The sequence below is a fragment of the Pteronotus mesoamericanus genome, unplaced genomic scaffold, assembly GCF_021234165.1.
Source record: "Pteronotus mesoamericanus isolate MK-2021 breed Mesoamerican mustached bat unplaced genomic scaffold, CSHL_Meso_final scaffold_232, whole genome shotgun sequence".
In the NCBI taxonomy this organism is placed as follows: domain Eukaryota; kingdom Metazoa; phylum Chordata; class Mammalia; order Chiroptera; family Mormoopidae; genus Pteronotus; species Pteronotus mesoamericanus.
The window spans coordinates 6,241,454-6,313,542 of NW_026555311.1; the positions used below are offsets into that span (position 1 = coordinate 6,241,454).

At 38.1% G+C, this 72,089-nt stretch overlaps 2 protein-coding genes across 3 annotated transcripts; both read right to left on the reverse strand.

The window, feature by feature from the left end:
* Nucleotides 1-1,932: 1,932 nt before the first annotated feature.
* Nucleotides 1,933-15,014, reverse strand: OSTC (oligosaccharyltransferase complex non-catalytic subunit). Its single transcript, XM_054591635.1, has 4 exons — nucleotides 14,820-15,014; nucleotides 11,201-11,294; nucleotides 9,569-9,766; nucleotides 1,933-2,662 (listed from the first exon to the last, which is right to left on the reverse strand). Exons 1-4 carry the CDS (start codon nucleotides 14,956-14,958, stop codon nucleotides 2,644-2,646), a joined length of 450 nt encoding a protein of 149 aa, XP_054447610.1. The 5' UTR covers nucleotides 14,959-15,014; the 3' UTR covers nucleotides 1,933-2,643.
* Nucleotides 15,015-38,413: 23,399 nt separating this feature from the next.
* RPL34 (ribosomal protein L34) lies at nucleotides 38,414-43,589 on the reverse strand. Of its 2 annotated transcripts, none has more exons than XM_054591636.1 (5): nucleotides 43,542-43,589; nucleotides 41,957-42,030; nucleotides 41,775-41,874; nucleotides 41,365-41,468; nucleotides 38,414-38,533 (listed from the first exon to the last, which is right to left on the reverse strand). In XM_054591636.1, the coding sequence occupies exons 2-5, from the start codon at nucleotides 42,019-42,021 to the stop codon at nucleotides 38,449-38,451; spliced, it is 354 nt and encodes a 117-aa protein (XP_054447611.1). In that variant the 5' UTR covers nucleotides 42,022-42,030; nucleotides 43,542-43,589; the 3' UTR covers nucleotides 38,414-38,448. The 2 variants fall into 2 exon arrangements, with proteins under 2 accessions (XP_054447611.1, XP_054447612.1); XM_054591637.1 differs by lacking the exon at nucleotides 43,542-43,589 and adding an exon at nucleotides 43,323-43,535.
* Nucleotides 43,590-72,089: the final 28,500 nt, after the last annotated feature.

Sequence of the window (72,089 nt, forward strand, 5' to 3'; positions counted from 1 at the left end):
TGAACTCCCCACTGGGCTAACAGCAACTCCGCCAGCCATGCGTCACAGATTGCACCTTCCCCTGCCGAATTCTGCATCCTTCCTTTGCTTCTCACTGATGTTTCTCTCTACTTAACCATATTGCACTCCTAACTCCATTTTAGCACCTGCTTCCCAGAGAATTCCGTGATAAAATCAAAGACTAGCTTACTTGCAACCTAGTCCATTAATTTACCCTCTCCCCCTGATTCACTTAACCTCTGCTGCTGTTAACCATGCTTGGCAGGCTTTCTGTCAGGTTGTGACATTTTAGTGTAGTATCCCCAAAAGCATTTTAAGTCCAGTACAAGGAACACTTATTTCCTTCACATAAACCATCATAATTTTACCAGAAAAATTATATAAAGATTTCTCATTGTATTTAGTAAATTTATTAGAAACACCAAAACAAAATCTTAAGAACTGATATGGAAAAATACACTAAACCTTAACAGCACCACCTGGTGGTGCTTAACAGGGACTGTCCACTACGCCATCATTTAAGACCTTCTGAATCATTAACACCTTTAAGTCACCTTCTGTCCATCTAGTGTAACGTTTTAAAATATGCCAAAAACACACACACAAATGCAATTAAAGTCAAATCAAGTCTTTAAAATTAGTGACTACCCACAGGTCTTGTTTTCCATTTTCAGAGCTTTGGATCATAGCCACCCCCTCTTGCCACAACTCTCATCACTGTAGTACGAACTGTCATCTTGCTTAATTGTTGTGGCATTTATCAGTATCTGAAATTTTATAAACATTTTTATCTTTTGAGTATCTGGCTCCCCTACAAGATTTTGATTATCTCCTCTCCCCTGTGTGAGACAGCCTCTGTCTTATTCATCTTTCTAAATCCTCAGTGTGGCCCTGGCTGGTGTGGCTCAGTAGATGGATTGTCGGCCTGTGAACCAAGGTCGCCAGTTCCATTCCGTCAGCACAGGCCTAGGTTGTGGACCAGGCTCCCAGCTGGGGGTATGCAAGCAGCAACCAATTTCATTATTCCTCTCTCTTTCTCCTTCCCTTCCCCTCTCTCAAAATAGATAAAATCTTTAAAAATAACGTTTAAAAAAAATCCTCAGTGTGGCTTGACATGAAATAGATACTCGAAACTTTCTGAATAAATGAATTTTTAAATTTACTGAATGGCTTTAAAATTTTTATTTTTATTGCTGACACTATTACAGGTGTCCTTATTCCCCCCACCCCCTTTGCCCACCTCCACCCAATCTCCACCCTCCCTTCCCTCAGGCCATCACCGCTCTGTTGTCTATGGGTTATGTACAGATGCTCTTTGGCTAATCCCTTCCTCCTCTCTGACAGCGGACAGTCTGGTCCACATTTCCATGCTTCTATTTTGTTCATCAGTTTATTCTGTTCATTAGATTCCACATATAAATGAGATCATATAATATTTGTCTCTCTCAGGCTTATTTCACTTAGCATAATGCTCTCCAGGCCCATCCATGCTGTCACAAAAGGTAAAATTTCCTTATTTATGGCCACATAGTATTCCATTGTGTAGATGCACCACAGCTTTTTTACCCACGCTTCTACTGATGGGCACTATGGCTATTTCCATAGCTCGGCTATTGTACGTAACGCTGCTATGAACAAGGCAGTGCATATATTTTTAGATTAGCCTTGGAATTAGAAAAAAAAAATTTACCTTACAGGAACTTTCCTGTAAACTTATAGATTTTAGGATAAGAATTGAGCCACTAGAGAAGTGAAGTTTATGGCCAGTCAGGAAAAGCTGAAAGGCCTGACTAGCAAATGAGGGGAAGACCACACTAGGCTTGAAATGTTTTCAGATGTGCTCAAAAGTATATTAATTGTTAAAAATGAATGAACTTTCGTCTAACACATTTCCAACAACTCTGATACAGATGTGTAGTCGGTGCTTGAATATTTATGGGGAAGTGAAGTTACTACCTCACAGGGCACCCTACCAGCTATATTTTGAGACCTTAGGACACCAACAGTAGCTAAAGTCAAAAGATGGGACTGAATAATTATAGACCAAAAGGTTAATGTCATTAATTAATAAACAACAACAGGAGGTGTTAATTAGAAAAATTATTTATTTCTGCTCCTTTCATACCCCTTATTGCTCAGGAAACAGTCTTACAGACATCTGAAATAATGTACTGCCATGTACTCTGTTCAAAGGCAAAGCACCATAGGTGAAGCTGACCGGCTGTCGGGAGTTCTCAGCTTACGGGATCCTGCTTCCTGATTTTACATTAATTTCTGAAAGTCAGAAATGTCATCTCCAAAAACTGTTAACAGGGTTGTAAAAAATAAACACTCTATTCAATAGTATAGTCTTAGAAATGAGAGTATTTTTCTTTAAGCAATTAAAAACTGAGGAAAAAAACGCCACTTAACATCATTGGTTTACCAATTTAGGTCAGCAGGAAAGTGTGATAAGCCTGTCTCTTTGACACCAAGAAGATTCTCTAGTCCAAGCTTTAATATGCTTCCCATGTTTTCTAATAGATGCATCTCTTCTACTGCTTCTCATCCTTTTCCATATATCATATCAGAGGACTGGTTCAGCCTTTAAATCTTCAGTAACAGGAACAAATCCAGCATCCAGACTTCTTGTCAAAAGGGACTCTAACCCATCAGATAGCCCCTACAGAAACACAATTCATAAACACAAAAAGTGAAAAGGAAGCAACATTTCAAGATACCCAAATTTTATGATGAATCAAATGACAATCTGAAAATATAATTGTGTGATTTCTTTTTATGGTTCTTAGTTCATATCTTGCCCCCAGCAAATATTTTGCTGGACCTCAGTTCCATTATTCTTCCTCCTCAAAGGACAAAGTTATGAACCAATATGCTAAACAAAACAAAATGAGGGGGGAAAATGTAAATTTAAAAAATGTTATGTAAAAATTATTCAGAATCGATCTCCTTTGGAGTCTCACAACTATAACAAAAATCATAAACCTTTATATGGAAAGAAGCTTATTTTGATTTTCTAAAAACGCTAATAATACTGAAGGACATGGTGGGACGATCAGGAGCTACTCAAACCTGCAAAGTGAGCCCTTGCACCATCTATTTTTTCAGGCAATGTCCAGACAGCAGGGAGAGGCCTTAGCTGCAGCTGCTGAGCAGGCCAATCTTTATATGGATCAAACAAGAGATCCTTTTACTAAATGTGTAACTTAGGCCCTGGAATCCCTTTTAAACTGAAGCATTAAGTCCGGTTTTATAAAGTTCCAAACTTTTTCCTTTCCAATAAATCCTTGCAATCTATTAGTAAGGATCTGCAAGATCAGGAGGAAAAAAAAGAGAAAAGAAAAAAAGAAAGGCCGTACAAAGCCGTTCACTTTAGGAAAGGGTTTAATACATCCTGTCCCCACTGCTGCCTTCAGAACGTCTCTCCTTTGGACCCTGCCTGTAATAACACTCAGTGGGTAAGCCTGGCAAACCTGACCGTTCCCTTATCGGTAAAGTGGAGTTATCTCAGAGGGTTTTGAGGATTATATAAGAAAATCTAAGTTGACAGTAAGTGCTAATCATGGTAATTAGGCTCTTGAAAAAGTTAGCTGCTACTGTTGCAGAGCCAAGAGTCAAGTTTCTTCATCTGTAATGTAAAGAATTAAAATTCTTCATAAGGCTGTGAGGTACTGTGGTGCCCGGCACACAAGACACATGGAATGTTATGTTCCTCTCTTCCGGCTTCTGGAATCACCTGATCTACATGGCTTACAATCTCCCTAAAATTCACTCTCGCTTTTTATTCTGCTGTATCAGCCTGGCCAATCCAAACTCTGAATACAGAGAGAACTTATAACTCATAACCACCTTTGCAACAATTCTGATGCAATCCAGTACTTCTCACCCAAGAAAAAAACGGAAGAAAAAGTAAAAAGGCTCTTTAGGATATATATTGACCTTGAAGACCCCACATAAATTTGCTACTATAATGCCTATACTTCACAGAAGGCATACTTTAAGACCTAAACTACGTAAGAAAAGAAGTGTTCAAGAAGATGGTAAGAAGTACCCACTAATATCTGCACCCGTGGAAGTTACTCAACAGCTAGCTTACACTTTACAACCCTGAAGGACTGAGGATTCTTTAGGGATAGTTGCCTCTCACCTGCATGTACTGATATGTGAGCATGCACTCTGGGACATCAATCTCTTGATAGAGTTTTATGTTCTGGCATCCTTCCTCCTAACTACTGTGTCAGCTATGCTTATGTACTGTATAAATCCATGGATTACTGTCAACCTAAATTTATGTGGAAAAGGGTACTTAACTGGACAAATCCTTGTTCAAAGCTGCCAAACACAGATAGTCCTACCTTAGGAAAAACTGGGGGAGCACTAAGACATATAATGCTATAATTAGAAGGAAAAAAGAACAAATGAACTAATATACTTCTTGGTAGGGAATAAAAATAAACTTGTTGAAACACATTTAGTCTCTTCTCAATGGCCCAGAAAATGTCATGATCTTTAATTATTATATTCAGGCTTGTGAGAATTTTATACAAGTAAAATTATTGGCAAATACAAGTACTTAGGTAATATAAGCATTATAGATAAATAAAAGTAAATTAAGAATGCAAAAAACAACTACACACAGAAGACAGAATGGGCTCTTATCTAACCTTTATTCTAAGACACATTCTTTCAAAGTGCCTTCTGTGCATAAGGCAGGTACTGTGTTAGGCTGGCACTAACACAAAACTCTCTCAAAACGCTATGATGTGCATTCTTGCATTTGACCATTGCGACGATCCTAAAAAGGGGGAGGGGGAGTGAAACAAATATTGTTCTCATTTTGCAACTTAAGAATGTGAGACTATGGGGGCAGTTACACAACGAAAGAACAGAAGTGTCCCGCTCTTGGCCCACTATCTTCTCCAATGATCCTAAAACAGAAATCTCACTTTCTTCATTTAGAAAGATTGTTTATTTATTTATTTTTAAAATAGTGGCCATAATTCAATTTGAAACAGAACTTTTAGGATTCTGTTTATCTTTACAATAAAAACACAAGTAATTAATATTAATATTATGCTTGAGAGCACATAAAACACCCTCTCATTTAATCTTGATAGTATCTCTGAGTCTCATAATTAACTTCACTTAACAAGCTTGAAATGTGAGAGTCCACACAACTGATCCAAAGTCCAGAGCGAAGAAACAGGAAGCCCCACACTGGCCTCCTAATTCCTCACTCCTTCTACCACATCCGCCCTCAGCAGCTGTACATTTTGTTTTGTCAGGATTCCTTCTCTCCTTTGCTAACAATGAATCCTGGATACAAGATTTCACTGACTGAAACAACACAGCTTATTCAAATGCCAGACTCTCTACAACATTAACTTTCTGAATAAAGCTCCAAACCTGGAAAAAAAATGAGAGACTCAAACACCTTACAAGACTGAAAAAGCCAGGCCACCAAGCTTTAAAAAAGCAAATAGCTACGTTATCAGTTTCTTTGGATTGCAGAATAACCAACAAACTGAAAAGGAGCAAGGAACAGATGAGCTTACAATGTTAACAATGAGAAGTGACAGGTTATACTGAGGAAATAAACTAAAAAACTCAAAAGTACTACTATTTCTAATATAAGAGTAAATATAAAATGACCCTGAGTCAAGAAGGCAAAACTATGCTTACTGTTCACAGTGTCCAGCAAATAATAGTTATCAAATAATATTTGCTAAGTACAAATGCGGATGTTAAGGAGCCAATAAAACACTTTTGAGGGGGGGAAACACTTTTGAAAGAGATCTGTCAAAAATGAGTAAGTTTTAGTACATGTAGGATTAAACTTCACATATATGGAAGACTCACATATATGTATCATCCTATTCCCTAAATGATGTCATTTAAGTAAAATATTATTATATTTTTATTTCTTATTTTTTACTGCACTCCCCTTTAGAAAAACTTCTTTTCCAAACTGATCCCATGGTCTTAGGATTTACTCAGGGGCTTCCTAGCTTTTCTCATCAGGCTTAATAAACAGTGATTCAAATTACTAAACTGGCAATTTTTTGCCAGTCTGAGTAAAGCACGTCTTTTGTCTTCAATTATATGAGAGTATCTATTTAGTCTCTTTCACACAGCGTTACAACAGACTTGGCTAAATGTAGGAACTCTCCCAACCAACTGCTTTACCTAATTTTAAGCCATTATACCATGAGACAGCATGTTATCTTGTACTTTTTTAATTTTAAGATTTTCCTATTAGTTAAAAAATACCCTAACAATAGAGGCTAAAGACAATCTAATGAGCATTCTTTATTTTTTGGAAAAGCCAATTACAAATTCATTCAGTCTTCTACCCAGTGTACAAACATTATTGCTTTGAGCCTGTGTACATTTAAAGGTACCTCACACACAACTTCACATACATTATCTTGTGAATTATATTAGTTCAAAATGAAAATTTCTTCTTTGTAACTTTGTGCTAGTACAAGAAAGTAATGGGCATTAAAATTGGATTTTTTATTTTAAATGTATTATCACATATGCAAACCATCAGAAATAGTTCTATTTTATTAGTATCCACATTTCTTCAAAAGACAAGGCATCAAAGCCATGTTTTAATTTATAAAATTTTATCAGTAGGGGAGACACCAGGTCTTTAAAAAAGCATAAATCAGAAACTATACAATTAATAGTACCATTTCACCACTACTGTTTTCTCTTTTAAAGGTAACTCGTGATAAAAATGGTAAACTTTGTGAAATAGTCCAGCACTGGAGGTTATCGCGATGCACCTCCTCACACAGCAATCCTACCTCAGATGCTAACAACTTATCTAATCTATTTTTAAATGTCTTTTTGTTGTTGCTACTATTCTACTTATTATGTATCAAGCTGTTCCTACATGCTGAAATCAAAGATAACACATGTGCATGAAGACACATCCCCCTCCTTGCTAGTGGTACAAATCACAACCCTACTGTGAGCAATACATAGGTTTGGCTCACTACTGTCCTTGGGGCCTGCAAATATTCCAGAAAATGCAACACCATTCTTCCCTTTCCTTTCTAAAACTGTCCACTGTTTCTCCTTATTCCTACCTAAGGTATCAGGCATTAGGAGCCATAGATGAGAAAGCATATCAAAGAAGGAATCATAAATTCCTTCCTCTCAAAAATTTAAATACTAGAGTTACCTGTAGGACAAGTTACAGAAAGCAGCAATTTTCTGCCTAGATCATTGTTCTGTATTGATTATATCTAAACACAATCCACAGCTGAAACTCAGGGAGTAGACCCTATTTCCTACTGTTGACTCAGCAACAGTCTTGGATAATGGCCTACAGAATGGGGACAGGAAGACAAATGTTTACATAAATAACTGTAAAAGCAAGATGGAGGCAATCCAGAGAATTAAACACTTATCAAAGCATTTTAGTAAAAGCAGTGGACAACTCTATTATTCTAAAAGTCAAATGCTGGAGCTAAAAGAAAAACACACTCACATCCTAAGACGATGACTTAAAACCACAAGGAAGAATGGGAAGAATAGGTATTGGAGAATGAGAACAAACGAGGTTCTATGGGCAAAGCCAAGCCCACTTCTGTTCTGCTGTGTCTCCAAAGGTTCCTTCCATATTGATTGTTAATCCTTAATTCCCTTTTATCCTCTATGGGAGCTTCCACTTCTCCTTCTTTGCTATGAAACTTCAGCTCTTCCATATATTCATCCAGTACATCTTTTCCAACAGGGACAGAAAAAAGAGGAAGCTATAGCACCTTAAGTCTTCATACAGTTTAGTCAATGACCAAAATTGTTTCCACCAGACAAAAACAAGAGCTACTGGCAGAGGAGTCTGAAGGAGTCTTACACGGCCACATCGATATTCAGCTGGCAAAGAACCCTATGCTCTCTTTTCCCATCCTGCAGGGCTAAGATGGGAACATGACTGCAGGGTAAAAAGTCCATTACATTTTTTCCATACAATGACTCTACTAGTGCTTAGTTGTCTTTTACTTCATTCGAAACAATTTTGTTAGATTGTATTATGACAGCTGTCATATCAGCATACGTTTTTTAAAAATCTTAACAAAATTGGTGAATTTTTGTGTAGCTATTTAAATATTGAAGATGGAGGAAAATACACAACAGTTTTGGCATATTATGTTTTATTTTTTCAAGAAAGGTAAAAATGTGCCCTGACTGGTGTGGCTCAGCACCAGCAAAGGGTTGCCAGTTCAATTCCCAGTCAGGGCACATGCCCTGTATGGGGAGCTCAACCACACATTTATGTTTCTCTCCCTCTCCTCCCCTCTAAAACTAAATAAATAAAATCTTAAAAAAAAAAAAAAAAAACCCATAAAGAAAGGTAAAAACGCAACTGACACACACATAAAAGATTTGTGCAGTGTGTGGAGAAGGTGCTGTGACTGATCAAATGTGTCAAAAGTGGCTTCCGAAGTTTCTTGGTATTATTGACATTTGGGCCAAATAATTCTTTGCTGTGGGATTATCTTATGCATTGGAAGATGTTTAGCAGCACCCCTGGCCTCTACCCACTAGAAGCCAATAGCCAGAGATCGCCAACATATTAAAAATATCCAAATCAATAAAGTTACTGGTGAAAATGAAAAAATGTGTCTTTTATGGAAAACACATAATGGACTTTTTGGCCAACCCAATACTTCTCATTTTCTAGGGGGAAGTCTGCCTACTCTCCCCCAGATGTGTTCTAGATAATGGACAGGTTTAGCTGTAGAACAAGTAAACTTATGAATTTCAAACACATTCCTATGTTCCCTTTTATTGTCTCTTATGATAAAATAAGGGGATATCAGTTCTAAGATATCAATCTAGTTGGCACTTGATATTTAACATATTCCCTAAAAAAATGAATTATTAGCAGCTAATTTTTGTGTGGTATGCTTGCCTGAAGTTCCTGAAGCTACTTACTAATGCACCCATAGGTGACATGAAAATACAGGGAAATGTGATCAGGTTTAGCCACATCTCCAATTAGAGATCTCAAATGGAATTATAAAAGTTGCCATAAAATGAATTCATCTTTGTTCTGAAGACATTCTAAGTTTTCTGAATTAAAATTATATATATATAAAAAATCCTTTCCCCATCTTTTTAGTGAGGCAATAACTACCCTCTCCCATCCAAGACTTAATGGGTTTTCCTCATGTTAATATCAAAGAACAGTAGCAATTAATGTCTTGACAATATTCCCTACTATTACCATTACTACAAGAATCCCATATGTTACAGACTAACCAAAAAGCACTTTAGAGAAAGACTGGTTGGTGATGCTACAGCAAAATAGCTAAATTTTCTCATGATCATGCATGAAGAAAGATAACAATCAGGAAGACCTATTGCTCTCAAATTTGCTACTAATTATAGCTGCAACCTTAAGCAAGTAACAAACTTTTTTAGTTCTACAAATTTTCATCTATTTAAATGAGTTCACGTAAGTTTTCTACAATTTTATGTGATCCCGGTAATTATTTTGCCTATTTTCGACAGGAGTTAAGTTGCTGATTACACAAAGTACTTGATAACTTACGGCAGCTTCATTCTCATGAATACTCTAGCCATGAAAAAACTCAGTAGGACACAGACGAATCCAATGAATAGAAGAAGAAATCTATTGAGTTTTGGAATGTTTGGAGCATTGGATCGGTCTAGGATTATGAAACCTAAACCTCCCATTGTAAACAGGAAGCTGGATGCAAGTCCTTCCATAATATATTGTCCATTTACTCTGAAAAAGAAAGACCACAGCAAAATAAAATTTTTTCCGTAGGTTGAAATTTCCACTTCTGCTAAAACATTTTTGTGCTAATTTCTTATTCTTACCCATACAACTATTTTACTACATTTCTGGATATTTGTTTCAACAAATATTTATTGAGAGCCTAGTATATATAAGTACTGTTCTAGGTTCTGGGGCTGTAACAAAAACAAAACAGACAAAAAGCTCTGTCTTCATGGAGCAAATGTCCAAAAAGTTTTAAAACCTCAATTAACACAACTGTCTATGAAAAGCAATATTCACATTTTAATCATTATCTTAAAAAGCCAATTATTGTATGTATATGAATCCTTTACACAAAACTTTAGCTTTTAAAAGTTATGCTATTTAAACTTCTATCAATTTCAAATGAATTTGGAACTGGTTAGAAATTCTTTTGCCAAGTTTTATAATAATTAATAAACCTCTAATTTCGAAGGGAAAAATTTAAAAGCAAGTGTTCTTAACCAGGCTTCATGAACCCCGCCCCCCAACAAGGATTTCCAGTGATCTATGAACCCCGATAATGATGTGCAAATTTTTGTATATTATCTGTATCTGATTTCTGGAGTTCGTGGGCCCCCAAAGCAAATTTCTCTATTCAATGGATATTTCTACATGGGCATATGCAAGGAAGGTTCATATTTTTTGTTAACTACTTGCTTTAACTGAAAACTCAATACATGTACCAGGTTCAAAATCCAAACAGGGTAAATGATGACACTGAAAGGGTTCCCTACCACAGAGATCACGTGCCATCTAGATCCCTCCCCGGAGAATCACAGTCACCCTTCCAGGAACACCCTACGCACAGAATGCCATTAATGTAAGGCATACGTACAAATATAGAGCTAGGTTTAAGCAGACAGTTGTCAGTTGTAGAAGACAATACAATGGGCATTGCTCAAGTGAACCATCGCGCTGGAATGGTGTTTCATTGCTGAAATGGAACTCCCAGGTCTCAAAAATTACGTTTCTTTTTTAATAATATGTATTACTTAAATAGCCAGATAGTACGGTACAAGCCATATGGTTTGTGCCATACTTACCTCTATAGCTTAAAAGCAGCCACAGATGGTATGTAAACAAATGGGCATGCCTAGTTCCAATGAGGCTTTACTTAAAATTGGTTATTCCCAGAATAGTCTATAAACGTATTTTAAAGTGATATCTTACTTTAAGTAAGTGACCATGTCATTGTGAAATGTTATTTCCTAATAAAGGAATAGATAATATACTTCTCTTACTCCTGCCCACTTCCTGCCATTTCTGAATTTAACATTTTAAAACACCTATTGGCTAAACAAGATAGACTCCACTGGCTTCACTGTATTTTTAAATAAGTAGGCATGGCCCAGTAACCTTCTTTCCCACCACCAAATGATTCAAAAATGTATCTTTTACCTGTAGGCCAAGAAAGCTACTGGTCTCTGATGCCCATGTTCATCAGTCATAGAGCCAACACTTGGAGGTTCAACAATAACATCATAAATGATTCCTATATGGAAAAACAACAGTATAAATTAGATTGAGTTCCCAATTTTTAAAAGAAGATTAGTCCTGTCTCTAAAGGTTCATTTACACTTAAATAGGATTTAAATAGGACTGCTTTGATTATTATAATCAAATGAAGCCCAGCTAACCCCCTAGCCTTCAGATGAAACCATTCAGAAATTCAACTCAATACTTTAGAATGACTTGTAAAACAGTGTTATCTCATAAAAGAAAGTCATTCAGTAACTGTTTGTAATACACAAGAATGACTCCACAATAAAGGAGATTTAACACTAAAGATTATATTGTAGTTCAAAAAAATGTTCCACAAAAGCTTGGATTTGTTTCTATAAATTGGGAGCTACTAATTTTCTTGCTTAAATGTAAAAACAAGGAAACACTTTTAAATCACACTCTTAGAACTAGAGATCCATGATCATTAACATCAAAATTTTAAGTTTTCCAAATCTCCAATTGTCTACATGTTTTTCTCCATTGTTCAACATCCTCACTTCCAGCTTTTCTGAAACATAGATTGTGTCCCTCTCCCCACTAATAAAACAATCATACTGGAATCCCCTAATCCTCCCTCCCCCATTACACACTGGTACCTCTATCTACCCTCACCTCTGCTACCGGCAAGGAAGAATCCCTCCCCCATGAAGGCGGAGTCCCTTTCCAGCGATCAGGGCTCCATCCCCTCTTGCCTACTTAGAGATTTTGTTCCTCTGGATATCTCTTCTCTCTCCTTTATTTTCAACCTGTCTTTCCCTTCATCAATCTTCCCTTGATTCCAAACCATCCTAGCTAACATCCCATTTTTATGCTTCCTTTTTGAAGGAGATTCAGGCTTCCTTCTGGAAAAAAACCTGGCAAATTTGCTGTCTCCTCTTCTTCACTTACCCTTCATTCTTCACCTCACTCCAATTTGGCTTCTGCCACCACTAATATTACTCTTGCTAAGATCACCTATGACTTTCATGTTACTTAACTCAATGGCCACTTTTCAGTTCTCATCTTAGGTTTTCCAGCAGCACTTGATCCAGCTTTCTAAATCATTTTCTTGGAAGGAAAAATGGCTTCTCATGGGTTTTTTAACACTCTTGTCCACAATTTCTTGCTACCTCTCTAGCCAAGCCTCCTCTTTCATAAAACCACTATGTGTCAGAAAAGTTCCTTAGGGCTTGATCCACTGTCCACTTTTTCTACATTTTCTCCCAAACTGAACTCATCCCTCTCCAGGGTTTTCAATTCCATGTGTTAATGACTCTCAATGTGTCAACACTTACCAAATGTTAGCACCATTAGAATTAGATGTAAATCTCCCCAAGAACAGGGACTTTGACTATGTTCTTCAAGATCTGACTTATGGGAGGAGTTAAGAAAACATCTGTTATTAACCAACTTCAACACAGACCTCTTTTCTCAGCGCTAGACTCTTATCTGTAAATTCACTTATCCAATTAATTAGAGTTGGTTATGTCCAATTATTACATATCCCAAAGTGACCTCCAGTTCACCATTCTCCACCAAAAACTTCATTTCTTCAGTATCAGAAAATGACACTTTCATTTGCTCAGACGCTCAAACCAGACACCATTAAGATTCATTCACATTTCATTCTCCCCCTACATCCAATCAATCCATCAAGACCTACTGCATCTACTTCCAAAATATCTGCTATTTTATCTTCCTCCATCTCCACTGCCACCAACCTAATCTGGTCTAAGTCAACTACAACACCACCTAATTGGTCTCTTGGCCCCATACCTGTCCATACTTCTCCCTCTGCCTGGTAATATACCCTTTCCTCCAATCCATCAGATTTTGACTAATATGTCACTTCCTCAGCAATCACACTCCAATAGAAATGATATTCTCAACTCCCACTATTTTCTCATAACCTTGTATACTTTTCCTTCAATGCACTTGTGGCATGTTTGCAATGAAATAATGTAACAGAAAAAAATGTATGTGATATTTAACATGTCTCAACCATGACATTACAAGCTTCAGCAGGGCAGAGCCCTTATCTGTTTCATTCACCATTGTACCTCCTGCCTGAAACTTAATAGGGACTTGATACATTATTTGCTGACTATTTCCATGCAATAAATATTGGTTATTTATAAAGGTACACATATTTTGAAGAGACTCCCTTCCAGCGGCATAACCGATTCCATGTATGAGATACTTCATGGCCATGGCCTCTTTTTCCACTTTCCCCCAGGGGTTGGAGTCGAGTATCTTCCCCATTTCAATTGACATGGAAAAGGTAGCCGGAATAAAAACGGTGAAGCTTCTAGCAAAGGGAGGTAAGGATTACAGAAAAGACCAGCAGATAAAGTCCCATGATGACTCTTATCAAAAAAAAAAAACCCAAAACCCAACAACATGCCATTTCAAATTTCATTTATTCAATACAGTACCATTAGAAAGCTGAGCAAACGTTAATCCTAATGCAATGCTAGGGTAGTATCTTACCAACATAAAAAGAAATTAATGTTATTTATTTAAACGAGCATAAGTAAATTGTCACTATTAGGGAAGGGTATAATTGAAAAATACATTCTAGAACTAAGCCCTCGTAGTTTCACATTCTTCCCTCTTGTATAAATATTCACACAAATCATCTATGAAAATGAAGATGTCTGACTATTCCCTTAAAAGAAAACCACTTTTACTGTCCCTGACCTGTGGAACTGAATTTTGTAACTTCCAAATTAAGTACTCTACAGCCCAAAATCTAACAGTAGCACAGTCGAGTAAATCGTGGAACTGTGGCTCGAAAGGGTGGTGGCTCTGAGAAGACTAGCTGGATTGCCAGCTCACCACTACACAAAGCAACGCCCCTTTTGCAACTTTCTATATTTGAAAAGAACATGACAAAACAATTCATTAGTTTTTAGTAATAATGCTATTTTCCTTATTCTTTAAATTCTCAACTTCTCCTTGAAATACAATACCATCTGCAAATCTATCTCCAATCTCAAACATGTATTTTTCAAAAACTATGGTTTTAGAAAATTCCATTCATATTCACTGTTGACCTGGACACCCAACCCTTAGGTCTGAGCTAACAAAATAATTCACAAGCCTCTTCCAAGATTCCAGAGACCGAGAACAAAGAAAAGGTAGAAGTCCCACACTCTCTTGACCAACCATCGAAGTAAAATGGTCCAGCCTATAGACATTCCCAGTCTAGACTTTGTCAACTACGGCATTCAATAAAAAGCAAAAATCTGCCCTTAAAAAATATATTCGATTTGAATCCCCAGGGTAAGGGGCTAGAAGAAGAAAAGCAATGGGAATGACAACACGAGTGCTGCCAAGAAAAAAGACCGGACGTGCGCGCAAATAAACCTTTGGGCTGTTAATACTTGGGACCCCAGAATTTGCCTCCACCCTCTGCAAAGATCAAGAACAGAGCGATGCTTGCCCCGGGGTGAGAGTCAGAGGAAGAGGCGCCTCCAGGGGGAGGGAGCGCTCCACGCCTTGGCGCCTCTGGAGCCCCGCCAGCCCGAGTTACCTCCGGTGATGAGAAAGTAAGACACTACCACCAGAGCGTACACCGTCATGGCCGAGGGCATATGCACCCAGGGCGGCTTCTTCAGCTTCAGGTTGGGGCATTCCAACACTAAGAATGGGACTCGGTACAAAGTCTCCATGTTGGTGGTGGCAAGGACAGCTCTCGGTCTCTAGCCCCACACGCCACCCGGAACCAGACCAGTCCTTCCTTTCTTTTGCGCGTGCGCGGGGCAGGGAGCGGCAGGTTCACAACACTCGGAAGCAGTTTATACGTCTATAGGAGAAAATAATAAACTTTTAAAAAAACAAAAATACAGCACTAACAGTATATATTATTAAGTATTTTTAAACATAAACTTAACTAAGAAGCTCAGTTACTGGCAATAGATTAACGTGTAATTTATGTACCTTCAAGGATCTGCATGGTTTCCTACGTGTCCCAACCAGAAAAGCTGACGGAACCCCATCCATCTAAGCCCGCCCACTTGCTAACTCTAAGGATTTGGAAACTGATTGGATCTGAGCGCTCTAGGTGCCCCGAATTGGAGAATGAATGGGAACGTTTGGAAAGCTCTTCCTTTTTTATTAGCAATTTTTTTCCCCCGGAGCTTGGGAAAGTACTAGATTGCTGAGCTTTTACTTCCCGATGCACTAGTGGTGATTGTAATAATAACAATTGTTATTAATAATTGCTAAAATAATACAGTATCAAAATTTTTAAAATATCCAGTCCAGATCTATCACAAATACCGAGGCCATCTCCACAAGACGGTGAAGATGATAACTTGACGTGACCAAAATACTATTTTAAATAATCCTTGTACTTCCCTCTACTTTGCTCCTCTCTCAGCCATCCCTAGCTCGTAGTGCTAAAATCATTCAGGCAGAAAATCTTGCAATCAGCTAGCTGCTCTTTTTATTAAACCTTCACAACCAAAATATCAGCAGGTATTTTTGCCCTTACTACCAAAAATATCTTTAATCCGTTCACTTCTCTTTATTTCATTGCTACCACCCTAGTGGCAGCCACAGCATCTGTTGCCTGGGCTGCATGTACAATCCAAATGATGAAAATAAATGAGGAAGAATTAGTCTGGGGATAGACCAGGTGTCCGAAAAAAAGTTTTTTTGTTTTGTTTTTTCTTTTTTATACACTCTCTTAAGATTCTGCAAATATCAATTTCCTTTTGGAGTAAGAGTTAAAAGTGACTGATTATATAAATCCAGAACATACTATAACTGGATTTTTGTTTTTGTTTGTTTGCTTGTTACTGAGCCCCTGGATTTTCTCAGGATAACATGAATTGGTTCTTCACGTTTAATTAATGACTCAATTATTGATAAATTGTTTAAATACCATAATAATGAAGATATTTATAAAACATTGCAATATCTAATTCTAAATGCAGATGAAGCTTGCTAAGCCTATGGTTCAATAGAGAGAGTCTCCCCAGAGTCTTACTCAGCTTTGTATTAAGGAAGGTACATTAATCTTAAGTTATGAAGGGGTCAATAATAACACCAATAATAAATGTGTTTACACCAGAGTCCACATTTATACTTAGGAAGTTTTTCTGGGGACTGTAAAGCATAGCATTTCTGAAATTCCCTTAATTTTATAAATAAGGAAAACTGGAACAATGGAAAATGTTGCCTTGAAAAAAAATGAGTAAAAACAGAAATGAAAAGTTTTTAAGCTTTCTTTATAGCTTCAGGAATAAAACTAACATTAATTAACCACTGCTTGGCAGATACTATGTTTAATGATTTACATTGGTTCTTATTTAGTCTTCGTGACAATTCTATTAGGTAAAAACTATTATCACCACTTTACATATGACAAAACTGAAGCTTGGGAAATGAAATAAACTCAAAAAGTATAGTATAGTTTATAATTAGATGATACCACAAGGCAAATGCCCTAAACATAAGACAGATTTAAGGTGTTTAATGTGTTATTCTTCTTATATATTCTATGACCAAATAATTCTGTATGCATGGTGGAAAACACATAGAAGATTTAAATATATAATTTTTTAAAGAAAAATAAAAGTACCAAGTCAACAGACCACATTTATCTATAAGTTGAATTACTACTGTCACTTTTTTCCTCTTTCAAAAAGTAAGTTTGGGGAAACAATTCATTATTGTTTTTAACATCTTAAACTTTGAAACATATTCCAGCTTGAGTTTCTAATATTCCACAAGCCAGGTATAAAAGAAAACTTTCTTGAGTAAAATATACACATCTATTACCCTCTGTGTCTTAAACAACAATATTCCTGTAGAAAATGTTTTGTTTAAACACAACATAAATTCTAATTGAAAACCAAAGAAACCATGGGGAGTAGATTTTAATCATTCAGTGATTGGCTATTTTACATAGATGAAGAAAGACAAATGTTGGTAGAAACAAAAATTTAAAACATACAAATTAGAGACTGTCATTTTAAGCTACATATAAAATTTTTTAAATGACTAATTCATACTGTGCATAAGCAAATCTATACCCAAGGAAGTAAGGAACCTAAAACTGATGTTTACCAAGATTTTCATGCTTAATGTACAAAATATTAATTAAAAACCTTGAAATCAGGAATGCTTCTGCCAGTCAAAAGAGAAGGAAAACCCCACAAATAAATTTTTAGTCAAATTCTAAGCAATCTGGAGCTACCAAGACTATAATATTGCTGACTTCAGTTTGTTGAATATTTATTAGGGAGGAAGTCAGTAGATTTGTTTTTTGTAAGATAATAATATACAGTTTTAACCAAGATTTATTTAGAAAATATTTTGTAGTGTAGTTGACAGTCTCTTGAACTATGCTCTATCCTTCTGCAGTCTGTATGAGCAGCGTACGTCTGTTTCCCCAGCTCAGATGATTTTTGTGGCAACTCTGCCAAGCACTGTGTTACACACTATTGTGTCTCATGATTTAAATAAAAAACCTTTGCAATTCAGTACTAAATTGTGAATTTTGTTGTTGTCATTATTTTAAGTTTTAAAAATTAAAATTCCCAGGTAAAACATTAGTACATGGCCAATGTAAATTAATTAACTAATTAATTTAATGAACAGAGACACACATGGAAAAAGTCTCCTTTAATCACCATTCTCATTTTAGTTCTTCTTCCAAAGGTAGTGAGAACCCTAGAATTATTTCTGGAATGCACAATTGGAATAAACATGCTTAGATATGTAAGACCCTCCACATTGGTTTCTTGACCCAAACAGCGACGGCTCTTACGGTAGGAAAGGCTAAATGGAATCCACAGAACTGCATTTACTTCCCTGCAACTGCAGAGGTAGATGCTACCTACCATCAAGGACTTGAAAGAGGCAGAGTGGCAATTCCTATCACCTTCCTTTCAATTAGCCAACCTGGCCCTTGCAAAAGAAAAATGGGTCTTGGAGAATAACAGTGGATTAATGTCAACTTAACCACATGGTGGCTCCAATTGCAGCCGCTACTCTACATTAGGTTTTGTTATTGGGGTGCATCATCACATATCCTAACACTTGTTAGGTAGCTATTAATCTGGCTAATGCTTTTTATACTTACTGGTAATGATCATCAGAGGAAGTTTGCTTTCAGCTGGCAGGGTCAGCAATACATCTTCAATGTTTCAGGACTGTGTATGAAGTCCAGCCCTATGTTATAATCTGATTTGTAGGCAACTTTATTGCCTTCTCATCTTTTCATTTGCAGGATATCACGCCCTGCCATTGCACTGACGATATGCTGATTGAATGACTTCTCTAGGTACCTCGGTGACACAGACGCGTGCTGGAGGATGGAGAGTGAGGAAAGTAAACATCAGGGGATCCTCAGTGGAATTTCTAAGGGCCCAGTGATTGTAACATGAAAGATATCACTATTCCTTACAACTTCGGGCTCTACTTGTCTAGAATTTTTAGCCTTGAAGGAGGAATATTTCTACTGAGGGCACATCACTAGTTGCTTTAAACTGAGAGATGAGACTGTCCCCTCAATATTTCACTGCTCTCATTGTAGTGAATCAAAATGCTGGTAAGGGGTACCATATTGGCTAGAGGGATTGATGCTAATGATCAAGGGGAAATTAGACTGCCACTACAAAATGGCAGCAAGGAAGCGTATGAGTATCTCTCGAATGCAGAAAATCCCCTGACGTGCCTTTTAGTACTCCCATATTCTGTGGTAAAAGTCCATGGAAAACTACAATGACCCAAAACAGGTAGGACTGTTAATGGCTCCGCCCTTTTAGGAGCTAAGGTTTAGGTCATTCCAGCAGTCAAGGTACCACAACCAGCTGAGGTTTTTTGCTGAGGGCAATGGGAATAATGAGTGTATAGTGGAAGAATGTAGTTATAAATTAATGTAGACATAAATAATGGCTATGACCACGTGAGCAAAGTTACTAGATATGGAATAGGACTTATCTAGAATAAGGATGATTATTACCCAAGAATGGATAAAACGACTTCGTTTTCTCTTTGTACAGAGAGTGCTACAGTTGTATGAGAAATAGTTGCATTGTGTTAAGAGAAGCAAACTGTAGAGAAGTCAGAGAATAAGGGCTATTGCCCTTATATTAAAATTATGTTAAATATGGTTAAAAGGTTATATGGATACCAAGTTGACATGGGATAGATTGTGATGGATTTGTATTTGAATTATGTCAACTTAGCTAAACTGGGACTATTATTTACCAAAAACCCTTCACTATGTATTGTAGTTCTGAATTGGTGTGCGCCCCAAGAAACATTATTTTTAAAAGACATTTTTTAAACTAGTGAAACAAAAATCCACCTGGTCATCAGTTACTTGTGCAATGTTAAAAATACACGACTGAAAATAGAGGATTAATTCACTGAATTTCATCCATATAATATACACCATGCAACCATGAAAAATGATACAGTCAACTTTTATTTTCTGAAAAGAACAGATGTTCACAACAGGTTTTAAATGATAAAAATAAGACTGTAAAATCGTATGTACGGAATTGGACTGTCTCTTTTTATGTGCGTACCCTAGGCATTGTGCATTGAAAATGTCTAAAGGGACATAAAGATGATCAATGACTATATGATAAGATGACAGATTTTTCCCTTCTTTGAAACTGCATATGTCTCCTAATTTGTCTTTAATAAATACATATTACTTTTGTAATTAAGATAAAATTTAAAAAGAGTACTTTTTGGGAACACAGTAGATATCTTTTTTCTGCCCTTACATCAGCAAATCTGTCTCCCCAGGTACTGTTTGTTCACTGCTGTATTCTGTAAAGAATGAATAATAATGCTTCCCAAGTTTGTTTCCCTTACTATGCACCATTAGACAGCCATCTATAGTATCAGAAACTCAGTGTATTCAATAGCATGTTTTTCATCACTGACTTCTCTACATCTCTCACAATGCTGACACATAACAGCACTCATTAAGTATTTGTTAAATAAATCAATGAACAAACTCTTGACTCTTCCATCTTATTTGATCCTTCCATGTGTCATCTTAACAACTGCACTTCCTTAATGTCTCTTTAGTTTCTTCCCTCCTCTCCATCTCCATCACCGCCTGTTAGTCCAGACCCACATCATCTCCTGCCCTGGTGTTCACATTGCAACCAGGGGGCTTGGTCTAAAAACAGGACAGATTTCACTATGCCAAATAAGATACCATTCTTACTGCTCAATACAGAGGAGTAACTTGCTGGGTAAGAAGTAAAAAAAATAAAGTTATTCGTTACAATCTTCTTTCTTTTCCATCTCATAGTTCCTTTCTGTATCTTAATCCCTGCTTTGTGGATATCGCGTGCTCTGAAAGCATCTCTCACACTTCTCTCCCTTCTTCAGGAAAGATGGGGACCAATGAGGGCAGGCAGCAGTGCTGGTGACGATAACGTTCGCCATTTATTTCGCCCTATGTTCATCAAGCATCTATACAACGTGTAGAAGAGTAGAAGAGAGAAGCTCTGTTCTAAGAGCTGGGGTATGGGGCCTGGGGAGGGGTCAAGACAAGCAGAGTATGATTCCTGTCCTCAGAAACTGTCATTCTAATCAGGGGAGAAGCACACATGCACACAATCAATGTCAGCTGTCTGGAAAGTTCATGCTGATGGGAGGTTTGGACCAATTGCCTTGAGAGTTTCAAGATAGGAGTGATATATTTCCACAGGTAGAAAAAAGCAGGTTTACAGAAGAGCTCACCTTTGAGCTGAGCGCTAAAAAGGAGCTGGATTCCTTGAGGGTTGGGGAAAGGTTTTTCCAGGTTTTTCAGGCATGAGGACCAGCCTGAGCAAAGACAGAGATGTGGGAAAGTCCGAAGGAAGACCAGTAGTTGTGAATAACAGAAGAGTAAATAAAGAAAGGCTGGAGATATCATTCAAAAAGGAAAGAGAGAGGGGACATGTTAGATGAGGAAAGGTCACCCCAGGGGTGAGGTCCTTGTTTCCCTAGTTTTGCCCATTGCTAGGCACCTGGGGCTTTCTGGCCTGTTATCCTTGCTCTGCTCACTTCAACTGCCTGAACCCTGGGAGTAGACTCCAGACAGAGGTTTGAATCTTAGCGCCACAATCTACTAGCAGTGGAAGCTTGGATGGTACTGCCAGAGTGTGAAATGCACTCAAACTGAAATTAATAAAGAATGATATAAGAGCCAGATCTCTAAGATGACAACCTAGATAAACATGGCTTTCTTCCTCACACAACCACATCAAAATTACAACTAAATTATAACCATCACTCAGAACCATCAGAAATTGAGTTGAATAGAAGTCTGACAACTACAGAATTAAAGAAACCACACCCATCTAGACTGGTAGCCAGGGCGCAGATGTGGAATGGGTGGCTCCCAAGCCCACATGTGGTGGATAAAAAATCAGGAGGAACATCTCAGGAGCGAGGGGTCCCAACCCCGCACCAGGCCATCATGACCATGATTCCAGTGCCAGGAAGATAAGCCCCCATAATGCCTGGCTGCAGAAACCAGTGGGATAGAGTCAGTGGAAGAAAATTCTGGAGTCCCATGCAGTTCCTCTTAAAGAACCTGCATACAGACTTACCCAGACTAACTCCCTCTGAGCTCCAGCACCGGGGTTGCAGCTTGAAAGGCACCAGGAGCATAGAGGGAGGAAGTGAAGTGTCTGGCATCAGGGCAAGAGCTGGGGTACAGCTTTCTCCCAGACAGAAAGGCAAGCAGAGGCCATTGTCACTTTTCTGAACCCCGCAGCAGAGCCACAGAGCCAGCAGGCAGGTGCCATATCTGAGACTCCATAACCTGGCTCACACTGTTTGTCCTACCTTGAGGATTCCCTGAAGCTCTGCTTCACCCAACTTTCAAGCCCACCCAAGCTGTTAACAGTTGCTTTTCCATATGAATCACTTGTCTAAACTCTCAAACACATAAAAGCCAGCCACAGGGAGCCCCTAGCCCCAGAACCTCTTGCTAAGTGGCCACAGGCCTGGCACTAGCAGCAACTAGCCTAGGTTCACAGCTAAGCTTTGCCTGGGAATCTCCAAGCCCAGTACAAGTAGCAGCCACCTCAGATTGCTTTGTATCTCATGCAGGGTGGCCCTAGGCAGAACACAGATGGTGGCTGACCTTGACTTGCACCACCCGAGAAACACCGCCCATGGTCTGGACAGCTACAGACCACTTTGAGCACCACCACCCTGCCCCTGCACAGCTGATATACCGTGGAGGCCAGAGGTTGGTGGTCAACGGTCACAGCCAGTCCTTGTAGCTGATTGGCCTGGGTAAATCCCGCTCATTGACCTGCTGACAGTAATCAAGCCTCAACTACAAGAGGAGAGTGTACTCAGCACACACAGAGGGCACACGTCAAGTATCCAGCTTGAGTGTTAGGGGAGGCTGTTCCACTGGATCCTACAGGACCCCTACTACATTAGTCCATGCTACCAAGACAGGGATTCACAGCAGCTCAACCTAATACATAGAAACAAACACAGGGAGGCTGCCATAAACGAGGAGACAAAGAAATATGTCCCAAATGAAAGAACTGATCAAAACTCCAGAAAAAGAACTAAATAAAATGGAGATAAGATTCAGCATTCAAAACAGTGGTTATAAGGATGCTTGAGGAACTTAGTGAGGATCTCAACAGCATAAGAAAAAAATCCAGTGAGAAATGAAGAATACATTAATTGAAATAAAGAACAATTTACAGGGACTCAACAATAGAGTGGATGAAGCTGAAATCAAAGCAATGATTTAAAACATAAGGAGGCAAAAACCAACCAGTCAAAACAACAAGAAAAAAGCCAAAAACACCAGGATAGTGTAAGGAGCTTCTGGGACATCTTCAAGCATCCCAATATTCGCATCACAGGGGTGCCAGAAGGAGAAGAGAAAGAGCAAGAAACTGGAAATCTATTCAAAAAAATAATGAAAGAAAACTTCCCTAATTTGGTAAAGGAAATACACAGGCAAGTCCAGAAAGCACAGAGAGTCCCAAATAAGTTGGACCCAAAAAGGACCACACCAAGACACATCATAATTAAAATTCCAAAGGTCAAAGATAAAGAGAAAAATCTTGAAAGTAACAAGAGAAAGGAAGTTAGTTACCTAAGGGGAGTTCCCATAAGACTCTTACCTGATTTTTCAAAAGAAACTTTGCAGGCTAGAAGGGATTGGCAAGGACTATTCAAAGTGATGGAAAGCAAAGACGTATGGCCAAGATTACTCTATCTAGCAAAGTGATCCTTTAAAATTGAAGGGCAGATAAACAGCTTCTCAGACATGAAAGAGCTAAAGGAGTTCATCATCACCAAACCATTATTATATGAAATGTTAAAGGGACTTGTTTAATAAAAAGATCAAAGCTATGAACAATAAAATGGCAATAAATACATATCTATCAACGATTGAAGCTAAAAAACAAACTAAGCAAACAAGCAGTACAGACACAAAATCATAAATACAGAGAATGGTTGGATGGCAGCCAGATGAGCAAAGGGATTGGGATAATAGGTAAAAAGGTGAAGGGATTAACAAGCACAAAGAGGTAGTTACAGAATAGTCATGGGGATGTAAAGTACAGTATAGGAAATGGAGAAGCCAAAGAACTTATATGCATCACCTGTGGACACGAACTAAGGGGTGTGGATTGCCTAAGGGAGTGGGGGATGCTGGGTGGAGGGGCACAAAGGGGGAAAAATTGTGACAACTGTAATAGTGTAATCAATAAAATATAATTTTTTTTAAAAAAAAGGAAGGATAGAACATGATGGTGGAGGGTCTTTCAATGCCATGATGATTTTAGATTTTATGTAAATTGTCAGGTTGATAACATTAAAAGCTTTGGTTTAATGGAAATAATCAGTTGTGTGTTTGGAAGATGAGCGGGACAGCAGAAAGCCATGAGGCAGAGAGACCTTGCAGGGCCTGACTGCGGGAGTCCCGTCCAGAGATGATGAGTGCCTGCGGTGCGGTGGGAATAAGGAGAGCAGGGAGACTGGTGGTAACAGAAAGATTATAGAAGAGCTAGCGCAGGTAGAATCAGATGAATGTAATCAGCTGATGAATATGAGGCTTGGTCCCTCTGGAAAGAGAGGGCTATGATGTCAGTTACTGTGTAGTAATGGCCCCAGGCGACTCTGCAGCTGTGTCCAAGAACTGGACCAAAGAAGAAGGCTGCTCCCGGAGCCAGAGGAGGAGGCCCCTAGGGGGAAAGGCCAAGGTCAAGCAGTGCTTCTGCGGATAACAAGAACCAGGTTGGAGCAGGGCTGCTTCTCCTCAGGGATTCCGATTTTATGTGCACGCCCTGCTCATTAATTCCAACTCGCTTAAAGCGTCTCGGAGGCAAATGCAAGGAGTGGGAGGCTGAGGTCCTGCCTGCTGCCTGGTGAGAACTACTGTTCTAGGAGGACCCTCCAGGAGGGGACCTTGGCGAGACTGAGAAAGTGGCTAGGGTTAGAGATACAAGAGTCAGCAGTAGCTGGGTGATAGTGAGTCTCGTATCAGTGGATAAATATGCTGAAACACGAGATGGAGCCGGCAAGGGTTTTGTTTGAAGGGGTCCTGGATCTCCTGGGGGAGCTGATAAAAAATATGAGCTCTCTTCCCAGAAAAATGTCTACACATACCCACCAAACGTAGCTATAATTATAGAGGTTCACAGACTAAAGTTAAAAGAGTGAGAGGGAAGAGAGCTGAAGATGATGCCTTGGGAAGTACCTAGGTGATTACCAGGTTACTACAAAGTAGCTTCAGCGAGATCAAAGGATCAGAAGAGCCAAGGGAGAGCAGCAGCAGCAGCAACACAGAAGGCTCAGAAGGGGGTGAAACTGAATGGAAGCCACTGGGCGTAGCCTAAGAACATGGTATCATGATCAATGTTCTTAAATGCTTGGCAAATTAATTCATTAATTTCAGTAGCATCGTGTCAGGAGAAACCAGACTGCAGAGGGTAGAAGTGGATGGGAATTTTAAAAATAATAGCGATTTAGTATAGAATGTATCCTTCCAACTGCCTATGAAAGGAATTTTCTGTGATATATATACACATTCATGTACTTTCCATTGAAGTTTTTAAAGGAAAATAACTGTAATCTGCACATTTTTTTATCTTTTCTGCAAAGCCGATGCAATTCTATGGAATTAATTCAATTCTAGAAAACCTGAGCTTTGCTCACTTGCCCGCTTGTAATTCCCACCTGCGGCCACAGCAGGGCAGGAGTTCTCTTTCACAGGAATCGCGGTCCTGTACCGTTTTACTTTCGCCAAAATATATTTTCAATTCCTGGAGATTTTCAAACTCTATTTGCAAGCATAGTGAAAAGGCAAACTTATTTAAAAGGAACTTGTCTCAACTCTGTGATCAAATAAGTGCAATGAAACATTACACAAGTGGAAAAGGCTGCTTCCCAGGGCACTCAAGCATATCTTTAAAATGCAAATGGTTTACTCTTTTAATGATGAAAGAAAAATCCTGTGAAAGCAACATTTTCAGATGAATAAAATATGAAACCTAGAATAGTTTCTTTTACATCTAGTTGCCTTGCAAATTACACAGCTTATAAAAGAAAAAAAAAAGAAAGAAAAAGAAAAAAAAGAAAAAGAAATATGTACTTGTCTGGCATGTTTTGGTTATTAAATCTTTTTTAAAAAAGAATAATTTTTAGTGAAGCTTTTTTGTGAGTACAATAAAGTTTATTAGTATATTTGATAATGTAACAGATAAGCTCTATACTTTATTCAAAAGAATAAACTGATAATATAACTTAAGGGTTTAAAGAATACCGAGGTCTAGGTAAATTCTCCTCTAGAGAAGCTTTTTAAAGTAAACTTTAAAGACTTCATTTTTCAATTCAGAGATGTATAAAGAATAAATAACAAGTGACCTACAATACCACCATACAGACAATCCTTGTTCTTTTCAAAAATAAGATTACATGTTCAGTTCTGAAATTCAGAGTATGAGAGATTAAAATATGAAAATCAAATGCCATCTTCCCCTTACCATCTTCTCCCTTGCCCATTCCTTCTCCCTTGAAAGTAGTCACTACCAATAGATTTTTGTGATGAAGAATATTTTCCGCGGAATGTTTAACCCCAAGATTAAGAACGGCATTGAAAACAGCAGACTTTAATCTTTTCAAAAGAATTTGAACCAGAACCCAGATTGCAATTTGGTTGCACATGTGCAATGTGGCAATGGCCTCAGAACCAAAGGCCTGTGTAAATGGCCAACCACACCACCATCATCCCCCACTGACACCTTTCAGAGGGTATAAGAAATCAAAGTGCCTTCTCACCTCCAGAAATTATCTTTCCAGAGGTAAGGTATTTGGGGTACATTTGAACAGCAGCTGCTCCTGCTGGCTGCCAGAAGCCCAGAGAAAAGACCACTGTCTCCATAGCTGTCAATTTTGCTCTTTCATACACACTTACATTGATTTAACAAAACAAAACAAAACAGTTCTAGCTCAGCAATGACAAGAGACCCTTTAAGACATTGATATATCCATATTTGCACACGTTGAAGAGAAAAGTATGTTTTTTATATATACTGAATAAAATATCTAACTTTTTAAGAATGCTGTAAAATATTTCCATATGTACATTATATCAAAGTACTTTTCCCCAAAGTTCGGTTTTGAAAGGAAATACCCAGAGCATTAGGCCCATCAGAGTAGATGTCTCCAGTTGTGGTTTTCAGATGCCCTAACATGCTTCTGCCCAGAACTAATCAAATGCAGCTTGGCACTTCCAGCGGGAGGGGTGTGTATGTGTGTGTGTATTTCTTTACAAAGAGAAAAATCATTTTGGGTAAAACATGATATAGGAGGATAAGATATCAGTTGACATTTTGGTTTATTTCCAACATTATCACTTTAATCATTCAAAATGAGAAGATTTCATTGTGGCCATCTTGATGTACTTTGTTTCTCTGTAAGTATATAATAAGGCAGGTCTTATAATGGAAGCAGGAAAGGATCGTCCACTCTGTGGTGCGGATAACACAGGACATTTCACTGAGCCCACAGAGCCTCTGAAGTGATATTATCTTCATTTTGTGGGCGAGGTGACTAAGAGGGTAAGAAACTTCCTCAAAGTCACCTACTTGGTTACTGGTGGACCTAAGATTTATTTAAACCCACAATTGTCTACCACCAAATCATATATGCTTTCTACCATATTGTTTTAATTGAATATTTTGGGGTTACAGTTAATAAAATTATATAGGTTTCAAGTGTACAATTCTATAATGATCATCTATATATTATATTGTGTACCATATCTTGTGAAAGGGAAATCCGGGATCCATTTCAGCTTGTTAAAATGCAGGGTTTGGGCCCAACTTTCAGAGACTCTGATCGAGAAAGTCTTAGACGGGGCTCAGAAATCTGCATTTTAACCATCTCCCCAGCAGATTCTTAAAGTGAATCTAAAGTCCGAGAGCCATTGTCTGTATCGCAACGCTCAGATGTTTAAAACAGAAATAGAAATTCCATATCACAAACCTTACTTGAGCCCCTGATGACCATTTGTAAAGAGGTCGCACCCCAGTGTGACCTTCACCCTTGACGTGTCCTTGGCATTACCTATTAGCTTCGTATTTATACTCACTAGAGCGATCCTTGACTCCCGCAGATTGAATTAGCAGTTCCACTTTTTTGAAATTTCTTTAGCAGAAGCTGGTCTTTCAACCCACCATCAGTAATTATAAAGCTAAAATGTAAACCATCCACAGGGAACATACTGATTTATGTTCACACAATGGTCGATGGCAGACGTGTTCCGAGATAAGCTTGTGAGGAGAGACGGAAAGAGACCCAGAACTGGCATTTATTAAGTACCTACTAGGTGCTAGGCACATTGAATCTTTGCAACAATCCTAGAAGATAATTATTTTTATACCCATTTTGAGGGTTCATAAAACAGACTCAGAGAATTCTAAGTAGCTTCTCAAGGCCAGTAACAGGTAAGTAGTAGAGCCTATGCTCTGTCCTCAATATCAAGCCACAGGCTTGTGTGTGTGAAAAGAGGGGGCAAGGAAGGGAGGCTGGGGAGATGGGAGACTGTGTGTTCTCCAGGAATTTTCTCAGGGTCAGTGCCAGCATAGTGCCTGGTGTACACCCGGGCCACAGTTAGTGTTTGTTGAATTAATTACTGTGAATTCTTTACGCCATTACACAGAACTTTCTAAATACTAATGTACTTAAAACTCCTTGGTGTCTCCCAATCGCCCATAGTAACAGTTCTCTAACTTGTTTAGAAAGTACAACATTTAGAAACTATGGTGCTCTTTTCAGAACACAATAGATTTGTATGTTATGCACAATTTAATTTATTGTTAACCTGATTTTGTACAAACAGTACTCAGCACGAAAGATTTAAGAAAAAATGTAAATCAACACATTCACCCATACATTTAGAGGGGTTTTTATATTCCTAAAAATTGGGAGTATTACCCTGGCTGGTGTGGCTCGGTGGACTGAGTGCCAGCCTGTGAACAAAGGGTCGCCGGTTCGATTCCCAGTTAGGGCACGTGCCTGGGTTGTGGGCGAGGTCCCCAGGTGGGGTTGTGCAGGAGGCAACCACACACTGATGTTTCTCTACCACTCTTTCTTCCTCCCTTCCCCTCTCTCTAAAAATAAATAAATAAAGTCTTTTTTAAAAAATTAAGAGTATTGGATTTCCTTGCAGAAGATCAAAATTTTATAGTTTGATATTTCTTTTTCCCAAAATGTTGAATTTCTCTAGATAATGTTCAGAAGAAAAATATAATCGCCCATGGTTTTAGATGGTGCATTCCTGGAAAATTCAGGGTTTATTAAAACCACGCAAAAATACTTTTTGTTTATATTTAAATGGAGTTTACTCAGGCTTTATAATAAAAAACACATTTCTCACCAACATAAAAACTTGATTCGATATTGGAAAGTAATGTAGGGACAATTGTTGCGAGGCCTGTCCTGTGCATTACAGAATGTGTGGCATCAATGCCCCAACAAATTTCCTAAATGCCACATAGGTGCCAGCAATTGTCTTGAACCATTTGTTTAAACTAATTTATCAAAAGGCTCACATGGCCCGCCCTGACTGGGTAGGTCAGCTGGTTAGAGCATCATCCTGATATGCCAAGGTTGCAGGTTCAATCCGCTATCAGGGGATATCCAAGAATCAACCAGTGAATGCATGTATATGTGGAATAATGAATCAATGTTTCTTTCTCTCTCTTCCTCTTGCTCTCTAAAATCAATTTGTAAAAAATGAAAAAAAAATCATATGTGACTAAAAAAATCATATGTGAGCTGAGACCCTGGAGGGCCCCGAGGGCACAGCATTCATCTTCCGAGCTCCACCCAGTGCGGGAAGCCCAGCAGATGCTTAATTCATTGGCAGGACGAATAAAAGGAATTAATGAACTCACTAATCTAATCTTTCAGAGCAGGTAAGTGACTTAACCAGGATAACAGAAGTAGTTAGTGGCAAACCAGGACTATATATAGTCCAGGCCTCTTTGTTTCAAGTATAAATTCTCTTTCTACTAAATCAGGGATATTCAAATCTGGTACTTCGTATGTTCAATCTCCAGGGTACCTGAAGACATCCCAAGCAGGCATTGCTGGTTTTAGGAATGCAATTTCTAGATTATCAGCTTCCCTATGTACCTGTTGTTCTCCTGTCTCTCCCTTTTACGATAATTTTTCTTCCATTTTACAGAAGAAAGATAACCTCACACCCACTTGGTGCTCCATGGTGCATCGGCTGTATGCATATAAAATGTGAGGGAAATAAATGGACACCTTTACATACTGAGGTAAGCCCAGCCTCTTTTAAGCAAAGCACCTTTGATAGCCACCCGTCCACACAAGAGCCAACGACCTGCCCTTGACATTTTGCAGGACTTGACACAGGAATACAAAGAGATGTCTAATGTCATGTCAAATACCATGTCTAATCACTAATAAATCAAGCTAATAAATGGTTCAATAGCATAAGTTCTGTCCTCTCTCTTTGATAAACATACTTTTCAAAGGTCTTTAAATCTGGGTTCAACATTAGAATTTAGGGTTTTTCAGAGTTTTGTTGTTGTTGTTGTTGTTTTGTCTGAACATGGCCATGCAGGAGTAGCCTGTTCCCTGCAAAGCCCACTTTGTGCCAGGCCTCTGGTTCCCCTCCCTGCCTGGGGAGCTTCATGTACAGGGACAGCTCAGCCAACACAGTGACGCTCCTTTCATGGCTCCTGCAAACACAGTCCGGCTTCGGGTGAGCAGCGCAAGGGCTCGGTCCTCCGTGACTGATGGGCCCGGGAGGAGCACTCAGGCCCAGGGACGGCACCTGAGTGCCTCGGGCAGGGGTTTCTGGGGCCACATATACTTATAACCCATGTGGGGGTATAAAAGGGAAGTACGTATATGTTCAGTCTTGTTCACATATGGGGTGGGGTATTGCCAAGGGGAAGCCGGGTGAGGGTAGTGTGGGGCTCAGGGCAGAGGTCCCTCTAGCCCAGGTCTAAGGTCTGTAGTGGTCCAAACAGACAGCTATAAGAAGCACTACAACCTGGCACCCTGTTAACCCGCCGACCTCACGTGCTCCTCCAGTCCAGCCACATGGCACCCTCCTGCCTCCAGGCTATTCTCTACTCTGAATGCTCTTTTCCAGATAACCCTCGTGGTCTTTCCTCACTACCTTTAGTTCTTTGTTTATGTGTCCCCTTCTCAGGGAGCTTTTTCTTCACACCACTGTTTAAATTGCAACCCCCTGCTTTTTCCTGCATTCTATTCCCTTCCCCTGCTTTACCTATCTCTGAGTCTCTAGTATATATCAGTCATACCATATATTTCATATATTCCCCTATTCTTTCTTTCATTTATTCATTCATGCCTGTTTCCCTTCATTGACATGTAATCTCCAGTGATGCAGGGATTTTTGTCTATCTTATTTATCGCAGTGCCTGGAACAGTTCCTTATAAATAGTAAATAAATTATAAATACTGCTCGACTGATTGATTTTAAAGATATAAAAAACCAGTGGCAAGGCGTTGTGTCTTTCCCTGTTGTACACATAAGGCACATGTTAGACATTGGACTAGACATTTGGATGACCTAAATTCAGATATAATGTAGAATGGGGTGGGAGGGAATGATGACAATTTTCACTTAACATCCTCACCTCTTTCATCTTGCCCCAAATGTCAAAGGATGGATTACTCATGAGAAAGAGTTCCTTCAGAGTGAAGCAAAGAAAACACAGATGAAAAGGCAGTGATGCTTTATTTCATCCAGAGGACAAATGGGTGGCAAGGCTCCACTCCTCTCTCTTTTGCTTTTTCTTTCTTAGAAATAGAATGGTGGGAATTACTGATCAGAAAAAGACTTAAAATATAAAACTTCCAACTGTTAAAAGAGTTGTTTCCTGTCTCCTCCTCCTCCTCCTCCTTTTTAGTTGTCTCTCTGTAGCTTCTATTTGACATATTTTAAAAGTGATAGAACAGGCTTTTAAAAATATTCGTATTTTATTATGCTGGAAATTATATCCTTTTCAACAATTTAAATTCATAATGAGATATTTTAGATGACAATCTAAAAATGTGTAAAGGTCTACATACTTTTCAAAATTCTTTAAAGGAAATGCAAGCAAAAAAAAAATATATATATATATATATTTGAAGACCATTGTGCTGTACCACTGTTTTAGTGGTATGTTGCTAAATAACAAACCACCTCAAAATGTAATGGGACAAAACAATGTTTGGATTGACTAGACTCAATAAGGCAGTTTTCTTTTGGTCTTGCTTGAGGTTTCTCATGCAATTCCATCAGACGGCAGCTGGAGCTGGCTGCAAGTGTCATCCGGAACAGGGAAGGTCCACCAACTACAGCCCGCAGGCCAAATCTGACCCACCATCAGCATCTGTAAGTAAAGCTCAGTTGGCATACAGCCCTGACCATTTATTTATTGTCTGTTGCTGCTTCCACACATATCACTAGAGTGAGGAATTGCAATAGACCATGTAGCTTATAGTCATTGTACAACTTACATTGTTGCAATAAACATTTGAGTTTTCTTCAAGATTATTTGTTCTTTAGGCCTCTCAGGCTGTAAACTTATTTCTAAGAGAGAGAGAGAGAGAGAGAGAGACAGAGAGACAGAGACAGACAGAGAGAGAGAGAGAGAGAAGAAAGGGCAGAGCCCTCAGTCTATTTGCACAGGCCAAGGAATAAAGAAGCTGAATATCCGGGGAATTCAGTCAATAATTTTGATCTTTTCCTCCGTAATAGTAGGTTGATGCCTAAAGTATTTAGGGGATTATATAACTAAAATATCCTCTAATGCAAAGTAGAGTGGGTGTCTTTGCTCCTAACTAAAATAAAAAGTTTAAGAAAGTTTTCCTTCACTGGTCTCCCGTAGGAAGGAAAAGGTGGCACAGATCTTTGGGGGCCTCGTTGGTAACGAAGAGCTATTTGCTAACAGGAATATTCCTTCTTAGTGATTAACAATTTGGTCGTTTACGACAGATTAATTGGGCTCTAAACACTGAGGGTGAATTGGGTAGCGTGAACTACTTTAAAAAAAAAAAAGCTGTTTCTTAAGACATTTACACAAATTGGTTCTTATGTCTGGAATGTTCTCCCTACTTTTCACCCAGCTAACATATATTTATTCTTGCTCTGAGCTTGAATATCACTTTCTCAAAAAAACCTCTCTTAACTTCCCAGGAGATTCCATTCTTACTGTTTAACAGCAGTGTGTACTCTCTTTTTATGATGCTTAGCCTAATGTGTGCAATTAAAAATGTATTTGTATCCTCATTTAACATGCTCTCCCCTATGTACCATGAGAGCAGGATAAGAGTCTGCTTTGTTGACAGTTGTATTAATATATACCCAGCAGCACAGTTTCTGGAACATAGTAGTTTCTAATAAATATTTGTTGAGTGGATGAATGAAACCTAAGGCAAATGATAAAAGAATGTAAATGAATGGCAAGAATATTTATACAATCATTCAAATTATCCAGAAACATTTACAATTTATTCAAAATTGAGTAGTTAATATTTTAGAAATCAGAAAGTATCTTTTGATCCAGAAATATTGTGAATCTTATCCTTTAGAAAGGAAACTCATGAAGAGTTGATTTCCCAAGTGTAAATACTTCCATCATGCCAATTTCAAGGTGCCAATCTGACATCACAACACAGAGCTGGAGAGGGAGATGCACAATTGGCTCTGACAGCCAGGATGAGCTGGCTCCACACGTCACTGGTTCTCTTGGTAATATCTAATAATTATTGACCTTTAACCAGCAGTAAGTAATCTACCTCAGAGAAAAATCATAATCTTCAGCCCTGCTTCAGAAGCTTATTGCAGAGATTCGTAGAGGCATACATCATTTTATTGTGCCTAACTTTATTGCTCTCCACAGATACTGAATTTTTTTTACAAATTGAAGGTAAGACTCTAGCCAGAAAAAAGATTAGGACTTGCTGAAAGCTCAGATGGTGGTTAGCAATTTTTAGCAATAAAGTATTTTTTTAATTAAGATATGTGCATTTTTTAGACATAATGCTATTACACACTTAATAGACTACAGTATAAGTTTATATCCACTGGGAAATCAAAAACTTCATGTGACTTGCTTTATTCTAATATTTGCTTTATTGTGGTGGGGTTGGGAACCAAAGCCACGTCTCTAAGGTATGCCTGCATGTGATTTTAGTTAGTATGATAAAATAGTTCAGAGTTAAAGCTGGCTACAGCTCTGCCTGTCAAAGTTCTGGGAGCCCAAGTTCCAAATCATTAGGTTAAAAAGTGTATGTTATTACACTGCTGAAAATAAACTTGATTCACTTATTTAAATATATGAATATTTTCTGCTTTTAAGGGTGAAACATCCTCCTACCCCCACCCTGCATTCTTCTAATAGAATCTATATGCAATCCAATGGAAGGAGAAATATTAGACTTTAAAAAGGAACCACTGACTACATTCACATGTCTTTTTAGGAACCTGTCAAAAATACTTCAAGTCATATACACAGAACTGGATTCAATAAAAACTTAAAAAAAAAATCAAATCAAATCAAAACCTAGAACAGTGCAGAATCCATTTTGGCCACTTGGCCAGAATTGGCACTATATTCACACCAGTCTATGGTCCCCTACATCTGTGCAGCACAACTCAAACTCTGCACTCCTGAGTGTCGTGGCGGGAGGAGAGAACTGGACCTGGACAGGGAAGGAGGGAGGCGGGGAGCAATTAGCAAAGCAAAGGTGAAAAAGTACAGTCTGTGGTCAAGGACGTAAGTGGCTAAACTAACGCAGGTGAAGAAATGGTCACTAATCAGGCACAATTCACATCCTTACTGTTACGGATGTGAAATGCGTTAGTGTTATATATGTTTGTGTTCCTCCAATGTATTATAAGAGGTGGGGGCCTTTGGGAGGTAATTAAGTCATTGATGCTGGAACCCTCATCATGGCTTTAATGCCCTTGTAAGAAAGAGCGGGGATAAGAGACCATGCTTCTCTTTCTGCCCTCCGTCATGAGAGGATGCAAGAAGACAGCTCTCTGCAAACCACGGAATGGGCCCTCAACAAGAACTGAATCTGCCAGCACCTTGACTTCCCAGTCTTCAGAAATGGGAGAAATAAATGGTTGTTGTTCAAGCCACCCCACCTACAGTACCTTGTTAGCGAAGCCTGACAGGCGAAGACACTTAGGAGACATCATTGTAACCCCAATAATTAAACTTGACTATTGAAATACTGTACTTCAATGCCAGTTAATGAATTAAAAAAGGGCATAAATGAATTAAATGTATAAGAATGCTCCCAAGTGTTAAAATAGGGAAAAATTAGAAAATAGCCCAAATATTCAAAATAAAGGGAATATTTAAATTATGATGCATCGATTTGATGGCATATTCAGTCACTAAAATAATTTTTCAAAAGAAGTAAGTTCACAGGGGTTAAGGGTATAAAAAGTGTTGAAAATTTGTATGTAAAGTATACTTCCAATTTCAATTTAAAATGTCTTACACCTAGAAAACAAAATGGGAAGATATCAAAATGTTAAAAAATGATTATCTGCATACTGAAATTAAGGGGATTTTTTTTTCATTCTTTTTCTATACTTTCTAAATTGCCTACAAAGATGTTTTATAAGAAAAGTGAAAACATTTCAAATTTGGAAAACGTTAAATCACTTAATATGAAGAATCCTTTGAAAAGTATGCAACTTTAATGCTTCAGTTTTCTCGAATTTCTAATTTAACCCATTTATTTTGTTGAAACTTGATAGTCCTCGCATTCAGTCACATTGTTTACAGAGCTTTGTGCAGCAGAAAGGGAAGAGCTGACAGGCAAATGGAGGCTTTCCCTCCAAGGCTAGTATTAAAAATTACACCTCAAGCCTTTCAAAAACTAGATTAGTTTACAAAGCAATTAAGTAACTGAATATAAATTTTAAGGCATTGTTTCTGAGAGTATTTTTTCAAAGTACCAACTTTTAGATTCTTATACCAAACACACTACACAATAGCAAATCAAGCCCATGCAGTATCTGTCAGCTTCACTAAACCATGGAGAAACGAGATGTCAATCTACCTCAGAATCCAATGTTTTTCAATTGTATCCCTATTAAAAATCTTTTCGTATTGTGATTAAATATTACTCAAAATAATTGTATTGTCCTGGTTGCTTAGCAGTCCGACTGGAAAGGCATTTGGGGAAAACATGATCGATCTGTCATCTGAGACAATGTATATAGGAGCCTGTCATTCCTTGTGCTGAAGTATTTAGAGGGTGAGCTGTCATTCAGTCTCAGCTCCCTAAATACATGTGCAAATGTTCTAATGGGTAATATTAGACCACCTGTGTGATGTTTATAAAATGGGGATAACACACGTATCACAGGGTTGTTGGGAAGACTAAATGAAGATGTTAATTAAATGCTTTGATGTGTCAGGCACATGGCAAATGTGTTAGGTATCACTATAGAGATGCTATCAGTATTGTTAAATAGAAGTTTTTAACTGCCTCTCTTCAAATGCTACTCTACCCAACTTACTCTCTTCTGCAAAATGTTGATTAAAAATATACCAAACTACCTGGCAGTGTGGTACAATGAAAAGCGTTCAGGAGGCCAGGAAGATTTCTGCCTCTTTCCTTCCTTAGAAAAGGTACTGCATTTATAATAAAGAGGAAATGCTCCTCTGCGTAAGACATCAGAGCAACAGCAGCATCTAGAGGAAAAGCGTCCAAATTTACAGAACTTTTCAGCTGAATTTCTAGATTTCTTGGCTTGTACAAGTAGCCTGGGGGCTCCTCTCTACTCTTGAGATTGCAAATAAGCTTGACATGGCTTGAAAAAATGGTCTGGGGGGACAATTCAGAATAATTTATGTATGTAGAATACTTGGATGGATGCTTGGAACAGTCTCGGCACTGTAAGAACTATTAAAATTTTTACACACTTTTGCATTAGTCAGAAACAATATTACAGAGTTCAGAGAAAATACTGGGCGGGGCAAAAGTAGGTTTACAATTATGAGTGCATGAGAGTTTATTCTTATATTATTGTATAATCTACACAAACGGTAAACCTACTTTTGCCCCATCCTGTATGTAAGATTATTCTAATGTTCTGATCTGCATTATGAATCCAAAATGTATCTGAATTTGAATTTCACTAGACCCATGACAAGAGGCTTTGTATACAGTTCATTATTTACTTAGTGCCAAAGTCTCTTAAAATAGACCATTTTGAAAATAAACTAAGAGAATTTAATGATGTAAAAACAGTTCCATCCCAAACAATTCGTTAAATACTGGTTTCTGTCCTAAGAATTTTGGTGGAGCTACTATGTGAATGACCCAAGTGGTATTCAGAGACATTGATATAATGGCCACTCATCTCAAACTTTTCTCTTAATTACCATAAAAAAATTCTAGCTATCACTGACCTCTCATTCCTGTGGTTTTCAAAGGTGTGCCACCAGAATTTTAAAACATGCAATAAATGATATTTAGTTAGGGGCACTGACCTCTTTTTCCCTTAGAAAAAAGTGACAGCCAACACAATTGCCATCTAGTGTGAATGGCCTTTCTTGAACCATATATAGGTCATGTACTAAGTTGCATCTTATCAGTCATGTTGCAAAAGATTGCATCTGGTAATATACAAGTATAGGCACCTGATTTCTTATATATTTTTTAGCAAATCAAAGTTATACCTATTTTGCCAGATTGGCAAAAAAGTTAAATTTTTTGGTGTGCCACTTTTGTTATTTTACATGTGCCATGAGATGGAAAAGGTTGAAAAATCACTGCATTGCTATTGGTAAGTGAAACCTAATCATATCAATGGGGAGAAGTAGGGAGGGACTGTAGGAGTTTACCAAGGCAAGGGTAAACAGTCCAGGACAGGTTTGGCTCAGAAGCTGAATGCCTCTGGAGCACGTGGAATTACAGGGCATAAGACCTGAAATAAAAGCAGCACTCTTGGGCTCAGACAGGTGCGGGCTCGCTTCCTTGTCGATGCCTGGACGATCCTGGTGCAACTGCCTGTTTCCCAACAGACCACAGCCTAGCATTCTAAATGGAAATTTAGAATTTAGAATTTAGCTCTGGCAGAGGGGTGGCAGGGTTATTCTTTGGGTGTTCTAGAGGGGACAACCTCTGAGGTAGAAGGCTGCTGTTCTTCCAAAATTGTGTAGCCTTTGTATCTTAAGTTGTTTTAGTTTGTAAACTAACCCTATAGGAATAAAGTAATTAAAACTAAACGGGTGAAAGCTAGAACTCAGGTGTTACAAGTTTAGCCTTGATAGGTTTAACTGATTAAAGGTGCATCTAAAGAGTTAAAGAGTTAACCTTATTGATAGGCTTAAATGACTAATGCACGGGGAAAGCTGTTATTCCAAAAACTGTGAAGCTTTTGAAGAGATTCCTTTCCTTTATCACCAAATCTTCGCCTCTGGAATTTTGCCTAGCCGGTGGCGGCCGGCAGCAGGACCCAGTTGCTGTTCGGTAACACTGTCATTCAGAAAAAGGAAAAACTTAGAAGATACACAGGGTCCCAGAATATAGACTATATCTAACCTGTATTGTAACCAATTACAACAAATAACAGAAAAAGCCTTTTAATTATTATTCAAAAAAGCTTCATTTTTTTTTTATTTAGCTTTCTGACTCTGTGCTTGTGCCTTCAACACTTTCACAACAATCTTCTGCTCCTCAATAAGGAAAGCACGCTTGATCCTAGAGAAAAAAGTATTAAATGAATATAGTTAAAACCCAAGTAACAATGATTTAACAAAGATGGAAAAAGCCCCAGGAAAGAATTAAGCAAAATTATCAGGGAACGCACTAAGGAAAGTAAAACCCACAAATAAAAATTAAAAACTGAAATTGTATGGACAGACGTTTCTGCCCATGTAATCTTCCTACGCTGGCATTTAAAGCAGATACCTACCCTCTTCTTCGCAGTCATGATAAATACAAAATCATCACCACAGTAGGCTGCTCTCTGCTACTATAGTAGCTTTCATTTAACCACACTTCATTAGGATCCAGGGCTAACGACATTACTCGATTTGTAATATGTCTTAAAGCACCCATTTCTGAAAATTCCCAGTAAACACACAGAAAGGAATTACATGCTGGGAACCAAAATGAAGAGGTGCTTTATCAAGAGCAAGGATTCTAGAGTCTGAATGTTTGAGGCCAACTTTATCATTGTGGTCCTGGGCAAGTTACCTTCTCCTGTCATTAAGCACAGAATACTTCCATACATATTTCACAGGGTTTTTAAAAGATTGAATTTGGAGGGATTTGCAATTTCTGTACTCTGAATTTCCATTTAGAAAGAAAGTACACTGTGATCAATCACTGTCATTAGTGTGTAGGACCTGGCAAACAGCAGGTACTATACCATTTGTTAAATCAGTTACCTCCAGAGCTAAAGCCCTCATTTAATTCCCACAGAAACTTGTCTCACCCATGTTCCCTACTGGCACCTCTGGTTACTAATAGCCTAGACTCTGAACCCATGGATTCCTGCTGTAATCATATTACAGAAACACGACTGATGCCACTCTTACCCAGGACACTTAAAAATCCCCCAAACTTACACAAAGCAAAGAACACACAGGCTCGCTCAGTGTCACAGCTGATGCTAATATAAAGGCTGTGTTCTAGATTCAAACCCAACTCTCCAGAAGCTAGGGCCTGAGAATTGTATTTTTAATCAATGTTCCCATGTGAGTGTATCTGGCAAAGCCTGGGAAAAAGACTGGTAAAAAAGCCAAATTCCTCTTGCTGGAAATGTATAACCATTTCATCTCCAATGTGCCTTTCCAATTTTTTTTTAAAAGATTTTATTTATTTTTATTTATTCATTTTTACACAGAGTGGAAGGGAAGGAGAGAGAAAGAGAAACATCCATGTGTGGTTGCTTCTGGCAAGCCCCCTACTGGGGAGCCGGCCTGCAACCCAGGCCTGTGCCCTGACTAGGAATCAAGCCGGTGACCCTTTGGTTCACAGGCCAGCATTCCAGCCAGGGTCCAATTTCATTTCTCATTCATTTCACACCCTCAGGGTAGCCAGACCAAACCTGTGTGTGTTCCTTGCCTGCAGTGCCCTTTCAACCTCTTGGACTTATTCATCACTCAGCTTCCACCTTAAATGCCATTCCTGGATTCCCAGCCACTTGCAAGTAATTTCTCCTCTTAACTTCAGAGCTAAGTTCTCCCGCATTTCTCGGAAGTTATGTAGAGTCTGGTAGAAGTAACGGCTGCTTGAGTGTGGTTGGTAAGGTAATAATATGGATGTAATAACTTATACTTTTAATTTGCACATTTCACCTAAAATGTCACGGTGTGCTTGAGTGTGATACTGTTTACAGAATTACATGCTTATGATTTTGTAATAAAGACTAAGTATTAAAAAAGGGGTGTTATTTGTCCCAGATCCTGTATTTATATTCCTGTAACCTGCCTTACCATCCCCTTACAAATCAACTCCTCCTAAAAGGCAAAATAAATTTGAAAGTTGGGTGTCAGATTTGCTTTAGAATCTTAACTAGACCACATTACAGAACTATCTGAATAAACTGGAGGCACACTACTTTTCTGAACCAACTTCTTCACTTGTAAAGACCTTCACTTCTCAAATCCTTTCACTTAGGTCTTTGAATACAACTTACTATAGTCAGTGGGGTTAAGTGCAAAGGTCTTGATAAAACATAGCATAAATTCCAGTGCTGCACCTTATCAGCTGTGTAAATTTAAGCAATGCTTCTTGGTTTCTTCACAAAAGCACAGAACAAAAACAAACACGTAACAGAGACATCTCCCTGATGAACTCGCAGTACTCATTATAAAAATGCTGAGTACATGTTCCCATCATAAATTCCACTGCCTCCATTCCTGCCTATGCCGCTTTCACATATCCAAAGACCTCGCCCTCTACCTGAAACTCTCCCACCCAGCTTCCAGGTTTTAATGAGGGTGTCATGTCACTGACCCTCACAAACTAGAGAAACTGTTCCAAGCCCTCGCCTTTTGTTGGAAGAATGATTTCAACATCCATCCTGCTGCAGTTTTAGTTTCTGGCACACCAAAGGTTTCCCCGCCCTCCTCAAAACCCTTCAATTCCCTCATTTTAAGAGTCATGCTAAAAACTGCCCATGATCTGGGACTTTCCCACTTTTCTTGTCTATCCCACTATTCTCTCCGCCAGCCAAACTGAAACTACATACACCTAGTTCGTTCCTATTTTTAATACTTCCCACTATCATCGATCTTAATGCCCTAGTAACTAATAGTTTCTTACCTGCCTCCCCTACAAAACCAAGGTCATTTTAATTTCATATCTAGCACAAAGAAGGCCAAAATCCTAAGGAATTATTTTGAACTAGTATCATTTATTAGTTTATACAGCACAAATTATCCCTAGTCTAGTCAGGATCCTAAAGCATGCAACTTTTGTTTAAACGATCTTTTTCATCCATCTTCTAGGAACAAACAGCATCCACAATTAGACACACACACACACTTGTTTAAGAAAGCCCCTTTAAGAGTTATATTTACCTGTCACGGACACATTTAGCACACATGGATCCACCATAAGCCCTGCTGACATGTTTTTTTGTCTTAGACAACCTCATTAGAACTTTAGGTCTCACGGCACGAACCTGCATAAAGAAAACACTGAGGTTATTTTCGTGATGCTTTTACAGAAACAGAGCTGGGGTTTTTTTTTGGTTTGTTTTTTTTTTAGTAAGTGCTAAGTGCAAACATTAAACTAGGTTACAAAAGGGAATGGTGTACTGATTTATGTGAAAGGTATCTACGTTCTTAGCAGCAGGTCTGGACTGTGGATGCTTAGCAATTTTTCACCTCCCCTAGTGGTGACCCCTCCCTCACCATTCCTATACCAGGAAATTAATGCTCAAAACTTCAACCCCTGGTAATTTTTTCATAGCAAAATGCTCACTTACTCCGCGAAGTCGACCTGGGCACACACCACATGCAGATTTTGGTGCTTTCCCGACCTTTTTGGTATAGAGGTAAACAATTCTATTGCCAGGGGTTCGGGACCTAGAATGTGAGAAAATAGACAACAGCTCAGCATTTTGCAGAGTAAATGACAATAAGTATTTTAAGTTTTAGAAATACTTACAGCCTAGTTTTGTTAGAGGCTGTATTATAGGACAGCCTCCGGCGGTATGTCAAACGCTGGACCATTGTGAACACCTAAATTAAGAAGGAATAATATTTCATTGGAGAAATAATTTGCTTTAAAACAGCATGATATAATTTATACATTATCCATAATATCCTTAATTAAGGTACCTTATGAAACGGGTCCATTTTTTGAAACTACTTATATTAACCTGGCACATATTAGATGCTCAGGGTTCTGTGTCTTGACTGACAGCAGCACCTGGGCTCACTTAAGTGTGAGCCATTTAATACTAACTTTGGTATTACTTAGGAAATTGGTAATACAGATATTGGGTTGGCGAAAAAAATCCATTTAGGTTTTTCTGTAAAAGACATATTTTTCATTTTCACCAATAACTTTAGTGATGTGGATATTTTGAGCATGGCAGCTCTCTCTGGCTATTGGCTTCTAGTGGGCAGAGGCCAGGGGCGCTGCTAAACATCTTCCAATGCATAAGACAGCCCCGCATCAAAGAATTATTTGCCCAAAATGTAAATTAATACCAGGAAACTTCACAAACCAGATTTGATCAGTCACAGCACCTTCGCCATACACTGCACAAATCTTTTTTTGCGTTTCAGTTGTTTTTAACCTTCCTTGAAATAATAAAGTAAAATATGCTGAAAATGTGTATTTTCTTCCATCTTGAATATTAAAATGACTACCCAAAAATTCACCAATTTTGACTTTTTTTAAACGCACACTGGTATGACAGCTGTCACAATACAATCCAACAAAATTGTTTCAAATGAAGTTAAAACTAAGCACTACTAGAACCATGGTGAGGAAAAAACTAAACGAACTTTTTGACCAACCCAATACGTATATGAATGACTTAGTTTTTCAGTGAACTACCAAAAGTAACATAAAAAGATAAGATTTGAATCAACCTCATTTTTTATCCCGAATTTTCTAACCATTTCATCACATTCATGTTATTTGAAAACTGCCTGCATTTATTATTACAAGACCCATACTAACATTACACTAAAACACAACTGTCAGACGCCAAAACCGAAGCAGAAGGCCAAGGCGAGTGACCCAATCAGCCACTGTTGCGTTTGCATCTCCAGAACTACGATAAAAAATTCCTTTTTAACACATCAAAAAGAATCTTCCTTGCTACTGGCCTTGGGGGAAAAAAAAAGTTTGACAGAACGACATGTTGGTCGTCTGCCCTCCCAAAGCCTGAGAACATCTACAGACGCGGTGTTAAAATACGGGCGCAAGCACGAAAATGCTCCACCATTTCCCAGAGTCTCAACTGCCACATTACAACTCGTTTGTCTCCAAATGCCGGCCTTTACAGGCGGCGACGTACCGGACGGTGAGCTCCAACCCCTCACCGCTCTGGAGGTTAGGATGGAGAGTATAGGAGGCTAAAAGCCGGGGACTTGCTCACCACCAACCTTCCTCCGGAGCCTTTACCCCTACTCCAGTTTAAAAGATTGCGTCTAATAGATCCCGGATGCCGCAGCTCCCTGGATGGCGGCCGATGGTAACGGGAGTAACTACTAGGAGAACGAAAGACCAGCCATACCTCACGACACCGTTCCCGGAAGAGGAAAAGGAAAGCGCTTGTGAGTTCAAAGGCGAAATCGACTGAGCAGGACAGGAGGTTACGTCAGAACCAGAGGCTTGGTGAAAGAGTGCCGCCATGTTGTACGGACGTAACGCAGCCTATCCACAAGGACGAGGATGCCACGTTGTACGGCACCCGACAAGCCTCTCCTCTCTGGGTGAGAGATGCGCCTCAGCTATCCACTATGATGCCACGTAAAGATCTTTTGGGAATTGCTGTAGAAGCAAATGCAAGTGACAAAAGAGCTGCGAAGGGCAGAGCTGGGAAAAAAGATCACTATTTTTCGTTTCTAAGGGCGCTAGGACACATTTAACCTGAGGAGCGCCAGCTTTGGGGTTAGACCTGGGTTTACATCCCAGTTATACTAAATAGGTGACTTTGAGGAGTTACTGCCTTTAATTTTCCCTTATTTTTCCTTGCCATTCAAAGCACAAGATTTACAAACTGGCATTTTAATCCAGTATCTGCTAGTTATTAGCTGTGTTATGTTGGGCAAGTCCTTAAATCTCTAAAAGAAAGATATCAGTAACTACCCTGCAAACTTATGTCAAGACCAAAGGCATCATGAAGTTAAAGCACTTACTTAGCAAGAGCCTTGTAAGAGAGTAAGTGCTCAATAAATGGTGGCTAATCTTATGATTATGTACAAAGAGGTACTTGAGGCTTCATATGGGTGGTAAAGTTTGAAGTGGGCCTCGAAGACGAGAGGAAGAAAAAAAACTCTCTAAAATATTACAATAGTATGTAAAAGTTTACACTAAGTGCCTGTGTATATTTTTCTGAGAAGAGGGTTTTTAGCTTTCATTGTATTGTCAAAGGGTTCATGGCCTCCAAAAAAGTAAAGAACACTTTGCCTGACCTCAAAGGAAAAATGCTAAAAATTTCCTTTAAACTTGTAGATCGGGCGCCCTGGAAACAGCGTTGCATGCTGGTGTATAGGGAAGTGATCTTAAAAAAATACATCCGTCGCCCTGACTGGCGTGCCTCAGGTGGTTGGCCGTCACCCCTGCAGAACGAAAGGTCGTGGGTTTGATTCCCAGTGGGGGCACATGCCTGAGTTGCAGTTTGTCTGGGTAAGGGTGTGGTGTGCACATGGGAGGCAACTAATCAGTTTCTCTCACATCGATGTTTCTCTCCTTCCCTTTCTCCTTCCCTTTCCCTCTCTCTAAAAATAAATAAATAAAATCAGAAAAAGAATACACCCACGAGGAAGGTAGGATCAGAGGATCCACAATATGTTTGCAACTGAGGCTTCACCTTGTGCATCAGGGTGGCCTGGAATCAGGTTGGTTCTTCCTAGTCGTTGTCCCAGACAGGAGAGGGAGCAGGCCTTTGCGCTTGCACATCAGCCATTCCTTAGCCTGGCTGCCTCCAGGCAGTAGATGAGGCAGTTTCCTGAAGCTGAGAGCAATGTCCAGTGAGGAAGGCAGCTGGCACAGCCCCACTGACCCAGAAGAGAGGGGTTGAAAAGAGCATCCCAGTAGTTACTCCAGTTTCCTTGCAGGTTTTCCAGTGCCAGTTTTGAGGTGAGAAAGCAGGCAAGTGGCTGAGGGAAGCTGCCAGGAGGGTCTGCTAATCCCATCATCTTTCACATCCCTGCAGTCTTGTCACCATACCAGATGGAAGGGTGTGGTGGAAGGCTCCGGTTATACTCTCGCCTTTGTGGCCTGAAAAGAGCTGCTTCTCCCCTGTAGTTGTGAGTTACTCCTCTTTCCCAGTCCTCAACCTTTTGTCCTCTGGAATCCCTTTCATCTCTGTACCTGGGATTGAGATGAAGGCTGGGATAGAGAACCAAATGTAGTTTTTGAATGAATGAACAAATGAGTGCATTTACTTGCAGTATATTCTCTATATTCCTAGAGACACTTTGCTGGGTAGATGAGTACAATAGTTTGTGGGAGCCCTTAGTACACTAGAATGTAGCTTACCTGTCTTGCTGTGTTCCCCTCCACCCCAGTAGATAAGAACAGTGGTCTCACTATCACAGTTTGCCCTATTATACTTAACCCAGTTCTGCAATGTGACTTTTCTCTCTTTCAATCTGTATTTGCATTTTTTCTCGATCTGTCTTGCCAGAGATGTGGTGATCTTATTTGAAATTAAATATTTCAAAGAACCTCATTTGTTTTTATTAATCTTTCTTTTAGTTCTCTGTTCATTAATTTCTGTGTACACTTATTAAATATTTTATAAACTTTTGTAAAATTGGAATAAGATGAGCCTACCTTGATTTCTTCTGCCTTGGACTGGGAAGCTTTGAGGTTTAAAATTCATTTATTTAAGGGAGTTTCATAAAAGTTATTAATTTTAATGTGGTCAAATTTATCTTTTCTGAGTTGTGCTTTTTGCATCGTTTTAAAAATGCTTTTCTACTCTAAGGCCTATAAGATATTCACTTATGTTTTCTAATGATTTAAAGTCTTTAGAGTTGATTTTTGTGAATAGAGTGAGTTAGGGAAACACTTTTCTTTGTTTCAATACATATAACCTTATTTTTTCCAACTTTATTTACTGTATAGTCTCTCCTTTTCCTGCCAATCTGATAAGTACCAAAGTTCCATACATGTAAGGGTCTGATTTTAGTTCTCTATTCTATTCCACTGGTCACTGTTTTTTTTTCTTTATCAGTTCTACATTTTCTGAATTCTTTAGCAAATCCTAACTGTTGGAAAAGCAAATATGTGCTACCTTTCTTTTTCAGAAGGGAAATTCTTTATCTTTTTCTCTTCCAGATACATTTTAGATTCAGCTAATATGAAATTTGTTTGTACTTGCACTGGAACTATGGATCAATTAGAAGAGAATTGGCATTTTTATGATATGATTTTTTTTGTAAGTATGACTGTATCTCTGTGTATATTTAAGTCTTCTTTAATACCTCTTAATAAAGTTTTATAATTTTTCTATTGAGATTTGCATACCTTTTGTTAGATTAATGTCTAGGTACTTGACACTTTCTGATTCTATTGTGGGTGGTGTTTAAAACTATATATTTATACTTAAAACTATATATTCTAGTGTTTTGTTGCTGGTATATAGAAATGCAATTGTATATTAATTTTACTTTTAGCCATCTTGATAAATTCTTCTATTGTTTTTAGTAGTTTGTGTGAAGATTCTTTTGGATTCTCTGTGATTCATTTGAAGCAATAATTTAAAATCTGCACACATAGAATACAAATACAGCTCAATAAATTTTCAAAAACTGAGCACACCTATATCAAGACTCCATACTATCAGTTTTCCAAATGGCCCTTCTAATGCCTCCTTCCATTCTCTTCCCCTTTTTCCAAGGGTAACCACTATTCTGACTTCTACCCATAGATAAGTTTTGTCAATTTTTGTACTCTATATAAATGAAAAATATTCTTCCTTATGTTTGTAAGATTCTTCTATATTACTTTTTATTCTTCCTGCTATGCAGATTTCCAATGAGCAAACATACTACTCTTCTCTTGAGGGACACTAGGTAGTTTCTAAGTTTCGGCTGATATGGTTAGTGCTGCTATGAACATTGTAGAACCTGTACTTTGGTGAAGATAATCTACACATTTCACTTGGGTATATACCTAGAAGTGGAACTCATGGATGATAAGAGTATGTATGGTAGGTAGAAGGCTACATATTTCAAGACATGGTCCCAATGACTTCTGTGCCATGGCAATACTCTCGTAATTATGCATGGCAAAGGGGTTTTGATGCTGTAATTAAGGTTACCAATCAATTGACCACAAATAAAGTCAAAATTAAAATTGGGCTGAAGGACTATGATGTGGAACACCAACAGCTTCTACTACGCTAAATATACAATTCAAGGTTGGTGGTTATTTTTTTCTTTCAGGACTTTGAAAGAACCCCTCTATTGTTTTTTGGTTTCTGTGATCTACTGAGGTGTTAAATTATTCTTATTTTGCTCCTTTAAAGGGAATTTTTCTTTTTCTTTTTTTTTCTGGTTGTCTTTTGCAACATTATCTTTTTAGATTTGGTTTCCGTTGGTTTTACTATGATGTGCTTAGGAGTTCTTTTCTTTTTATTTATTCTGTGGGGTTCATAGTAGTGTTGGGAAAACTGGACAACATGCAAAAGAATGAAATCGGACCACTATCTTATACCATACAAAAAAATTAACTCAATAAATAGATTAAAGACTTGTATGCAAGCCCTGAATTCATAAAACTCCTAGAGAAAAACATAGACAGTAAGCTCCTTGACATCAGTCTTGGCAGTAATTTTTTTGATTTGACACCAAAAGCAAAGGCAACAAGAGGAAAATAAACAAGTGGCACTACATTATACTAAAGCTTTTGCACAGCAAAAGAAACCATCAAAATGAAAAGGGCAGCTACTGAATGGGAGAAAATACTTGATAATCCTATATCTGATAAGGGGTTATTATCCAAAATATATAAAGAACTCATGCAACTCAATAGCAAAAAAAAAAAAAAAAAACCCAAACGAACAAAAACAAAACAAAAAACCAGAATACCCCAAGAAAACAAAAAACCCAAACAAAAAACAGCAGTCCAATTGAAAAATGGGCAGGGAATCTAAATAGACATTCTTACAAAGAGGACATGCAGATGGCCCACAGGTATATGAAAAAAATAATCATCAGGGAAAAGAAATCAAAACCACAATGAAATATCACTTTATGTATGTTAGAATGGCTATTAGCAAGAAGATAAGAAATAACAAATGTTGGTGAGGATGTGAAAAAATGAAACCCTTGTGCACTGTTGGTAGGAATATAAATTGATTTAGCCACTGTGGAAAACAGTATGGAGATTTCTCAAAAAATTAAAATAGAACCACGATATAATCTAGCAGTTCCTATTCTGGGTACAGCAAGTTTTCACTTAATGTCATCAATAGGTTCTTGGAACTGCAGCAAAACAATGTATAATTAAATCAATTTTGCTGTAGGCTAATTGATACAAACATGAATTAAGTTTCTCATTAATCTTACAACAAGATGATGTTGTATGAAATGACATCATTTGAGGAGGACATGCTGTATTTATTAAAAGAAAATGAAAACAAATTTGAAAAGATACATGTACCCCCATGTTCATGCATTTTATATATATACACATATGTATATACATATATGTCATTCACATATGTCATTGTGTGTATATACACACACATATATTCAATCACAAAAAAGAATGACATCTTGCCATTTGAAACAACATGGATGGACCTTGAGGGCATTATGGTAAATGAGGTAAGTCGGATAGAGAAAGACAAGTAACAGAAGACATCGCTTACATGGGAAATCTGAAAAACAACCAGGCTTATAGTTACAAGCAACAGATCTGTGGTTGCCTGCGGCAGATGAGTGGGTGGGGGGATGGATGAAGGGGTCAAAAAGTATAAACTTACATTTATGAAATAAATAAGTCATGGTAATGTAATGTATACAATGGCAACTATAATTAATAATACTGTGTTGCATATGAATGTTGCTGAAAGAGTAAATATTAAAGGTTCTTATCACCAGGGAAGAAAAGTTCTGTATATGTATGGTGAGGGATGTTAACTACATTTATTTTGGTTATCATTTCACAATATATACAAACATCGAATCATTATGATATGTACTTATAACTATTATAATGTATCTAAATTATACCTCAATAAAAATAATAGCCACTGATAACTATTTAATTCTCTTTTTTTTTACCATGTGAGGAATGGCTCTTTAACTTCCTTTTTAGTTTCTATTAAGATAACAATTTAAATTTTCTCCTCAGATCAATTAATGCAATCAATAATATTTGGGGGGTGGGTGGAGCACATTTTCTAAATTGCACAAAGGCATCAGGTGTTCCTATTTCTCTGCATACTCTTCCCCCAGGTATCTGCATGGCTTACTAACTTCCTTTGCTTTTTTGCTCATGGTCACTTTTTCAGTGAGTCCTACCCTAACCCATTTAAATTGCACATTTCCATCCTTCATTGGGACTCCTAGTTCCCTCCACATTGTTCTATTTTTTTCCCCTGCACTTACCACTTCCTAACATACTGTATATTTAGTTATTATATGTTGTCTGCCTCCATTAGAAGTACTCTCCACAAGCTAGGGAGTTCTGTCCTTTTAAAAAATTCTTTTGATTGATGCATTTTCAATGCCTGAAGCAGTGCGTGGCACACAGGAAACACTAAAAACATTTTTTTTTAAGTGAATAAATGAGGTTGGAGCCTACCAAGGAATGGTGAGATAGGAGCATTTGACTGGAGCCTCCTCTTCAAGAAGAGCTTGAAGTTAAGAATTTTAACGTTATTTCTAGATAAGGTTATGTTTACATTGAGACGCAGGGAAAAGACGGAGACTCCACTGTAGAACTTGAAATGCTTCGTGCCGGTAGTGGAGTCACAGCCTGCGCTGCTCCGCGAATCAGAGCATTTTATTAATCCTGTGATTAGTTTGAATAGCTCAATTATGTTACACTGTAATTTATGTATTAAAAGCATTATTAGGTTTAATATAAACGTTTAAAATATGTCATTTTAAAATTTCTCTTAGAAACCTCAAGAAAAGTGGCAGGAGTGGCCCAACCTTTCCTCAGCCACTGAGTGGCGCGCCTGCTCACCTTCCACGGCAGCTCCCTGCCTTCTGAACTACTACCAGTGGGCCCTTTCCTAAATGTGTCACCTGCATCTTTAATAGATTTGCTAGTTTGAGCTATAACTTAGTGATAATTTTTGCTAAGAGAATTAAAATATCAGAGCATTTTAATCATCCTAAAGTTTAGAAATAAGAATTTGAAACACATTAGATTTTTCTAATAGAAATTTTCTGAGCCTAAAGCCCTAACGTGGAGTAAGGAAACCAATTAACTTTAATTTAAATAATCATGTCTTAAGTAGCAAATGAACCAAATTCTATTGTTAAAGAACAATGGTATTAAATCCCTGAAAGGTTGGCTTCAAAATGGCATTAATGCAGTGGTTTCATGTCTTATTAACGAAATAAGTTTCTATTGGTCACTATAACCTCTGCTTGTTGTCTTAGGATGCATTGTTATTGAGAACAGAAAAGAGGGAGAAGATTGAGAGATCAAAGATAGAATAATTGTGTGAAATTCCCATTGTTCCTATTGTAACTTTTTAAAACTTATTTTATTGTTTACACTATTACAGTTGTCCCCATTTTCCCTTCTTTGCCCACCTCCCCCAACCCCTCCCTTCTCTCTGGCCATCGCCACACTGTTGTCTGTGTCTATGGATTTGTGCACATCTTTGGAGTAACTTTTAAAAAAAAATAGCAACAAACAAAAAGCTAGTCATTTTATTTCTGGGGAAAAAAATAGTACAAGAAAATGTACTAATAAGAAAATTCTAAAACTTGCACATATATATTATGTGACTTTTTGTACTTGTTATTTAAAAATAATGTATGTATTTATGATGACTGAGATTATTAATTATAACTACAGTGACTAAATTTCAGCCAGTGCCTATAAACATTAAGACAGCCATCAACGATGTATTAATAAGGTTTATATTATGTAAAAATTGCGGTTAATGTTTGGAGATGTATTTTGGATGAGTTTATGTAATAAAGTAGAAAGAACATGAGTGTAGCAGACAGTTTAAAGCCAGATAATGGAAGGGTTTAAATGCTGTGCTCAAAGGCTTAAGCCCTTCTATTTCTTCCTCCTCAGGTGCTACCTTTGTGACCTTGGAAACCCAAGCCAACCTTGCTGAGACTGTCTCCTTATCAGTAGTATGGGGATTATAATTCTACATTACAGATACACTGGGAGAACTAACGGAGGTAAAGCTTCTGACTGAGTCTGGCACACAGTGGAAGCTTAATAAGTAGTTTCTTTAGTATTGTTTTCTAGAAATGAAATGCTTTCTTTACCAATTTTGCACATCTCAGCTACTCACATCTTGTGCTTACTAATGTTTGTTGTGTTTGTGAGAGAAACTTTTTATTTCCTTATGGTATATTTTAGAAGAAGCCTAAAAAAAACCCAATATAGAATTCACCAAAATGGAAAATAGCATGGATTGACAGAAAAAGGCAAAATGAGTTAAAAGTATTAATATATCAAAGCCTTGACTTTCTGGAGATACTTTTTTCTTCAAAATGTAGCTCCTGCCTTTGCCAGCAACATGACCTGTGCCTTGTTCCAATTACTTATGCAAATTAAGACACTATTTTTTTTCCTGTGGAAGACTTAGTGAAATGATGTTGTAGAAAAATCCAGTGCATTTCCACACTGCTTGCTCAATAGCAATACTATTTTGTAGCAAGAGGAAAATAATTCTACAGAACACTCTTCCACTCCCACATACAAAGTACATAATATCATGTTTGTGTTGAAACTTTTTCTTCCAAAATGTCATAACCTCATAGGGAAGAGAATTAAAATCCCGTTATTTTAATTTCCATCTAGCCACAAGATAAGTAAAATTATCATTGAAATTCTAATTAAGTGGGATGATTGACTAAGGTAGCACATCAAAGAAGAGAAGTGAATATGGTAAGTCGAAGACTTATTAATTAGTCTGCGAGGAAGAAATTCCAGGGATGTCAAGCTGAGCCTGCTGCAAGGAGAAAAAAAGCAGACAAGAAAACGTTCGTTTCTTTGAAGTTAGGAACTGAGATAGTGATGGAGGTAATTGTGTCTGACTGGATCCAGTAATGAAGAGCTGTAAATCAGACCTCAAAATCGAAGGAAAGATTCAAGTAACGACTGTGGCTGCCCACCCCTGCTGTGAAGAAACAGAATGCAGAGCGCGCTAATTGACCCAGCCTATTTCCCAGTAGTTCTCTGTTATTATTTATTAATTTTTAATTTCTGAATTATTTACGTCCTGGGAAATTATTCTTGACAGCCTGTTAGGCGTGCCAGAGTTAATGGAGGATGAAAGGACTGGTACCAGAATTAGCAGGGATGCAGTCACAGGCTACTGGATTTAATGATTTTGGAAAGAAAAATTGATTTCACACAGCGTGTCACTTTATACTACTTTAGGGATACACCAGCTATTTGATTAATTGAGGAATAACCAATTCAAAGTATATTTGAAGTGTAAATGAGTCACAATGCTCAGCTGTTTATTTTTCCCCCTTTCTGTGAGATCTGAATTTTCTTGAAGCTGATGATTAAAAGCTGATGAAGACACACTTGCAGGCTTTGAGTGCACACCTGTTTGATTTGTGTTAAACTCACAGGGGAAGAAAACCCTGAGCTACAAGAGAAGATATTTTCACTTTTCTTTTTTCTCCTTTCTAATCTCTTTATGTTATTTCTCTCCGGCGCGTGGCACAGCAGTAGTTACAATTGGCAACCCCAAAGAACAACGCTCAAGACAATTTCTCGATTGTTTTATGGCCCATGAGCACAAGCAGAAAGAAGCAGTGCTTGCTAATGAACAGAAGGAAAAATAGAAGAAAAATACATTAAAAGAAAACATGATTTTAATGAGTAAGGGAAGAGAATTATTCTATAGGGAAAATGAGTGAAGCAGAAATATGCTCTCACCATCCAGCCTGGAAGCTCTGTGTCACCTTGCTCTCTTTCTGACCAACCTCATTAGCGTTGGTGTCTCTCTACTGCTGCCATCTTCGTTCATGTCCCACTGGTCTCAAGTCAAATCTCTCTTCCATCATATTCCACACTTTGCCTAAGTTTAAAGGGCAAACATCAGCTGGGGGCTCTTGCTGTTCTGTAAGTTTAGGTTTAGTGGGTCAGGGAGGGGAGAGGGGCTGAGATCTTGCATTTCTAATAGGATTCCAAGTGGAGCTCATGCTGCTGGTCCTCAGCGGGTCTTTGTGCAGCAAAGTCCTGCAAAACTCTGACAAACTCATCTTTAAAACACTACTTTTAACCATGTCACTGTCTCATTCAGAAACATTAAGTGATTTCCGGCACCTACAATGAAACACAGATTCTTTAGCCTGGCATTCAAGGTTTTACTAAAATGATCACAGCCTGTCCCTCTGGGCATATGCTGCATTTACCAGCTCCGAGCTGTTGTTTCTGTCATTTATTCTTCCTGAAATGCTTGTGTCTTTTGGAAATCCTACCAGTGCCTCAAGGCATATCTCAAATACCACATCCCTAGTGTTGATTATTCTAACCTCCTCCCACTCAACAAGACAGGAGTTCTCCTTTGAATTCTTTCTCTCATACTTTAGCTTTACTTCTTTCTTGCCATGCAGTGTCTTCATCTTGTATTATTGCTATAATGTATTTATGTTTCCCTGTGTATGTATAGGATTGTGAATTATATAAGGGTGGGGACTGTGCCTTATCTTTGTATCCTCCTCAAGTACATGTGCAGCACAGAATATGTAACTGACAAATACGAGGTCTATCCAAAAAAGTACAGCCATTGTTAATATAATGAGAAAGGTTTGTGTGACAGTGATGTAACCTGGCAGCCAAGCAGAGTGGACTGGAATGTGTATGTGTGAGCAATGATGACTTCACTGTACTAGTCAGTGCAGGCAGTAGACTCCAATGAGTGAGCATGTGTACTGTGTGGCCTTTGTATTCAAAATGACTGAGCGAGTAGAGCAACGAATCTGCATCAAATTTTGTGTTAAGCTTGAACATTCTTCCACGGAAACTATTTGGATGACTCAGAAGGCTGCAGCTATGGGCCTTCTGACCCATACAGCTGAGCAGTGTGACTCATGGGTGATTGGCAGCTTCATCATGACAATGCATCTGTTCAGGCATCATATCTCATGCAGAGATTTTTTGAGAAACATCAAATCACCAAGGTGACTCAGCCCCCGCTACAGCCTGTATTTGGTGCCCTGCAACTTTTGGCTTTTCTCCAAAGTAAAATCACCTTTGAAAGGGAAGAAATTTCAAACCATTGATGAGATTCAGGAAAATACTGTGGGGCAGCTGATAGTGATTGGGAGAACTATGTGAGGTCCCAAGGTACCTACTTTGAAGGGGACTGAGGCGTCATTGTCCTATATACAATGTTTCTTGTACCTTGTATTTCCTTCAATAAATGTCTCTATTTTTCATAGTACATGGCTGGATACCTTTTGGACAGACCTTATACTTAAATTAAACTATGTCAGAACACTCCCTCCATGATCATTCTTACCTTGCAAATTTGTAACATCTCTGGAATTCTTTAAAATAACTCACAAATTCTGGTATTTGCTACTTCATTTACTCATTCATCTACTTACCTGTTTATTTATTTGAATGTTCTCTTTGTGCCAGGTACAGTGCCAGGAACTGCAAATGAAAAATGAGACAGTCTTTACCTCTCAAGACTCCTCCGGCCCATACACACTTTTATGTCCTGCTTTATCACTTTTCTTTTTTGTTATTCTAACTTCCAAATATGACCTGTCTAAGCTATATATATATATATACATACACACACAGAACTCTTCTTGATAATTCTTGTAGCTGTTGAGGCCCAAGCATCATGGCCCCAGAGCAGGGACTGCCTTAAATCCTAAGGAACTTTCTGCTCTGCCTAGACTTAGTATATATTTATTTTCCTCTCTAAAGGATTTAATAATCCTTAAAGCCTTGTCCATTCAACCACTATACGCACCATTCCCCTGCACCCCTTTTTCTGTGTCATAACAGTTCTCCAACCATTGCTTCTACCTGTCCCAAACTCCTGAAGGGCAAGGCTCTGCAACATATTTAACAAACTGAACCCAAATCAAAATCAGTCCCAGTTTTTTCCTCTTCTTTTCTTCTCTCCTCTTTTTTCTATTTGTGTATCTCATGCTCTTACCCAGCCATAATTTTCATCCTTAACCCCTATACCCTACCAAATGCAGGGGAAAAAACCACCTGTTTTTATTTTTGATTTTAGAGAGGGGAGGGGAAGGAGAAAGAGAAGGAGTCAATGCGATAAACATTGACCAGTTGTCTGCCCCATGTGCCTTGACTGGGACAAGCCTGCAACCCAGGCATGTGCCCTAACTGGACACCCAACCAGCAAAGCCGCACCAGCCAGGGTGGGAAAAAACTTAAAAAAAAAACCCTCCTAATTTCTCATCTACCATAAATATTCAGACAAAAATAAGCCACAATAAGCAATGTATTTTTCAATCCCCTAATCAAATGTGATAGTTTCATCTCTTCCCTTTATGTATTCATTGTTCCTTACTTTATTAGAGAGCTCTATATTGTAATACTTTTATTTTGTATTATGGTAATAGTTTTGACATGTATTTTCCTTGCAAGATGGTGAAATCCTTCAGGGGAAGGTTATTTTATTTACTTTATCTTTTTTCAGATTTCTCTGCAGAAAGAAGCAAGGTATAAATGTATAAATAAAATGCATTTTGTTTCTCTTTGAAACTCCAATGTTCAGCACATAGAAGATTTTCTATAAAGAATCATTGAGCTCTGGCTGCTCCATCCCTCAGCATGGTCTATCAGTGAATGAAATAATTTTGAACACACTCATTTGTCATAGGCTGTTTTTGCAGACCTTTGGAACCTCAGTTTCAAACAACAGTCACACCACTTGGAGCAGTGGAGTCTGGAGGCTGTTCCTAAAGATCCATAGCCATTCATTATTGGTCAAGCCCCAATGCAAGTCTTATACTGAGAGGATTATTTTACGGGGTTCCTGGTTATGTGGTGTATATATTATCCAATTTATTCAGCTCATGAGGCCAGACAAATCTAAAATTAATAGGCAGATTTTCACTTTATACCATTCTAAAAGACTCCCTGAGAACAACCAATTTCCTTAAAGAAAAGGCAGACAAAGGGATCTCCAATGGCAGTGTATATAAGCATCACTTAATAGGTGAGAACCTGTAGCAGATAAGATAAAGCAAAGAGAATATAAAAACTCTTTTGGTGGGATGTTTTTACCTGATATATTAAATATATAAACTGTTTTGGTGGGATGTTTATAACTTATATTGGCAAAGGAACGAGGAATGATTCAAACTATTCATTATTAAGGAATATTACAAAGTAAAAAAAATCCAGTATGGTTCTGGTGTAAAACAAACTAAAGGACCATAGTAGGGAGTTCAGAAATATGCCCATGTGTAGATGGGAATTTGATATATGATAAATGTGGTACCACAAAAAATGGAAAAGGGTGCCATGTTTGGCACTAGGAAAACTGGCTCATTACCTGGAGAAAAAGCTGTACTTCAGCCTTGTATTTTGCAAAGATGGGTTAAAACCCTAAGTGAGGATCCAGAGCCAGTAGAAGAAAATGAAGACTATCTTTGTGATATTTAATAAACTATAAAAGCAAAAATAATAAATAAAAAATGGATGATTTAACTATATTGATATTAAGGTTTTATTTGTTCAGCTAAGGTTACCAAAAACAAAGTTAGCAGACAGGGCAAAAATAGCTGTAGCAAAACCAGTAGGGATTGAGTTGGTGGAAGGAAGTTCTGGAGTCCCAAGCAGTTCCTCTTAAAGAACCCACACACATGGACTTACTCAGCCTCACTGCCTGTGAGCTCCAGCACCAGGGTAGCAGCTTGAAAGGCACCAGGGGCATACAGAGAGGAACTGAAGTGTCTGGCATCAAGGCCGGAGCTGGGAAAGCTCTCTCTCAGACAGAAAGGTGGGAAGAGGTCATTGTCACTTTTCTGAACCCTCCCCCCACAGAACCACAGAGCTTGCAGGCTGTTGCCATATCTGAGATCCCATCAACCTGGCTAACACTGTTTACACTGCCCTGGAGATCCCCAAAGATGCCAATGCACGCAATTTACAGGCCCACCCAAGCTGCTTTTCCATATGAATAGCTGGTCTTGGCTCTAGCTTCAAACTTCCTAACTTCCTCTCAAACAAGCAATGGCCAGCCTCAGTGAGCCCCCAGCCACCCGTACCTCTTTCTAAGTGGCCCCAGGCCCAGCACTAGCAGCAGCCAGCCTAGATTCACAGCTTGGCTACACCTGGGAATCTTCAAGCCCAGCACAAGTAGCACCTATCTCAGATTGCTTTATAGCTCAGGCAGGGTGGCCCTGGGCAAAATGCAGGTGGGGGCTGACCTTGGTCTGCACTACTCAGGAAACCTCAGAGCCTGAGCACCCAGTGGACAGCTACAGACCACTTTGAGCACCAACACTATGTCCCACACAGCTATTCCTCCATGGAGGGTGGAGGCTTTTGGTCAGTGGTCACAGCCAGTCCTTGCAGCTGACTGACCTGGGTAAATACCTCCCATTGACTTGCCAACAGCAACCAAGTCTCAACTACAAGAGGAGGGTGTACACAAAAGGAGCACCTCAAGTACCCAGCTTGGGTGATAGGGGAGGCTGTGCCACTGGACCCTATAGGACACCTACTCTATTAGGCCACACTACCAAGACAGGGAGTCATAGCAGCTCTACCTAATATATAGAAACAAACACAGGGAGGCTGCCAAAGTGAGGAGACAAAGAAATGTGGCCAAAATGAAAGAACAGAACAAAACTCCAGAAAAAGAACTAAACAAAATGGAGGTAAGCAATCTATCAGATGCAGCATTTAAAACACTGGTTATAAGGATGGTCAAGGAATTTAGTGAGGACCTCAATGGCGTAAAGAAAATCCAGTCAGATAATGAAGGATACACTAGTTGAAATAAAGAACAATTTACAGGGAATCAACAATAGGGTGGATGAAGTCAAGAATCAAGTCAATGATTTGGAACATAAGGAAGCAAAAAACAACCAATCAGAACAATAAGAAAAAAGAATCCAAAAAAATGAGGATAGTGTAAGCAGCTTCTGGAACATCTTCAAGTGTTCCAGCATTCACATAGGGGTGCCAGAAGGAGAAGAGAAAGAGCAAGAAACTGGAAATTTATTTGAAAAAATAATGAAAGAAAACTTCCTTAATTTGGTGAAGGAAATAGACTTGCAAGTCCAGGAAGCACAGAGAGTCCCAATCAAGGTAGACCCAAAGAGGACCACACCAAGGCACATCATAATTGAAATGCCAAAGATTAAAGAGAGAATTTTAAAAGCAGCATGAGAAAAGCAGTTAATTACCTATAGGGGAGTTCCCATAAGACTGTCAGCTGATTTCTCAAAAGAAATTTTGCAGCCTGGAAGGGATTGGCAAGAAATATTCAAAGTCATGAAAAGCAGGGACCTACAGACAAGATTGTTGTGTACGTCAAAGCTACCATTTAGAATTGAAGGGCAGTTAAAAAGCTTCGTAGACAAGAAAAAACTAAAGTTTGTCATCATCAAACCATTATTACATGAACTGATAAAGGGATTTATTTAAGAAAAAGAAGATCAAAACTATGAACAAAAAAGTGGCAACAAATACACATCTATCAACAATTGAATCTAAAAAGCAAACTAAGCAAACAAGAACAGAGACAGAATCATGGATACAAAGAACATTTTGATGGTTTTCAGATGGGAGGGGTGTGTGGGGGAATGGGTGAAAAGGTGAAGAGATTAAGAAGTACAAATAGGTAGTTACAGAATGGCCATGGGGATGTAAAGTACAGTCTAGGAAATGGAGTAGCCAAAGAACCTATACGCATGACCCATGCACATAACAAAGGTGTGGGGATTATCTCTGGGAGTTGGGGGTGTTGGGTGGAGGGGAGCATATGTGGAAAAATTGGGACAACTGTAATAGCAAAACCAATAAAATATAATTTAAAAAGATAGCTGCGGCATGAAAACTAATAAGGGATTAATATGTAGATCAATGTTGTCCATGACATTTAATGTGAGTCACAAGTGTAATTTAAAACATTCTAATAATCACATAGGAAAGTAAAAAAATGTTAATTTTATTAATATATTTTACATAACATACCCACTATATTGGCATTTCAATATGTTCTCCAAAAATAAAAATATTAATGATATTTAAAATTTTTTATACTAAGTATTTAAAATGTGTGTTTACATTCACAGTACATCTCAATTTAGACAATCAATATTCATTGGAAATATATGATCTATATCTATATTTCACAAAAAGTAGACTTACATGCCCCATGTATTGCAAACATACTTAAATTTTTCCAAAGAATATATTACACTCCAAAAATATTTTCCTTTAATATTTCCAATATCCATTCTGACAAAACTGGTTCCTTTTTTCTAAAAGAAATGATTTTCATTACAAGGAAAAGCATATCAGTTTCAAACTACATTAACCCTCTTTAAATAAATTCACTAACTCTTGTGCAAACTTAGTATAATTAATACTAAGATCAAGGGGATATTGCATACTTTGAAAAGCAACTCTAAATTTACCAATATTAGCAAAACACTCTTCAATTTTTTTTTTTTGCAATCAGATTACACAATGCTATTATTGCTAAACTCTCCTATACTTTGGTATGTTATAAAAATGTATAAAATTATTATTAATAATTTGTATTTTATGAAGTTTCATTTTCAACATAAATTCTTATACTTGTCCAGCTAGGTAAAAAATGACCTTTGTTTTGGTGCTTTAAATTTAGTTTGTGTATATGTAGTTTGATATCTGTGAGAAAATGTCAATTGCACCATTATTTTGTATTTAATTATTGAGTATTTAGCAACCATTCCTTCTGTTTTCAGAAAATCTTGAATTGGATTTAACAGTATATTTTTAAAACCCTTCCATGATTCTATCAGTGAGCAAATGAGCACTTAGAACAAGCATTGAAAATATCACTAGAATCACTCTTCTGTTTCTTTCAACAGCCCCACAATTTGGCAATGATTCATAACGTTTGTGTACGTGTACCAAATGACTTTTAAACAAATGGACCCATAAGAATTTCCAGAGTCAGCTTCAGAAAACTGAGCACAAATACTTTTAATATATTATACAGTAGAATAAAGCAGTAAGGAAAATAGCAGTCTTGTTTTAAAATTCCAATAAATCTGGATTTTTGACCTACTAGAGATGGACCACCATGTTTCAGGTTAGATATTTTTTAAAAAATATCTAGCTGACGTTCTTCTTTGAAGGCTGTAAAAAATTTTTTAAAAATCACCTCAAGCTTAGTTTTTTCCTGCTGTGATTTAATAACATTTCTTTTGGAAGAAATTTGGGTAGTCCTTTGACAAACAAATATACCAAGTATTAATAGACAACGTTTTACATCACATGGTTCATGTAAAGCTAAAGAAAAGTACTTGAAATTTTTAAAATTATGAATCAATTGATTTTGGTATTGTTAGAAACATCTTGTAATCTATGGGATATTGTTTTGTGGCTTAGTTGTGACCTTTCACTTTTTGAAAAGCGTCTTTTTCAATTTTCATAATTTTCTAACATTTCCATAATTGAAATAAGAGTTTGTTACCATCTTTCTGTCTGAAAATTATTTTGTTTTTATTTCATTTCCTTCCTCCTTCCTTTTCTCCTTCTCCCTCTTGTGTAAGGAATAATCCAAAACATTCTTCCCGGGAAACTAGGGGAATTTGTTGCCAGCAGACGTACTTTTAAAGACTGGCTATAATGGAAATGATAACAGTGCTTCAGACTTCAAAGAAAAAGAAAGAACAATGGAATAGGTAAAAATAGGGGCAAATATAATATTCTTCACCTTATTAGTTTTTAAAATCATGTTTGATAGTTTGTTGGTTTCCTATTGCTGCTGTAACAAATAACCACAAACAAAAAGACTAAAACAATACAAATATATTATCTTACAGTTCTTAAGGTATAAATTTAAATGGATCTCACCAGTCTAAAATCAAGATGTCATCAGGCTTGCATTCCTTCTGGAAGCTCTGGGGGAGGCTTCATGTCTTTGCTTTTCCCACCTTCTAGAGGCCATTTGGCTCTTGGCTCCCTTTCTCCATCTTCAAAGCCAGTAATGTGACTGAGTCTTTCTTACAACTCCTCTCTCTGATCCTCTCCCCTACCTCTCTCTTTCACATTTAAGAATCCTATGCCTACATTGGGCTCCCCTCAATAACCCAGTATAATCTCTAACTTTAAAGTCAACTGATTAGCAATTTTAATTCCGCCTGCAACTGGAATTTCTCTTTGCCATGTAACCTAATATATTTAGTGGTTCTGGGACTTAGGAGGTGGACATCTTTGGAGGAGGGAACATTTTTCTACTTATCGTAGGATTTAAAAATTTTTATACCATCTGATGCGGTGCTCAGTGTATGGAGAGGAAATACTTGACATTACACTTAAAAGGTGGGGAGAGAATCCCTGGAGAATTATGCTGAGAGAAAAAAATCATTCCTAGAGGTTAAAATGTGATTCTGTTTTTATAACATTAAAAAACCCTCAAAATTTTAGAAATGAAGGACATATTGCCAAAACAAATGGTTGTCAGAAGTTGACATGGGAAGCTAGGTGGAAGCAGGCAGATGGGTATGAAATGGCAATACAAGGGATCATTGGGATTCCAGAACTGCTGAATATCTTGACTGTGGTGGTGGACACATGAACCTACAGAGGTGAGAAAATTATATAAACTTAGTACATAAACACATGTACACACATAAATATTAGTAAAACCAAAAAATCTAAATAGGATCAGTGGGGTGTATCAATTTCAAAATCCTAATTGTGATGTGGGGTCTTCAAAGTCAATATGTAGAGAGCGCTTTTTTATTTTTTTATTTAATTATGTTTCAGTGGGGTGAGAAGTGTTGGGTTTAATTCATAAATGAATCTTAGTTGAGCTGTTCTTGATCATTTCTTTAGGATCTTAAAAAGTATTTGGCAGAAGCAGGCAGGCGACAGCAATGCTTACCAAAAGGCAACATGGAGGCCCTTATAGTGTCGGAACATACAGTATCTTGACCATGGTGGTTGATACACAATGCCACACAGGTGATAAAATTATGTAGAACTTAGTACATAATACACGCACACAAGTGAGTCCAATGTGGAAATCTGAATATAATCTTTGGACTGATTCAATGTCAGTATCCTGGTGTGACATTATTCTAGAGTTTTATAAAATAATGTCTTTGGGGGAAACTAGAATTTGTGTATAAGAAATGCTTCCCTATTATCTTTTACAACTACATGCAAATCTATAAGTATCTCAATAAAAATTTCTATTAAAGAAAAAGTGAAAGAGTAAAGGCACCTAATAAAAGTAAGTTTTTGACACTTCACTCAAAGTGATAAAATGTTCACATTAATAGATTGTGGTAAGTTATTCATGTCTATTGTATTCCTTATAGCAATCATGAAGAAAACTGTCCAGATAAATATACTATAAAAAAACCGAAAATGTCATTCTAAAAAAAAGTTCATGTAATTCACAGGGAGTTCAGAAAAAGGAAACAGAGGAAACAAACAGAAGCAAATAATAAAATGTCAGGCTTAAGGCCTACATCTGAATAATTATTTTAATGTTGGTCTGCATGCACCAATTAAAGACAGAGACTGGCAGAGTAGATAATTTAATTACCAATTATTATTTATTATTTAGTAGATATCATTGTAACTCATGCTGTGTGCCTAAAATATTAAAATAGACACATTACAATTTTACATTACTGCATAGGAAAAAAATCACTCAAAATTCTAGAATTAATCCATTGACACTGGCTGTACTGGGGATGCATTTATGTATAAGAAATGATGCATGTGTCCAAAATGTGCACTATAATAAAACAATAACACTACCTTACATGATGCAACAGTTAAAGTGCATGTACTTTCACCCAGACGGAATAAAATCCATTTAACTCATATTTCCTTGGCCAAAGGAGTTTTTTGGTTACGTCTATTTTCAAGGTGAAAGCAAGTACTAGGAAGTGCTGACAATTCACGTCTTCCTACCATATGTTGAGGAATAAGACTGGAAATATTTGAATTTACTCATGTCAGAGATTGGTTGTTGAATGAGAGAGAGAAAAAGTAAGAAAGTGGGAGAAGATTAAGAAGGCAGAGGAAAAAGTAAGGGAAAGATAGAAGTGAGTGACTGCTGGATGCTATGGTTACCTAAACATGTCTCTTAATCCCAGCAGGGCCCTAGGCTGTCTTGTATCTCTTGTCCTCCAGGTACCTTACTGATGACACTCTTCATCAGTGCGCAACCACAGAGCATGTAAAGGTCAGCCTCCAATGACATAGGTTAGGGTGCAGAAGCTTCTTGAGCACACCGTGTCTTTTTTCTTGATCTTTTTCTTTCCTTTTAGTGGGATGATATCCTCACCAGAGGAGCTTCTTGGGGGAAGAGTACACAGATATTAAAATTTTAAGACCTTGCATATCTGAAAATGTCTTTATTCTTCTTTCATATGTACTAGGTAGTTTGACTGAATCTGGAATTGCAGTAGGAATACTTTTCCTTAAGAATTTTGAATGCCTTTTTCCCTTGTGGTGTTGCAATGAAGTCTGAAGACATTCTGATTCCTGGTCCTTTGTATGTAACCTGGTTTTCTCTCTTGAAGCCCATAGAATCTTATCGTGGTCCCAGCGTTCCAAAATTTCCCAGTGATGTTCTGTGCTACAGATCTACCTGACTCTATGGTGGGGGGTGGGGCACCAGGTGGTCCCATTCCACCTGCAATTCATTTCTTCAGTTCTAAGAAATGTTTTCTAGGAAAAACATCCATTACTATTGTCTTTTGATCTTCTTTTTCAGAACTTTCTTCAACTAGATCTTCCAACTTTTATTGAAAATCTCTCATCTTACCTATTTTTAACCTCCAAGAACTCTTTTTACTCTCTGAATCTTCCTTTACCTAGCGCCATTTTCTAGGTGCACAAGAGTAATGGTTTTTTTCCCCTGAGGATACTAATATTTTTGTTTAAGTTTACTTCTCTCTCTATAGTCTCTATTTTCTCTAAATTGCTTTTTTCTGTTTCTTCATTTTGTTCTTTGTCTTCCACATTAGAGCTCAAATATCTGGACATCCTCTTGTAGGTGTCATGATTAAGAATGAGGGACTGCTCCCTGACTGGTGTGTCTCAGTGGATTGAGTGCCGGCCTTCAAACCAAAGGGTTGCAGTTTGATTCCCAGGCAGGGCACATGCCTGGGTTGCGGTCCAGGCCCCCTGAGGGGGCACTCGAGAGTCAACCACACATCGATGTTTCTCTCCTGCTCTTTCTCCCTTCCTTCCCCTCTCTAAAAATAAATAAATAAACTTTTAAAAAGAAAAAACAAAAGAATGAGGGGTTGAAATCATAATCAGTTGTTCTGAGTTCTTTTGTGGGCTTGCTTACTTTGATTGACATGGTCAGGTGATGTGGATGGGCTATTTGTTGGTGGACTCCTGATGTCAATATTTCTGAATCTTTCCTCCCAGGTTGGTTATGTTTAACAGAAAAGAATCTTCCAGTCTCCTGCCTAGAGGGAAATAGTAAGGCTGCTGACATTATGGGAGCCAAGTTAGGGAAGAGAGAAATGTTTTTAGCACTTAGCATTCAATATGCATTCAGGCATGCGATCTGTCCGTGTTTAGTGTGATAACAATACACACACCTTTAATTATACCTGATGTCCCACAGTTCAGAAGCCTTCTGCTATGCCTACTCCTGAAAATGAACTATTACATTCAGGTGAGGAAAAGACAATTGCCATGCAATATACAGTGTGAGTGGGGATATAGAGATCTAAACCAAAGGAACAGTTTTCCCTCAAGCACTTATAGTGACCTCGATATTTTAGCCTCTCCTTTACACCAATTGCAGAGGTATATGGTACTGCCAGTTGTCAGTCTGCATTCCAGATTCTAAAATTTCACTGCTCTTATATTCTCTTTCATGTGGGTTTACGCCTTTTAAAGAAAATCTCTTTACTCAAGTTTTAGCGGAATTTTGCAGAGGAACAAAATTAGATTTATGATTCACTCTACCATCTTAACTCAGAAAACCATTTAGACCTACTTTTGCTTCTTTAAAAATATGCAGTGAGGCAGAAGTTTCAGGATATTGAGATAAAATGTTGACAGCAGACTGTGATAAGTTATGCATAAAATTTTGTCTGTGTTAAGTTTAGCACAATCTTCTTTATTCTCTATCCATGACAATGTGAGACACTAGTTAAATTGAACAAGTGTTCATTTAAGCTCTGTTTTTGAGAAAAATAGCTTTGAAAGTTTGAACAGTCTCAGCAACCACATTTTGGTTCTTGCAGATGACATGGTGGGGTTTTTCCACAGCTCATGTCCGATAGAGTGGTGGGCTAAAGGACACAGGACATTTTATTACCTCTCCTAGGACAGAAATGGTAGCTTCCTTTGAGAGCAAATTCAAACTATTCTTTCTCATTTGTGGAAAGTTCAACACCCAAGTTACCTCTAATAAACACATTAAACAGCAAGCAAGCTTAATTTCTGAACAAGAAATTTTTCTTGTTTTACTTATTATACAATTTTATGTGTTAATTATTGAAATATAGATAAATTGTCTTCTGAAAGTAAACTTGTGAATTTAGTGTGAAGTACAATAAATAAAAAGTCAAAATACTTCATTTGTTTCCCATAAAAAATGAGACAATGTATGATAACTCTTAAGGATACTTAGGGCTATAAAATGGGAATTTTGCCAAGGGTCTCTCAGACTGACCTTAATTGACATCCATCCTTCCTTCCTTTCTTCCCACAAACATGTTTTTGGTTCTCGGTATGTGTAAGGTTCTGAACTAGTGACTGGAGCTCTAGCTGTGAACAAGTCAGACGCTATCCCTGCCTTCTTGGAACTATATCCTGGCAGAAGGAAGAAGCATGAAACAAGTAATTTCAACAAGATTTACTGTAATAAGAATATAAAAGAGGAGGACTTGCCCCAATCTCAGGATAACATGAGCTGAGGTCTGAGAGGAATAAAGGATGCTGGTTAGGCAAAGGGCAGCTAAGGGGCTTGGGAACGTGTGCCAGACCTGAGTGACAGGGAGTACCAATGCCCAGAGGTATTCCTGGATGGCCAGGGCCCAGGGACAGAGACAGGGACAGAGGCAGAGGCAGATTAGAGATGAGACGGGGCCGAAAAGCAGAGTCCGCTTCATGCTTGGTCATAACGGTCTTTCCTCAGAGAAAGAAAAGGACTCACAGGAGAGATACCAGGCAGTGAATTTGTTTGCTCAGTAGTTTAAATGGTCATTGTGCCTCAATATGACAATACATTTCAATTAAAACATTTTACTGAGGACAAGTGTTCAAAAAGTATATATATTTAAATGTTAATTATTTATAATTATATAATAGTATATTTAATTGCATATAATTATGTTATCTATATTAATATATGATAACATATAAATGGATTACTAACCGTTGCATAAAAACAGGATCTATTGAGTACTCAAAAAAAAAAAAATACTCAATGCCATCCATTGTGTTATTTGCTAACATATCTACCTCCCAAAATTTTTAGTTTGTTTCATTTTAATCACAATTCAGTGTTTAAAGATAAAACTTTTTTAGCATTCAATACTGATCACTAGCTAAATGCATGTGCTGTCCTAGATCATGAGTTTAATAGTGCTTATTTTAATATTAAAGAAAAGGATTCATTTTCATTGAAGCAAGCAGGGAATTAAGCTTACAACTTCAATTACCAATAATTAATTCCCCACACTGAAAGCCATGCAGTTTGCATTTAAACTCCCAATGCCCGATGGATAACAAAAATCTATTTTGATCACTTTTTATTTTCATCATTTAAGGAGTACATCTTATTTCAATTAGGCACATGTATTTCTAGATTATAATAGAGAACAAATACCCCTTCTTAAAAAAAAACTAGGCAATTAGAGTGGGGAAGACTTTTAAGCATGACAAAGAAATTCTGGGATCTTTTTATTTCTCTTGCTTTTATTGAAGGAATGCCTAATATTGTGTACAATTAGCTACCTTGCATAAACGAACCTGTTATTTATAAGAAGATGGGTACATTCTCTGAATTTGTTTTTCCCTTATGCATGAAGCTATTCTTTGGTGGTTTTTCATTGACTGAGAGAGAGAAAGTAACTGCGCACATGATTTAAAAGGAGGCAAAATTAAGTCTTGCTCCGTGCTAACCTCAGAAGCAGGCATAAGGGTCAGCAGAACTCCTCAGAGAGGGAGGCTTACCTAGTGATGCAGCCAACAGACAGCTCATCAGGGTGTTCCACAATTTTTTTTTTTTTTGACAAGTTCTGAATAGAAAGAAGCCACCAGGATGTCACCAAAGCAAAGACACTATCAGAGTCCAGTTCCTAGACATAAAAAGAAGTGCTTGGAATTAGGTTTGACTGAAAATAGGCACAGCTGTGTGGCATGCAGAAAATAAGTTCTAAGAAACCGTATTTTTCAAGTTTTAAAAAAATATGTGTTGTATTGGTTATGCTATTACAGTTGTCCTAGTTTTTCCCCTTTGCCCCCTTCCACCTGGTATCCCCATTCCCTCCAGCCGTCCCCGCCTTAGTTGATATCCATGGGTCATGCATATAAGTTCTTTGGCTTCTCCATTTCCTATACTGCTCTTAACATCTCTTGGTCTATTCTGTATTTACCAATTTGTACTTCTTAATCCCTGCACCTTTCCCCCCATTCTCTCCTTTCCCCCTCCTAACTGATAACCCTCCAAATGATTTCCATACCTATGATTCTGTTCCTGTTCTGCTTGTTTACTTAGTTTGTTAGTTAATTTTAGCTCAATTATTGAGAGTTATGAATTTGTTGCCATTTTAATGTTCATCGTTTTTATCTTTTTCTTATATAATTCCCTTTAGCATTTCATCTAATAATGGCTTGGTAATGATGAACTCCTTTATTTTTACCTTTTCTGGGAAGCACTTTATCTGCCCTTAAATTGTAAATGGTAACTTTGCTGGATAGAATAATCTAGGTTGTAGATCCTTGCTTTTCATGACTTTGAATACTTCTTGCCAGCCCCTTCCAGCCTGCAAAGTTTCTTTTGAGAAATCAGCTGATGGTCTTATGGGAACTCACTTGTAGGTAACTCCATGCTTTTCTCTTGCTACTTTAAATATTCTCTCTTTATCTTTAACCTTTGGCATTTTAATTATGATGCGTCTTGGTGTGGTCCTTTTTGGGTCCAACGTGTTTGGGATTTTCTGTGCTTCCTGGACTTGGAAGTCTATTTCCTTCACCAAATTAGGGAAGTTTTCTTTCATTATTTTTTCAAATAAATCTTCAATTTCTTGCTCTTCTTCTCCTTCTGGCACCCCTATGATTTAGATGTTGGTACATTTAAGGATGTCCCAGAAGTTCCTAAGCCTATCCTCATTTGTTCAAATTCTTTTTTCTTCCTGTTGTCCTGATTGAATGCTTTTTCCTTCCTTGTGTACCAAATCATTTATTTGATTGTCAGGTTCATCCCCTCCACTGTTGTTTCTCTGTAGATTTTCCTTTATTTCACTTAATGCAAACTTCATTTCTGCCTGGGTCATTTTTATGCCATCGAAGTATCCAATGAGTTCCTGGAGCATCCTGATAACCAGTGTTTTGAACCGTGCATCTGATAGGTTGCTTATCTCCATTTTATTTAGTTCTTTTTCTGGAGTTTTGTTCTGTTCTTTCATTTGGGCCATGTTTCTTTGTCTCCTCATTTTGGCAGCCTTCCTGTGTTTCTTTCTGTGTACTAGGTAGAGCTCTGTTGACTCCCTGTCTTAGTGCACCAGTTAGGCTGTACGGGGTGGAGCCTTAGGTAATCTCCAGGGTGGGGAAACCCGTGGCATGGCTCTGTTGCTCTGTGGTGGGGAGGGCTCATAGAAGGGACAATGCTGCTGCCTGGCCTCTGGAGTTTTGCCTGGGAGGAAGCTGTCTCGCCAGTCATACTTCACTTTCTACTCATATACCACTGGTGCCCTTCCAGCTGTTGCCCTGGTACTGAATCCCAGAGGAGTGGGTCTGTGTGAGTCTGAAGTCCATTGTGGGCCCTTTAAGAGGAGGCAGTTTCTTCCGCTGATCCAACCCCACTGGTTTTTACAGCCAGAAGTTATAGGGACTTATCTTCTCGGTGTTGGGGCCCTGGGCTGGGTTGTCTGGACTGGGGCTGGAATCCCTCACTCCCAAGGTGTCCCTCCTGTCTTTTATCCACCACACATGGATGTGAGACCATCTGTTCCTGTCTCCATACCTCTCTGCATCACTCTACGTCCTCATGTCTCTCTGTGCCTCTCTGTGCCTCTGCACCTCCTATCCATGTGGATGAATGTGGGTTCTTTAAATCTTTGGTTGTCAGGCTTCCACATAGTTTGATATTCTGACAATTCTGGGTGATGTTTGTTTTCTAGTGTGGCTGTATTTTTTGGTATGGTTTGCGTGAAGGTGAGTTGTGTTTACCTACACCTCCATCTTGACTGGAAGTCTATTTTTCAAGTTTAAAAGGCATTCACTTTCTTCCTACTTGTAAATGTTAATTTTGTTCCAAATAAATTTCATAATTTATAACAGAATTGATCATGTCATAGTAAAACCTCATTTAAGTGAAACTCAGTGAAATGAAACCATAAGTTAATTGGAATTAGCTTTTACATTTGGCTTTCAGGAAAACAATGCAATTACAGTCATTTAATAAAAAGTAATAACTACATTGGCAAGTTCTAAAGTTAGTACATATCCATTTTAATCTTTAATCTATGGCTGTAAAATGGCTAACCATGTCCAGAGTCTTGACTTACATTCCCTACAAAATCTTTAATATGGTAGTAACCACAAAAAGAAAAACATTCAATTTGGTGCATTATACTTCCCATTTTAAGAAATCAAACCAGTGTCAACCAATACATTTTAAAATGATTCTGTTAACAAGGGTTGAAGCAAAAGGATTATCTGGCTAAGTGATTAAAAATAGTAATAGTTATTCAGCTTAGTAACCAAGCATTCTGATTAATCAAAAAACTTTTTCCACCATTAAGTAAAAATATATACATTAATGGAGACCCAGCTCTCATATAAAATTCAATTAAAAATTTTTAAGTGAAAGGAGAAAAGGGAAGGATTCACTGTATATTAGTATACAAAACAAATAAATAAAAACAGATTTTATGCTTCTGCAGGTCAAGGGCCACATCTACTAAAATCATTTAAACACAGAGACTCACCACTGGCCTTGCTGTATATGTTTGATGCATTGCTGTTAGCACAGCCAAATATTTCCACCTAGGAAATTAAATCTAAACTATAATATATGATTTCTTTCCTCATGACAAACTTAGAGAAAGCATGAAAAAGTTTTTTTTAATGAATGGCAGAATTTTTGTTAATGAATCACTCTAATGATAAGAAAAGATGGAAAAGATTTGTTTTTCTTGGGAATGAAGAACAATTATGTGAAATTCACTTGTTGGTGTCTGGCTTCATGATATTTTCAAGGTCATGCCTTCAACAATAAAGGTAAGTCACTCATTTTAGCCTCTTTGTTATCTTTCTGCTCAACATCATCTGTTAGGCACAACCCCTCTTTCATTTCATGTAGAGCTTGGCTTCTTTTCAGTGGTCCACTGATGTTTTAAGCATGGACAGGCAAATTCAACCCAGCAGTTTTATTGTGGTACCGTAAGAATGTAAGTTTCTAAGCACAATGGATTTTATTAGTCCAAAATATCCCTACAGGACCACACAGCTCTGAGACTCACCCCCTAGTCATAGATAGCCTTGGGCAACAAAGAGAAGAGAGAAGCCTTAAATTTGCTCGGAAACATCAGCCAATCCTGGAGGTCTGGGATGCGGAGCAGTTGAACGCCTGATGGATTTGCTATGACACAGTTTTTCGTCCCTGAAAGAGGATCAGGGAACACTTGTGTCACTTTCCAAGATTCTGTAAATGACAAACTTCTGGAGGTAAGAGCATACCACTGGCTAAGAACATCTGTGTCACTCTATAAGAACTCAAAATAGACAAGATCAGAAAGGCCAGCAAGATCTTTGTTGTTTCCCAGTTGGAACCAGAGGCTGTCTCAGTTAGCAGTCTGCCAGAGCTTGGAGATACGCTGCTTTTCACAAGTCAAAGAGACAGTGTTCATGGCCATTGTCTGTCACTCAAGCATTTTGAGCTGTTTTTCCACTAGAGATGATGATCACTCTGCTCTGTGCTCCCTGTTACCAAATTACTGTTTTTGAGGTGAATAACTAGATAGGGGCGCAGACTTTGGCACTGCAATGTCAATTCATTGCACAGTGGTCCAGAGAGTTCTAGTGGCTGAAAATTTACCAAGGTCATAAAACTAGTTAAGCCAACACTGTCTTGAACTCAGATCTCTTATCTGCTGATTCGAGAATTCTGACTATATAAATCATTCTGGTGTTTAAGATAGATTCTTCTTTTTTTTTCACTGTGATAAATGGAGCAGCGTCTCCCCCCGCCCCCGCCCCCAAATATTTACATTCTAAACCCTGGAACCAGTGAATGTTTTTGTTTCATGGTAAAGAGGAATTAGGGTTGCAGATGGGATTAAGGTTGCTAATCAGCTGACCTTAAAATAAAGAGATTTTCCTGGATTATCAGGGTGAATTTCAACGTACTCTCAAGGTCTTGAAAAGTGGAAGGAAGAAGAAGGGCTAGTGTCAGAGTGACATCATGTGGGAGAGGCTTGACTGGACATTTGTGGAGGAGAGAGTGTTTCATGGCGTGACCCGGCAGGCTGGACCTGGGCCAGAATGGAGATTGCCTAACACA

Excerpts from the sequence above, each read along its gene's own strand:
- RPL34 (XM_054591636.1), bottom strand. The coding sequence starts at position 42,021 with ATGGTCCAGCGTTTGACATACCGCCGGAGGCTGTCCTATAATACAGCC. Across the intron at positions 41,875-41,956 it reads GCCTCTAACAAAACTAGGCT|GTCCCGAACCCCTGGCAATA; the intron begins GTAAGTATTTCT and ends CTCACATTCTAG. Across the intron at positions 38,534-41,364 it reads GCTAAATGTGTCCGTGACAG|GATCAAGCGTGCTTTCCTTA; the intron begins GTAAATATAACT and ends TTTTTTCTCTAG.
- OSTC (XM_054591635.1), bottom strand. The coding sequence starts at position 14,958 with ATGGAGACTTTGTACCGAGTCCCATTCTTAGTGTTGGAATGCCCCAAC. Across the intron at positions 11,295-14,819 it reads TTACTTTCTCATCACCGGAG|GAATCATTTATGATGTTATT; the intron begins GTAACTCGGGCT and ends TTTTCCATATAG. Across the intron at positions 9,767-11,200 it reads GTAGCTTTCTTGGCCTACAG|AGTAAATGGACAATATATTA; the intron begins GTAAAAGATACA and ends TTTCTTTTTCAG.